This window comes from Hypanus sabinus, chromosome 4 (assembly GCF_030144855.1).
Source record: "Hypanus sabinus isolate sHypSab1 chromosome 4, sHypSab1.hap1, whole genome shotgun sequence".
NCBI classification, from domain to species: Eukaryota; Metazoa; Chordata; class Chondrichthyes; order Myliobatiformes; family Dasyatidae; genus Hypanus; species Hypanus sabinus.
In genome coordinates this window covers 111,189,756-111,256,190 of record NC_082709.1, presented here as the reverse complement: position 1 = coordinate 111,256,190, position 66,435 = coordinate 111,189,756, and the positions used below count along the sequence as shown (strand labels likewise).

The following is a 66,435-nucleotide window of genomic DNA, read 5'->3' as shown; positions in this document are numbered from 1 at the left end:
TGGTAAACCAAAAATTGCGGTAACAGGATGAGGTTGTAAATCAATGTTCAATACCGCAGAGATAATATCAAAAATAATTTTTCCAATATTTTTTCAAAAGCGGACACGGCCAGAACATATGAGTTAAAGACGCTATTTCAGATTGACATCTATCACAAATAGGATTTATATAGGAATAAAAATGAGCCAATTTATCCTTGGACATATGGGCCCTATGTATGACCTTAAACTGTATTAATGAATGTTTGGCACATATAGATAATGTATTAACTAATTGAAGAATTCTATCCCAATTCTCAATAGGAATACTAAGGTTAAGCTCTCTTTCCCAATCATTTTTTGTCTTATAAAGGGGCTCTGAACGTATCTTCATAATTATATTATAAAGTTTTGATATAAGCCCTTTCTGAAAGGGGTTTAATTCAAACAAATTCTCCAAAATACCTGAAGACACAAAATTTGGAAAAGTAGGAAGTACAGTATTTAAAAAATTCCTAATCTGTAAATATCTAAAAAAATCAATCTAGGCAAATTATATTTATTAGATAATTGCTCAAAAGACATAAAACAATTATCCAAAAATAAATCAGAAAATCGTAGTAATCCCTTAGTCTTCCAAGCCGAATAAGCTTGGTCTATAATCGGTGGAAAAAACAACTGGATAGAATAGGAATATTTAAAACAAACTGAGTCAACCCAAAAAATTTCTGAAATTGAAACCATATACGTAAAGTATGTTTAATTATCGGGTTGTCAATTCGTTTCAGCAATTTAGAAAGAGCGAAGGGGAGAGAAGTCCCCAAAATAGAACCCAGGGCAAAACCTGGTACTGATTTAATTTCCAGGCTCACCCAATGAGGGCTAAAAGATCCATCCCAATCTTTCAACCAACATATCAAATATCTGATATTAACTGCCCAATAATAAAATCTAAAATTAGGCAATGCTAATCCACCTTCCTTCTTTGCCTTCTGTAAGTATATTTTACCTAACCTGGGATTTTTATTCTGCCATATATATGAGGAAATTTTTGAATCAACATTAGTAAAAAAAGATTTCGGAATAAAAATTGGTACCGCTTGAAAAATATATAAGAACTTAGGTAAAATAACCATCTTAATAGTATTAATCCTACCTATCAGAGATAAAGATAATGGTGACCACTTAGTAAACAAGCATTTAATCTGATCAATTATGGGTACAAAATTAACCTTAAATAAGTCTTTATGGTTTTTTGTGATTTTAATCCCTAGGTAAATAAAAGAGTCATTAACTAATTTAAAAGGTAAATTTCCATAAATTGGGACCTGTCTATTTAAAGGAAACAATTCACTCTTATTAAGATTTAATTTATATCCAGAAAAATCACTAAATTGAGCCAACAATGATAAAACTACTGGAATGGATTTCTCAGGATTAGAAATAAATAATAATAAATCATCTGCATACAAAGATAACTTATGAATATCTGTCCCATGATTAATACCAAGAATATCCTGTGATTCTCTGACAGCAATTGCCAAGGGTTCTAAAGCAATATCAAATAATATTGGGCTAAGAGGACAGCCTTGTTTAGTGCCCCAAAATAGATGAAAAAAGGGAGATCTTTGATTGTTAGTAAACACCGAGGCTACTGGAGTGTGATAAATCAGTTTAATCCAGGAAATAAATGTCAGACTAAAATTAAACTTCTCCAACACATTAAATAAGTATGGCCATTCAACTCTGTCAAATGCTTTCTCAGCATCTAATGAAATAACACATTCTGAAATATTATGTGAAGGAGTATACACAATATTCAATAACCTCCTAACATTAAAAAAAGAATAATAATTTTTAATAAAACCAGTTTGATCTTCCGAGATAATTTGGGGTAATACCTTCTCCAACCTGGATGCAAGTAACTTGGAAAAAATCTTGGAATCTACATTCAATAAGGATATTGATCTATAGGATGCACAATCAGTAGGGTCTTTATCTTTCTTCAATATTAAAGAGATGGAAGCTCTATAAAAAGATTGTAGCAAATTGCCCAATCTAATTGCTTCTTCAAAAACCTTATATAACCAAGGAGAGAGAATAGCGGAAAAACATTTTTAAAATTCTGCTGTATACCCATCCGGACCAGGTGCTTTCCCTGAATTCATGGAGGAAATAACCCCTTTGATTTCTACATCAGTCATAGGAGTTTCCAATATTGAAAGATCATCTGGTGATAATTTTGGGAAATTCAATTTCTCAAGAAAATCACACATGGTACTACAATCCTGAGGAAATTCAGAATGATACAGGGAAGTATAAAAATCTTGAAATGATTTATTTATCTCATCATGGTTAACTGTCAAATCCCCATTTTGCTGATGGATCTTAGTAATTTGACGTTTAACCAAAGCATTCTTCAATTGACTAGCTAACAGTTTATCCGATTTATCACTATGTATATAAAAATCAGATCTGGACTTCATCAGTTGATTTTCAATCGAAGATGTAAGTAATAAACTATATTCTGTTGAAGTTCAACCCTTTGCTTGTAAAGCTCCTTACTAGGAGTAATCAAATATTTCTTGTCAATCTCTTTAATTTTATCAACCAATAAAAGAGCTTCCTTCTTTATGTGTTTTCTCAGACCAACAGAGTAAGAGATAATCTGCCCACGTATATATGCTTTAAGAGTGTCCCAAAGTGTTCCATAAGAAATATCTTCTGTGGAGTTGGTTGAAAAGAAGAAGTCGATCTGTTCGTTCATAAATTTAATAAAGTCCGGATCTTGCAATAAGGTAGAGTCAAATCGCCATTGTCTAGCATTAGGAACTGTATCCATAAATTTAATAGAAAGTTTTAATGGAGCATGGTCAGAAATAGCTATAATATCATAATCACAACCATTTACCGAAGGAATCAAACAAGAGTCAATAAAAAAATAATCAATTCTCGAATAAGAATGATAAACATGTGAGAAAAAAGAAAACTCTTTGTCCTTATGATGCCGAAATCTCCAAATATCAAAAACTCCATTATCAATCATGAAAGAGTTGATACAAGTGGCCAACTTATTGGGTAAAGTCTGAGTAGATATAGATTTTTCCATCAAAGGATTTAAACAACAATTAAAATCACCACCCATTATCAACTTATATTCATTTAGATTAGGAAAAGAAGTAAATAAGGACTTATAAAAAAATCAGGACAATCCACATTTGGAGCATAAACATTAACCATAGCAATCTTTTTATTACAAAGTAAGCCCGTAATTAACAAAAATCTACCATTCGGATCCGAACAGATATCATGTTGGACAAATGCAATAGAGGAGTCAATAAAAATTGAAACTCCCTTTACTTTGCATTCGAATTCGAATGGTAAGTCAGTGATTTTCTGCTAGTTCTTTTTCCTATTCAATGATTCATCATTCTGCTTATTACATACATGCATTCATACAGTACAAATAAAGAACTAAAAGAAATGAATATTCTTTTTTACTCCTGCTGAAGCAGATATGCTAACCAAATTAACTCACTTCACGAACTAAAAGAAATAGCCTACCATGGGCTGCCAGGTTTAAATTTTTTTTGTATTTCTGCCCTTTACTTGCCATCTCCAGGAGTTTTCTGATGACCAGGAGATTTTTGTACATGGCTGGGCACTCTTCTGAGAAGTTGTTACATATTTGGAGCTCTGCTTTGACTGAGTCCACTTGCAGATGGTTCCTCTCGTTTCTCCAAGCTGATGTCATCATTGCAATGGCTTGTTCTGTGTGAGCATTGCTGCACGGAATAGTGAAGATATAAACACTCACCTTCTTCAGGTTTGTAAAAGAGACCTCAGATTTACTGAACAGCCTGAGATAACGTTCTTCACTGTGGCTATCTACCATCTCGTCGTCTGAACCCTTAGTGCCTAGGTGGCACACGGGGCCTCCACCAGGGTCTTCCATTTCTGCCAGTCAGCTTGCCGCTACCCAGTTCATGCCTACTTCTTTCAGTTCTGCTTCCACAGATCTTCGCCACGTCATTTTGGGCCTGCCCCTACTTCGCTATCCCTGTGGGGTCCATCTTAGCGCTACTTTTGCTAGTTGATCATTTGGCATTCTCATTACATGGCCCAGCCATCTCCATCATCTTCACACAAACTGAGACTGATTCCATATTGCAAGATGTAACCAGGTCTTGGTTTCTGATTTTCTCAGGCCAGAAGAACTTTTTGATACGTTGTAGTCATTTTGTCTGGAAAGTGTCAAGTTTCTTGCAGATGTCTTTTGTCATCTTCCAACATTCACTTCCATAAAGTAGCACGCTTAGGATGTTGCTTTTAAAAATTATGATTTTGGTGTTAAGTTTGAGTTGCGTGGATTTCCAAACTGCATTGAGGCTGCCAAAAGCTTGATTTGCTTTAGATAGTCTTGCTAATATGTCCTTACCGCTATCTTCATCAGTGCTAACTTTACTCCCAAGGTACGTGAACTCACCTACCTTTTCCACTTGCTGATTATTGATGATTACTGGTTGGAGGTTCGAAGCGTTCAACTTCATGATCTTTCTTTTTCTCACTTGAATGTTCATCCCAAGTTGCAATGCATATGATGTAAGTCTGTCTGATTTCTCCTGAATGTCACAATGACGACTCACATCGGCAGACTGATATCATCGGCAAAAACTAAGTCAGTGTTGAGGTAAGTGTTTATTGAATACCCTGTTTCTTTACTGTGATTGTTTCTCTCATAAGCCAATCCATTGCTAAAATGAAGAGCAAAGGTGATAGGATACATCCCTGTTTAACTCCTGTGCATACCCTGAAGCTTTCAGTCAGTTGCTTTCCACAAATCACCTTACACTGAAAGTCGCTGTACATCATTTGGATAACGTTTACAATTTTTTGGGGAAATCCGTATATTCTTAAAATTTTCCAGAGTGTTTCTCGGTGGATACCGTCAAATGCTTTTTTGAAGTCCACAAATAGTACATAAAGATTGCTGTTCCACTCTGCAGGTTGTTCGAGAACTTGTCTTAGTACAAATATATGGTCTATGCAAGATCGACTAAAGCCAACTTGTTCTTTCCTGATGATATCTTCCATAACCTCTTAGAGCCGAGTTAATAAGATGCGACTGAAAACTTTGCTTGTAATTGAGAGGAGTGTAACACCTCTCCAGTTGTCGCATATACTCAAATCTCCTTTCTTCGGCAGTTTTACAGTAAGTCCAGTTTTCCACTCCTCGGGTATTTCTTCACTTTTCCAGATGGTGTTAAAGATTTGACACAGCACACGGTACATTTCTCTGCCACCTCCCTTAAGCATTTCTGCACTTATGTCACCTAAAGGTGCCTTTCCTGATTTCATTTTCTTAGTGGCTTGCTGGACTTCTTCATCTGTGGGTGGTTCCGTGGAGATATCAAGGTCTTCATTACTCTCACAGATGTCAGGGGTTTCTCAAGGTGTTAGTCTATTCAAAACTGCTTCAAAAGTTCTTTCCATCTGGTGGTTATTCCTTTCTTGTTTTTGATAATATTGCCATCCTTTGCTTTTATAGCAATATCATACTTGTTTCCAAAGTTCCCCTTCATGCACTTGGTTATTTTGTATAACGTTCTCATATCCATATTTTTACTGTCGCTTGTCCTTTCTGCAGTTTTGTTTAATATCCTTGTCATTCTCGGCATGTTCAGCAGCAAGTCTCTCCCTCAGGCGACGGGAAGTTGTACTCAGCATTCTTTTCTTGGTTTCTTTCTGTGGTGAACTACATATACCTGTCTGGATACGCCCCCCCCCCCAGCCCCCACTGACTGCTCCTGTGGCTCCTCCCACAGACCCCGGTATAAAGGCGATTGGAGGCACAGACCCTTCCTCTGTCTCCAGGATGTTGTGAGGTGGTCACTTGCTGCTTGTGCTTTCTTCCAGCCAATAAAAGCCTACCTTAACCCACGTCTCAGAGTTATTAATGTTGCATCTCTGTTTTCCCATCTGGGGATTTCGACATGACTTTATGGATATCTTTATGCTGGAAAATGGTGCCTCCTGCTGTAAGATGGTTCATTCCTTTTTTTGTAATTTTTTTATTGAAGTTCATCATCAAACATACATTTCCATAAGATGTATTTCAGACATTGTACATACATATCATATAATCATATATATCACAAATCTCCACAAAGTATTTATCTGAGGTATACACTTATAGAAAAGAGTGGAAAGAGAAAATAAGCAAAAGGAAAGAACTATGTACAAGTAGGAGGTGATCTTTTTTTTTACAACAGATTCATTGATTTGTGAGAATAAAATCAGGCTTATGAGGCATCATGTAGTTAAACCATTTTTCCCAGTATGAATCAAATTGTTCCAGCTTATGATTAACAGATGCTGTTATCTTCTCCATTTTGTAAATGTCCATTGTAATTTCCATCCATGTATTTAAAGTGGGGCTCTCCTGTGATAACCATTTCCTAGTAAGAGTCTTTTTACCAGCCACCAACAGTATATTCATTAAATATTTATCTCTTTTCAACCATTCTTAAGGTATATATCCAAAATATATGGTATTACTCTCTAAGGGTCTTTCACATTTAAAGATGTCTTGTAGTGCATTGTGTATCCCCCTCCAATAGCTTTTGATAATAGGGCAGTCCCAAAAAATATGATAATGATTTGCATTTTGATTTCCACAATTTCTCCAGCAAACAGGGAGGTTACTATCATAATGGGATTTCTGAGAGGGTGTAATAAAATATCTTATCAAGTTTTTCCATCCAAACTCCCTCCATTTCTGTGAACTGGTACACTTCCATTGATATCTCCATATTGTTGTCCATTCTTCCTCAGATATAATTATCCCTCCTTCCTTCTCCCATTTTGTTTTAATGTATGAAGTCGAATGTATTTTAAGATTTGACAACCCCTTATACGTGCTTGAAATGATTCTACTACCATTATCTGAATTATATGCTTTTCTAAAGAGCTCTATCAAGCATGTACTTGCCTTGGTTACATTTTTAAGTGTCTTATTAACATATTGTCGCATCTGTAAATACTGATAAAAATCTTGTTTTACTAATAAGTGTTTCTCTTTAAGCATTTCAAAACTGAACAGTGTTCCTTCTTTCATTATGTTGCAAAGAACTGTTATTCCTTTAGCTGTCCAGTCCTTAAATCTAGCATCAAATTTATTTGGTGTAAAATCCAAGTCATATGCACACCATTTAAGAATTGCAATATCTCCCTCTAGGTTATATTCTTTTATAGTAGTTTTCCATATTTTAAGAGTCAATTTCACCCCTGGGTTATCAATAGTATTTATGTACCTTTGCAGGTTGTTATCAGCCAGAATTGCTTGTATGGGGATGGGAAGTACCCGCTCCTCAATGTTTTTCCATTGAGCATCATATGATGGGTTGCACCAACATATCACAGCTCTCAACTGTGCTGTAAAATAATAATCTCTAAGAGAAGGTAGGCCCCATCCCCCCTTTTCCTTTGCTAATTGCAAAGTTTTGAGGCAAACTCTAGGCCTTTTACCCTACTAAATATACCTTGACAGCATTTTGTTTCATTCATTAAATTGATTTTGATTAATCTCCATTGGTAGGGTCTGAAAGAGATATAACAGTCTGGGCAGTATATTCATTTTAATAGACTCAATCCTTGAACTGAGACTGAAAAAAGGAATCAGGTTCCATCTTGCCACATCTTCCTTAATTTTTTTATATAAAGGCTGATAATTACATTCTGATCATTTTGCCAAATCTTTTGGCATAATGATGCCCAAATATTTGAAAGACTCTGTGTGCCATGCCCAGAGGTATCTACTTTCAATTTCTCTTGGTGGGCTATAGTAATATGAAAGTAATTGGGTTTTATCTATGTTGATCTTGTATCCTCATAATTGACTATATTGTTCAAAGGATTGCATCAATTTAGGTAAAGAGTATGTTGGTTACCCTAGATAGATCAAAATGTCATCCGCATAACAAGCCAATTTATGCTCTGTCCCTTTAATAGTAATTCCTCTGATATCTTCATTTTGTCTGATGTATTGAGCTAATGGTTCCAGATATAACGTGAAGAGTAGCGGTGACCATGCAACAGCCTGTCTTGTGCCCCTTTCTAGGATAAGACTATTTGATAAATATCCATTGATTTTAATCCTAGCAGTAGGATTGTCATATAGTGTCTGTATAGTTTTAATAATTGTGTCTTGGAAACCAAATCTATGTAAAACTCTGTAAATTACAATTAACCAAATCAAATGCTTTTTCAGCGTCCACGCTTATCATTATTGCTTCGATTTTATTTTTTTGTATATGATCCATAATGTGAAGTGTCCTTTGTATATTGTCTCGTGTCTGGCATTGTTGTATAAAACCTGTCTGATCGTTACGTATCAGTGTGGGTAGAAACTCTTCTAATCGTTTGGCCATGATGGAGGTAAATAACCTCTTATCTACATTAAGAATGGATATTGGTCTAAATGACCCACATTCCATTTTATCCTTGCCATCTTTCGGTATAACTGAGATTATCATTTCCTTCCAACTGGGTGGCATTTGTGCCTTTTTTAGAGCCCAGTTCAGTGTGGGGAGTAAAACAGGAATTATCTCATTTTTAAATTCTTTGTACCACTCTGCCATACACCCATCTGATCCTGGTGACTTGCTTAATTTAAGCCTACTAATTGCAGCTTTTAATTCAACTTCAGTTATGTCAGCAGTCATCGTTCTATTTTATTCTTCACTTAAAGTGGGTAACTCTAGAAGGTGTCAATTTGGGTTATGCTTCCCCCTGGAACTTTGGAATATAGAGTTTTGTAAAACACTTCAAAAGCTTTTTGAATTTCACTTAGCTTACTTTTTATCACTTTCGTTCTTGGGTCCCTAATTCTATGAATTGTATTTTCTGCTATCTTGTTTTTTCAGTTTCCACACCAGTATTTTCATAGATTTTGATCCACTTTCATAATGTCTCTGTTTCAGAAACATTAAGTTTTTCCTGATTTCTTGCATAGCCAAACTATTTCATTCCTAGTTTTTAATTTCCCCTAATGTATCATGTGCCAAATTCAATTTGTGTTTTTTCTCTAGTTCCTTCAGCCTATTTTATAATTCCTCTAATGTTTTATTCCTTTTTTTCTCTTATATGAAGATATCGCTATAATTTTCCCTCTTAAGGCCACCTTCAAAGTATCCCATAAAATGGGAGGTGAAACCTCTCCATTATCATTAAACTCTAAGTAGAGACCAATTTCTTTTTTAATTTGTTCCTTAAAGCATGGATCATTGGGGAGACTTGAAGTTAGTTTCCAAATAGTATTCTTTGGTTGTAGGTCAAAATCAACAGATAAGTATATAGGTGCATGGTCACTTACATCTATTGTCCCAATTCCACAGGTGTTTATTTTGTCTTTGTCTTTTCCAAATGTTATGAAATAGTCTGTTCTTGTATATACAGAATGGGGAGCAGAATAATGAGTGTAATCCCTTCTGTCAGGGAAAAGGTCCCTCCATATATCAATTAAACCAACATCCTCAAAAAGTGTATTAACTTTCTTATGTAAAGATTTTGTTTCATAGATTTTTCTATTGGAAGAGTCTAAGTTTGGTTGTAATTGTAAATTTAAGTCACCCCTCCCCTGCTTATCAGGAGACCTTCTGTTTCTGTTACCATAATATCAGTAATTTTCTGAAAGAAACCAGTATCACTTCCCAGGGGTGCGTATATATTCAATAGAGTAACTGAATTTCCGTCTATATTCCCCCTTACCAGAATATATCTGCCCTCTTTATCTCCCATTTCGAATACTTTTTCAAAATTTAGCTTACTTGAGATAAGAATTGCAACTCCTCTCCTATGTCCTGATTTATATGAGGAGAAAAACAGATTAGTGAAGCCCATTCTCTTTAGTTTTTTAATGCTCATTATCACTTAAATGAATTTCCTGTAATTATACTAAATGGGCTTGTTCTTTTTTCATTTTGGATAAAATTCTCTTGCATTTGATTGGATTTAATAGTCCATTGACATTAAACAAAATGAATTTTACCTTGTCCTTAGCTATCTGTATTTATCTGTCAATGTATCTTTGAAATTAAAATAAAGCTTAATCGATCTACCCCCTGAACAAATAAGAACCAAGAAACACAAATAATAACAAAAATGGCAACGAACGTGTGATTCCAAGGCTGAGGTCTCTGGTAGATGACCCTGCGTTGAGCTAGAGGAAATGTCTAGCCGTGGGGGATAACCCCTCCTACTTGTGAGTTGAGGGCCCCCATTGCAGTATTCATAAGAGTCAGTGAACAAATCCATTACACAGAAAAGATTTCCCTGTGTACTCCTCCTATATATGTACACACACACACACAAATATATATACATGCATACATATACACACACACACATACACATATATGCACACATATATATATTCTCATTTTGGTGGGGAAAAAGAAGTAAGTGAGAGACTAAAGAATAACAACTAAATAATATAAAATCCACATTATAATAAGTATTTCTCAAGATAGGTATATCACCGTGTACTTTTTTTTCTGTTTAGCTTCTCAACATTTTTAAAGTTAGCCAAACCTTATGGCTCTCTGAAGGGGGTGAGGACTGTCTTTGGGAAACTCCCAGTCTCTTCCTGATATATTTCTCTCGGCCTTCTCCCATCTCCTGCCTTCTCGATTCTCGCACTATTTCCCAAGCAGAGCAGGACAATTCCTCAGCCAGGCTTTCCTTCGTTTTGGTCATGCTGACGGGCAACTCTCTGGCCTTCATGTCTGTAGTCGCCTCTTCCACTGTCTGGTACAACCACGTCCCGTTGCCATAAAACACTTGAAGTTTAGCAGGGTACAGAGTTTAAAATCTAGTCTTTTTTTGCTTTAGTACTCTCCTTGCTTCAGAGTATTCTTTGTGTTTCTGCAGGAACGGGGGGGGGGTGGTGGGAGGTAATCTTAGTCAAAATATATTAATTTATCGTCGAAAAACACTCTCTTCTTACCCCAGGCCCTTCGTAGGATCTCTGCCTTGGTGCTGTAACAAAGGAATTTTATTATTATTGAGCGTGGGTTTCTATCCCGGACAGGTTTCGGGACGAGCACACGATGGGCTCTTTCGACTTCCAGCTCCATAGCTAAGGGAAGATCCAACGCATCCCACAGTAACTTTCCGACAAACTCCGTCATAGACGAGCCTCCGCTCCTTTGGGAACATTGTAGATTCTGATATTTTTCCGCTGTGATCTTCCCTCCAGGTCAAGCAGTTTACCTTCTTGGTGATGTAATATTTTTATTGTCTTAATAAGTATCCGTTCCATGTTTTGAACGCAATCTTCTACCTTCTCAATTCGAGTCTCTGCCACCGCTATTTTTTGATTGACGCTGGCGAGCTTTGACTTAATATCATGTAGCTGCTGCTCTATTTCTTTCTGGAACTCCCTTATCTCTTTCAGAATTTTGAACATATTCGCTGCTTCATCTGAATGAGGCCCAGCATCCACCTCACTGGCACGCGGTCGGGTCGGAGAGCCGCTCGCTGCGCTCCTCTCGGCTGCAGGCTCCGCAGTGTCGCTTTTTTTATTTCCATTCTTTTTCAACATTTTGGCCCCTCTTTTCAGTTCAAATATTTTTTGAAAAATATTATATTTGATGGGTTTAACGGGGCTTAATACACGTTTTTCCAGAGGAGCTAATGACTTAAGCTGCCATTCTCGATGATGATGTCACCAGAAACCCAAGACGTTTCATTTCACAAAAGTTACAAAGTCTTTCACCATTGTCATTCATGACTCCAACACCATGCCTTCCAACAGTACTTTGGCGATTGCTGTTTTCACTCCCAACTCTTGCATTAAGGTCCCCCATTATAATGAGCACATCGTGTTTCAGGATCTTCTCCACTGCAGCTTGAAGGCTGTTATAAAACTCATCTTTAGTTTCTTCTTCCGCATCCTCAGTAGGTGCACATAGCACAATTATGGACAGTTTAGCGAACTGAGAGTTTAAATGAACATATAGGAGTCTTTCATAGATGGGGTTCCATTCTAATAAGGCCCTCGAGGTGTCCTTGTCCATGATGAGTGCCACACCTTGTAAATGGTGGTTGTCCTTGTGGCCTGACCATATGATTGTATCACCAGATGCTAGGGGTCGCTTTCCAGAATCTGTCCAATGTGTTTCCTGTATTCCAAGCAGCTGCAGTCAGTAGTTATGCTTCTCTTTGATAGTCTGTGCAGGCTTTCCAATTTGATATAAAGTTCGAACATTCCAGCATCCAATATGGATAGTTTCTTTGGGTGAAAGAAGATTAGCTCTCAGTCCAGAGATGTCCTAGTGGCTTCAATCTCCGTCCATCATAATATCTGTTCCCAGTTCTGCATCACTCCTCTCACTGGCATCAATAAATTTCCTTGTTTTGGTTTCTGTAGCAGTAAAGATTTTACAGGGTAGGGTTGCTGGCCCTATGCCCAACCCCCAATCTGGAGGATCAGATGCTGTATTCACCTGGCCCTTTACCTGGAACCTGCCCAGCAGGGTTGAACCTATCAGGGACTGAAGTCCCAGCTGGTATAGCTCCCAGGATCATTAAGGCACATGAACCTCCCCACCACGATAAGGAACAGCACATGGGGAAGATCTACCATCTCAGGAGTATTGATCCACAATCCCATCCTCTTCATGTAATTCATCCATATCAATATCTTGAAAGTTACAGGCCTTGGCTGCATCACAGAATTCTTGTTAGGCTCAATTTTGACACTTCATTATGAAAGCTGTTTTCAGAGAAGTCATACCTGTTACTTAAGTACTTTATCACTCTTTCATAGAAAACAATGAAGTCTGCTTCACATTTCTTAGACACATCGGGGGTAAGCTGGCTAAACTTGGTGTTCATTGCAAAGCCAAAAAAAACCAGTCCTTTATTCTTCTCTCAAGTTTCCTTTTCAGTTAAGCCATTAGCCTAAATACTGAAATTATGCTGAATGACTTGGCTTCTAGTGCTTCAGTAGTGTCTGAGAACAATTTAAGAGTGTGACTGAGGAAGAAGAAATAGATCTTTGATGATTCACATGCATTTCCTTCATCTCCAAAGCACTTTCACAGTACCTTGTGGCACTCCTTCTCACCTAGACTCTGAAAATAACTTTTTAGGACTTCTCAGCATTTAAGTATTCTGTCAATAGATGGCAAAAGGGAGAGCCATCTAGTCACAACATGCAGTAACAGATTACAATTAACAACATCCACAAACTCACAGAATTCCTTTAACTGTGCTGTTCTTTTAGCTGAGATGCTGAAATGGTTGTACATGTTGAGCACAATATTTTCAACATCAATTTCCAGTTTTCCTGTGGCAAATCTTATTGCATTGTACAAAATATGGGCCAGACATTTTGCAGCAATAATGTTCTTTTGAGCCATTTTCAGTTTTTGATAAACGCTGTTGTGTTTTCCATAGTTTACACTTGCACTGTCAGCAGTGTATGCAGAAACTTCATTCAGATCCAGTTCTGATGTCTCTAGTTTAACCAGTAGGTGATTTATTATGTCCTATGATGATTCATTGTTATCGCTGTAAAAGTCAAGTTACACATGTTGCACTCCCTTCTCAAAATGTCAGTATCTCAGAGGTATTGGGAAACACCTTGTTGCACATTTGTTTGAAGCAGCAGTTGCTACTGAAAAGGGCAAGCCATGTTCTTTGGTATACTCCACATGCTTTTGTGCAGAATACGGTGCTAGAATATTTGCACACAGAGCTTTTGCTTTAGTTTTCCCATATGTTACATCTTTCACTATCAATAAGTCACTGTATGTTTCTTTGTCAACTTTTACTCAACAATCAATGCTTCTGTATGGCTGATGATGCTTCACAGCATGATACACTATCCTGCAGCCAAGATTTTGTCATCTTGAGTTGATCGAGCTGGGGAGAAAAATGATAACAATGATGATGTATCAGCAATGCAAGTGTTAACTTTATGTTTATCTGTGGTAGTGTGTCGTTCATCGACACTTTTTCCCTTAATCTCCACATCACTATGGCATAATGTACAAAAACCATGTAAGTTATCTTTTCTGCTTTTAGCAATAAATCCAAGTTCTTTGGCCCTGTCTTGGTTAAATATAGTCTTTCTTTTTGGTATTTCTTTAGGGGCTTGAAACAAGAACTTTTCAATATTTTTATTAATTTTCACATAGAAGAATACATGAGGATATATATTATGAATCAAAAAAAGATAGAATAGTACTGAATGCATTATATTTAAATCACACTTGCAATTGCAGTACCCTTTTCATAATCAAACATGTACATTAATTAAATTGTAATTTGAATTGTAATAATTTTATTATAAGAAAAGTATCAAAACCCACTACCAAAGTCGAAGCTGTTTGGAAAAGAAAAAAAGACATTAAAAAATCCTTATCACATAGTGATTTATGTTATTAGCCAACATCTGTACTCTAACAAAAAATCAAAGGTTTTGAAAGTAGTTCAAAAATGGTCCCCACAATGTTTGAAAGTCTTGGTTAGAATCAGAAATTGAACAACGGATCTTCTCTAAATTTAAGCATGACATAACTTCACATAACCATTGAGTGTGAGTAGGTGGAGCAACATCCTTCCATTTAAGCCACACTGCCCTCCTAGCTATAAGAGAAATAAAAGCCAATATATGCAAATCAGATGTCTCCAAAGTTATGCCTTTTTCTCCAACAATACCAAACAAGTCAATCAAAGGGTTAGGCTTAAAATTTACTTTTAAAAGTACAGAAAAAGTTTGTAATACTTCCTTCCAATATTTTTCAAGTTTTGGACATGTCCAAAATATATGGATTAGTGAAGCCTCACCATTGTTACATCTATCGCAATAGGGAGATATATCTGGATAAAAATTAGATAGCTTGTCTCTGGACATGAGGGCCCTGTGGACCACTTTAAATTGTAGGAGGGAGTGGCGAGCACATAGTGATGAAGTGTTAAACAATTTAAAAATTTAATTCCAAGTCTCCTCAGAAATTCTGTTCCCAGGCATTATTAATTTTGTCTAAAGGAGCCTCTCTTATTCCCAACAACATATCATAAATATTAGATATTGAGCCATTATGAAAAGGTTTCAAATTAGAAATTACATCTAATAAGTTCTTATCAGGACTCATATGAAATGTATGTAATTCAGATAGCAGAAAGTCTCTAATTTGTAGATGTCGAAAGAAGTGGGTTTTTGGTAAGCTAAATTTAGCTGACAGTTGCACAAACAAAAAGAGACTTCCTCCAACAAACAGATCCTGGAAGCATTTAATACCCAATCTATCCCATTCTTTAAAAACTACATTGGTCATAAAAGGTTTAAAAAACAGTTAGAAAAATGGGACCAGAAAGAGAAGATCTCAAAAAACCAAAGTATTTTCTAAATTGTAACCAGATCCTCAAAATATGTTTAACTACCAAATTATCAGTTAGTTTATTTAAAGACAGAGGAAGTGATGATCCAAGAAGAGAAATAATAGAAAGTTTTTTAAGAGTTAGCTTCTAAAGAGACACATACTGGACAGTCCTCACAGTCGATGTTTAAACCTTCCTGGTCTCCCTCAAATAAATAGATTTTAGCATTTTAATCTAACTTTGCTATCTGATAAGGATTTTTTTAAAGTTTCTGGTGAAACAGATTTTTTTTTTGAAGAGAATATGCTAGAAGAGACTTCCAATCTTATTATATGGGATGCTTTCAAGGCCTATATTAGAGGACAAATGATTTCTTATACTGCAAGTGTTAAGAAAAAAGCTAATAAAGAGAGAATTGATTCAGCTAATCAGTTGAAAAAATTAGACTAAAAATATGTTTTAGCTCCAGATACTGCTTTATATAAAAAACATGTTGAAATTAAAACTAAATATGATCTTCTTTTATTATATCCAATTGAAAGCCAACTCTTAAAAGACAAAAGTTAATTCTATATTCATGGATACAAAACAGGTAAATTATTGGCTAACCAATTAAAAACTATAGCTAAATGGAAAACTAAAGAAATTTGTAAAGCTAATGGTGATAGGACAACTGACCATTTAGAAAAAAAATTCTTTAGAGAATTTTATTCTAAACTTTATAGTTCTGACTCTCCTAAAGATAATACTGTAATGAATAATTTTTTAGACCAATTAAACATCCCTGTACTTTCTGTTGATAATCGAAAGCAGTTGGATCAACCTATTTCTTATGAGAAAATTGCCAAGACTGTACGTTCATTGCACTCCAGGAAGACTCTGGGTCCTGGTGGATTTTCTGGAGAATTTTACAAGGCTTTTTCCTCATTGTTTATATCTCATTTATGTTCTGTCTTTTTGGATTTCTTTAAGTTGGGTAGGCTACCACAATCTTTTTATGAAGCTTCCATTTCGCTTAATCTTAAAACAAAAAGAACCCAACTGAATGCTCTTCATATAGACCAATTTCTTTAATTAATGTTGATACTGTAGCGATGTGCTACACACAGCGCTGAAATAACAACACACAGTCGGTAAGTTGTTTCGTGACTAGTTTATTCAAACTTTGCGGCGCGGGCATTTAAATCCCTAGCGCATGCCCTCTCCGGGCGGAAATGACATTAGAAGTGCATTACCACAGACTCTCCCCGCGCGCTGGCTATTTGTGAGCTGGTTTGCCTGTGCAGAAAGTGGATCACCACATAACCCTCCCCCAGAACCGGCGATACACTCCCCCCCCAATGTCCTCAGTCTGGGTCGGACTCTGTATGGGAGGTCTGCCTCTGTGCCGCGGTGCCTGAACCGTGACCGGCTGCACCAAGTCTACATGGGCTGGTTTGAGTCAGTCCACTGTGAAAACCTCCTCTCTCCCCCCAATGTCCAGAACGTACGTGGACCCTTTGTTGTTGATCACCCTGAATGGCCCCTCGTACAGCCGCTGTAGCGGTGCCTGGTGTTCACCCCTTTGTACAAACACAAACTTACAGTTTTGCAGGTCTCTGGGTACATGGGTCGGGGTACGTCCGTGCTGTGAAGTTGGTACGGGGCCCGAGTTGCCGAGCCTTTCGCGTAGCCTGACCAGGACTGCTGTGGGTTCTTCCTCTTGCCCTCTTGGGGCTGGTATGAACTCTCCCGGGACGGCCAGGGGTGCGCCATACACCAACTCAGCCGACGAGGCGTGCAGATCCTCTTTGGGCACTGTGCGAATTCCAAGCAGGACCGAGGGAAGCTCGTCCACCCAGTTAGATCCTCTCAGGCAGGCCATGAGAGCCGATTTCAAGTGATGGTGGAAGCGTTCCACCAGTCCATTCGACTGTGGGTGGTAGGCAGTTGTGTGGTGCAGCTGCGTTCCCAACAGGCTGGCCACAGCTGACCACAGGCTGGAGGTGAACTGGGCGCCTCTGTCGGAGGTAATGTGGGAGGTATCTCAAAGCATGCTACCCAGGTTGCAATCAGTGCTCGGGTGCAGGAATCGGCAGATGTGTCGGTGAGCGGGACCGCCTCTGGCCACCTCGTGAACAGGTCCACCACCGTTAGGAGGTACTGCACTCCTCGGGACACTGGTAAGTGGCCCATGATATCCACGTGAATATAGTCGAACCTCCGGTGGGTGGGTACAAACTGCTGTGGCAGGGCTTTATTGTGCCGCTGTACCTTGGCTGTTTGGCACTGCGCGCACGTTCTGGCCCATTCACTGACCTGCTTGCGAAGCCCGTGCCACGTGAACTTGCTGGAGACCAGCCGGACGGTTGTCCTGATAGATGGGTGCGCCAAACCATGTATGGAGTCGAAAACTCGCCACCTCCAGGCTGCTGGGACGATGGGGCGAGGTTGGCCGGTAGCCACGTCGCACAGGAGGGTCCTATCACCTGGACCTACGAGAAAGTCTTGCAGCTGCAAACCCGAGACTGCGGTCCTGTAGCTGGGCATCTTGTCGTCAGCCTGCTGCACCTCCGCCAGTGCTGCATAGACAACCCCCAGGGACAGGGCCTGGACAGCTGGTCTGGAGAGTGCGTCCGCCACGACGTTGTCCTTTCCGAGACATGCTGGATGTCCGTCGTGTACTCCAAGATGTAGAACAGATGTCGCTGCTGGCGAGTCGACCAGGGATCGGACACCTTCGTGAAGGCGAAGGTCAACGGTTTGTGGTCCGTGAACGCGGCGAACAGCCTGCCTTCTAAGAAGTACCTGAAATGCCGGATTGCCAGGTAGAGCGCCAACAGTTCCCGGTCGAAAGCACTGTATTTGAGCTTGGGTGGTCGCAGGTGTTTGCTAAAAAACACCAGGGGTTGCCAGCGACCCTCAATGAGTTGTTCCAGCACCCCACCGACTGCCGTGTTAGATGCATCCACTGTGAGGGCAGTAGGGACGTCCGTTCTGGGGTGCACTAGCATCACGGCGTTTGCCAAGGCTTCATTGGTTTTAATGAAAGCGGCAGCGGACTCCTCGTCCCAGGTAATGTCCTTGCCCTTACCCGACATCAGGGTGAACAGGGGGCACATGATTCGGGCAGCTGAAGGGAGGAAACAGTGGTAGAAATTTACCACACCCATGAATTCCTGAAGGCCTTTGATTGTGTTGGGTCGGGGGAAATGGTGGACCACGTCTACCTTGGCGGGCAGAGGTGTTGCCCCGTCTTTTGTAATCCTGTGGCTCAGGAAGTCAATGGTGTCGAGCCTGAACTGGCATTTGGCCGGGTTGATTGTCAGACCGTACTCACTCAGAGGGGCGTAGAGTTGACGGAGGTGGGACAGGTGCTCCTGACGACTGCTGCTGGCTATGAGAATGTCGTCCAAATAGATGAAAATGAAGTCCAGGTCGCATCCCACCGCGTCCATTTACCGCTGAAATGACTGTGCGGCATTCTTTAGGCCGAATGGCATGCGGAGGAACTCGAAAAGGCTGAAAGGGGTGATGAGTGCGGTTTTGGGGAGGTCGTCTGGATGCAAAGGGATTTGATGGTATCCCCGGACGAGGTCCAACTTAGAGAAGATCCGTGCGTCATGCAGGTTTGCTGCAAAGTCCTGAATGTGCGGCACAGGGTAGCAGTCCGGTGTCGTAGCCTCGTTCAGCCGGCGGTAGTCGCTGCATGGTCTCCAGCTCCCTGTTGCTTTGGGCACCATGTACAGGGGGGAGGCCCATGGGCTGTCGGACCGCCGTATGATCCCCAATTCCTCCATCCGCTTGAATTCCTCCTTCGTCAGGCGGAGCTTTTCCAGGAGAGGGCCTTCGTGCGTGGGCGTGGAGGGGTGTTCCCTGGGTCGGAATGTGGTGCTGTACCCCGTGTCTGGGCATGGCTGCCGTGAACTGCAGTGTCAGAATCAATGGGAAGCTCGCCAGGAGTCTGGTGAATTTGTTGTCCGACAGCGTGATGGAGTCCAGGTGTGGGGCCGGAAACTTGGCTTCACCCAGGGAGAACATCTGGAAAGTCTTGGCATGTACCAGTCTTTTCCCTTGCAAGTCGACCAGCAGGCTGTGAACTTGCAAGAAGTCCGCCCCCAGGAGTGGTTGGGTCACCGTGGCCAGTGTGGTCCCACGTGAACCGGCTGGCACCAAACTGCAGCTGCACTGTGCGGGTGCCATAGGTTCGTATCGTGTTGCCGTTTGCAGCCCTCAGGATGGGTCCTGGCTTCCTGTTGTGGGTGTTGTACCCCATCGGGGGCAAGACGCTGATCTTTGCTCCGGAGTCGACCAAGAAGCGGCGTCCCGACTGTTGGTCCCTGACGTACAAGAGGCTGTCCTGGTGGCCAGCTGCCATAGTCATTAGCGGCAGCTAGCCCTGGCCTTGGCAGGGCGGGCAACAACGGCCGGCTTTTGTGCCCCACCGCTGGTGGTAGAAACACTACTGTTAACTGGCCTCACTCCTGTCTCTGTGTTGTGTGCGCTCCCCTGCTGGGCCTGGTCTGGTCTGCTGTTGGGCGCATGGCCTGGTAATCTGACTGATGGACGCCATGCTCTCCCTCTTGGCTTTCCACAGCATGTCTGCCCAGGCCGCCACCTTCCAGGGGTCGCTGAAATCTGCGTCGGCCAGCAGCGGATGTATGTCCTCGGGCAGTTGCTCTAGGAATGCTTGCTCGAACATGAGGCAGGGCTTGTGTCCGTCAGCCGGGGACAGCATCTCGTTCATCAATGCTGATGGCAGTCTGTCTCCCAAACTGTCCAGGTGAAGCAGGTGGGCACCCCGCTCATGCCGTTAGAGGCCAAAGGTCCCAATGAGCAGTGCCTTGAATGCTTCATATCTGCCTTCTTCCGGGGGCGACTGTATGAAATCTGCAACCTGGGAGGCCGTCTCCTGGTCAAGGTCTCCTGGTGATAGTAACGCGTGGAATCAGAGGATATCTGCCAAATCTGGAACTGGGCTTCTGCTTGGCTAAACCACACGCATGGTCGCAGCGTCCAGAAAGTCGGCAGTTGTAGCAAAACTGTGTGAACAGATGAAGAGTCGGTCATCTTTGGTCCAAATCCTGTTTGGGCCGTCGGGGTTACCAATGTAGCGATGTACTACACACAGCGCTGAAATAACGACATGCAGTTGGTAAGTCGTTTTGAGACTAGTTTATTCAAACTTCGCGGTGCTGGTATTTAAATCCCTAGTGCCCGCCCTCTCCGGGCGGAAATGATATCAGAGGTGCATTACCAAAGTCTCTCCCTGCGCGCTGGCAATTTGTGAGCCAGTTTGCCTGCGCAGAAAGTGGGTCGCCACAATACTAAAATTCTATCCAAAATTTTGGCTCATAGGCTTGAAAACATTTTACTATCTATCATATCTGATGATCAGACTGGATTTATTAAAAATCGCTATTCCCATTTTAATATTCATCGTTTACTGAATGTTAAGTATTCACCTTCTAAGGAGATATTGGAATGCATGATATCTCTAGACGCTAAGAAGGCTTTTGATGGGGTTGAATGGAATTATTAATTTAAAACCTTAGAAAAATTTAACTTTGGGCTTGATTTCATTCAGTGGATTAAATTACTTTATTTATCTCCCTCTGCTCGGGTTCTTACTAATTTTCAGAATTCTTTTAAACTCCAACATGGAACCAGACAAGGTTGTCCTTTGAGTTCTTACTCTATTGAATTATGTGAAAAGGGCACTATCAAACTAGTTGCCCCTTTCTCTATCGTTGATTGGTCAAATTAACTCTATTAAAATGAATATCCTTCCTAAATTTACATACCTTTTTCAGGCCTTACCTGTTTTAATTCCTAAGTCCTTTTCTGATTGTCTTGATTCATTTCTATCTTCGTATATATGGAAGAACATTCTCGTTTAAATAAAGTTCACTTTCAAAAAGTTAAAAAGAATGGAGGTTTAGCTTTACCAAATTTTAGGTATTATTACTGGGCAGTCAATATACAAATTCTTACGTTTTGGTCATATTACATTAACCATGAAGCGCTTGAAACAAGAACAAAAGAGTCAACCACTCTCCATTGCGGCGGTGACCTTGGGCAGACTGACCCTCTGGGACGTGCTGACGTGACTCGTGCATCATCAGGAATGTTGACAACAGCAACTACATATAATAAAAATACGTTAATGGTTGTTATTATGGTAAACTATGTGTATACCTGTCTGGACATGCCCCTCTGCTGACTGATCCTGTGGCTCCTCCCACAGACCCCTGTATAAAGGTGATTGGAGGCACTGCTCCTCCCTCAGCCTCCAAAATGTCGTGGTCACGTTTGCAGCTAATAAAAGCCTATTTTTTGCCTCCCGTCTCCGAGAGTTATTGATGGTGCATCAATTTTATTAGCTGCAGTTTTAAAACATGGAGAGCATTTTACGACCGGACAGATTGGAAATTGATCCTCAAGCTCCCGAAGCAGCCATTGCCTTTGAACTCTGGCTTGCATGCTTCCAATCGTACCTGGAAGAGATTCACGTGACTGATCCTGCTATCATGCACAAAGTTCTCTCCAGGGTCAGTCCACGGGTATACTCCCTAATCAGGGACCTGCCGACCTACCAAGGGGCACTGGATGCCCTCAAAAGACAATACCTGCGGCCGGTGAACACCGTCTACGCAAGACATCGTTTAGCGACACAGCGGCAGCGGACCGGAGAACCGAGCGCTCAGTTTGTCCGGGCCCTACAGATACTCGTGCGGGCCTGCGGCTGCAGGGGACTGACGGCGGAACAGCATGTGGAGCTCCTGGTACGAGATGCCTTCATTATGGGGATCAGGTCAGTGTACGTGCGCCAGCGGCTGCTGGAAAACGCCGATCTTACCTTACATTCGGCGATCAAGCTGGCCGATACGCTGGAGGCTGCTCTGCACAACGCTGACACTGTCCAGCTGTGCGTTCTCCTGCCGGTCCCATGGACGCTGCAGACCCCACCACCCACCGGCGAATCGACCTTGACTGCTGCCACTCGCGAGTCCATGAACTCCCCGTAATCGACCACGGCTCCTGCCAGTTGCAAGTCCGCGCAGTTTAACTTCTGCAGACTCAAAAAGCACCCCCAAAATCGCTGCCCGGCCCGAAAAGCTACCTGCTCCAGCTGCGGAAAGAAGGGCCACTTCGCCAAGGCCTATAAGTCTAAACCGCGAGCAGGGTCGAGCAGCACCGCGTGCAAGGCATGGAGGTCGCCATCTTGGTCACCACCATCTTGCCTGCCCGCCTTGTGCGAGGCATGGGGGCGGCCATCTTTGTCGGCGCCACCTCGCCCCGCCTCTGACCCATGGGTGCTTACCGGGCACCAAGACGGCGATTCAACTCTGGCCTCCGTGACCCTCGACCCAAGCGCTCCACACCAGCTTGCAAGGTCAATGATGGACATCCTGGTGGAGGGGCACAGGACGAGTTGCCTGTTTGACATGGACAGCAATGAGAGTTTTATTCACATGGACATGGTGAAAACTGTGGACTCGTGACACAGCCGGTAAGCCAGAGGGTCACCATGGCTTCTGGATCGCATTCCACAGACATCCGGGTGGGTTGTGTAGCGACATTGGTGGTGCAGGGCACAGAATATTGGAACTTTGCGTTACTGGTCATGCCTCAACTGTGTGTCCCTGTGCTATTGGGGCTCGACTTCCAGAACCCCCACCAATCACTGTCAGAAATCCTCAGTTTTGTGGGACTTCATCATATACCCTGCTACTGACCACACACACACACACACCGACCCACACATCCCACCCAGCACCATGCCAATGGCTGCGCTACAGACGCCACTTGCAGCCTTTCCACCCTCAAGATCCCTCCCCCACCGCTGTTCGCCAACATGACCCCCGACTGTAAACCGGTGGCAACTAAAAGCAGGAGGTACAGCGCGGGGGACAGGGCCTTCATTCAGTCAGAGGTGTAGCGGCTGCTCAGGGAGGGGATCATTGAGCCAAGCACAAGTCCTTGGAGGCCCCAGGTGGTCGTTGTTCGGACCGGGCAGAGAAATAAGATAGTTGTGGACTATAGCCAGACCATCAATCGGTTCACGCAGCTTGACGTGTACCCCCTACCCCGCATCGCGGATATGGTCAATCACATAGCTCAGTACAAGGTGTACTCGACCATAGACCTGAAATCCGCTTACCATCAGCTCCCCATCCGCCCTGAGGACCACCCCTACACCTCCTTCGAGGCTGGCGGCAGGCTCTATCACTTCCTGCGCGTCCCATTCGATGTCACAAATGGTGTCTCTGTCTTCCAGAGGGAAATGGACCGGATAGTGGACCAGTGCCAACTGAAGGCCACGTTCCCATATCTGGATAACATCACTATCTGCGGTCACGACTGGCAGGATCACGACACCAACCTCCAACGATTTCTCCAAGCGGCCAAAGCTCTTAACCTTACCTGTAACAGGGACAAGTGTGTGTTCGGAACCACCCGACTTGCTATCCTTGGGTATGTCGTGGAGAATGGGGTCATTGGCCCTGACCCCAACCATATGACCCCAAACTATTGGAACTCCCTCCCCCCACCACCCTCAGAGCCCTCAAATGATGCCTGGGCTTCTTTTCCTATTACGCCCAATGGGTCCCTCACTACGCAGACAAGGCCCGCCCCCTGGTCAAGTCCACCACATTTCCACTCAGCGAGACCCGCGTGGCATTCAGCCGCGTTAAAGGGGACATTGCCAAAGCAACGATGCATGCGGTGGACGAGACCATTCCCTTCCAAGTAGAGAGTTTTGCCTCCGACTTTGTGCTGGCTGCTACCCTCAATCAGGCAGGAAGGCCAGTAGCATTCTCTTCTCTTGTACCCTTCAAGGCCCTGAAATTCAGCACTCCACGGTGGAGAAAGAGGCCCAGGCCATAGTGGAAGCTATTAGGCACTGGATGCACTATCTTGCTGGCAAAAGGTTCACCTTGCTGACCGACCAGCGCTCAGTTGCGTTCATGTTTAGCAACCAACAGCTGGGCAAAATCAAAAATGATAAAATTTTGAGGTGGAGAATAGAACTCTCCACCTACAACTATGATATCCTGTACCAGCCTGGAAGGCTCAATGAGCCCCCTGATGCCCCATCATGGGGAGCGTGTGCCAGCGTGCAGCTCCACCGGCTATACGCCCTCCATCGTGAAAGCCCAGAACCTGCCTTACTCCCTTGAGGAAATCAGGACGATGACCAGGGACTGTCAAGTCTGCGCTGAGTGCAAACCGCACTTCTACCGTCCTGAAAAGGCACAACTTATCAAGGCCACCCGCCCCTTTGAGCGACTGAGTGTCGACTTTAAGGGCCCCCTTCCCTCCACCGACCGCAATGTCTACTTTCTCAACGTAATCGACGAGTACTCGCGGTTCCCCTTTGCCATCCCCTGCCCCGATACCACTGCCACGTCCGTCATAAAAGCCCTGCACCAGCTCTTCACTCTGTTCGGATATCCCTGCTATATCCACAGTGATAGAGGGTCCTCGTTTATGAGTGACAAGCTGCGCTAGTACCTGCTGGCTAGGGGTATTGCTACTAGTAGGACCACGAGCTATAATCTCCGGGGGAATGGACAGGTGGAGAGGGAGAATGCCACAGTGTGGAAGGCCACACTCTTAGCCCTCAGGACAAAGGGATTGCCGGTCTCTCGCTGGCAGGAGGTCCTCCCCGAGGCACCCACTCCATCCGCTCCCTGTTATGCACGTCCACCAATGCCACCCCTCATGAGCGACTCTTTCCTTTTCCCAGGAAGTGTGCCACTGGGACCACCCTACCGGCTTGGCTGACGTCCCCAGGGCCAGTGCTGCTCCGGAAACATGTGAGGAGCAATAAATACTCCCTGATGGTCGAGGGGGTTCACCTACTTCATGCGAACCCCCAGTATGCCTACGTGGTCTTACCTGATGGGCGGGCGGACACGGTCTCCGTCCGCGACCTGGCGCCTGCAGGAGCACCAGACCCCTACCCCGAACACTCCACGGTGACTACGAACCCCGTACCCACCGATGTGTGTGTATATATATACCCACGAGACCCCGCGCACACTCCCCTCTCAGCCGAGGCCCGGACACACACCAAGCCCTACGCAAACTCCTCACGACACTCCCATACCGGGCGCCACGCACATGCATGAGGGATTACTGATGCCTAACGGGCTGGCCCCTCAAGTCAGGCCGGAGCCAGCACAACCACCGGCATCTGTGCAATCACAGCCGGTGCTATGTAGTTCGCAGCGACAGACTCGACCACCTGATAGACTTAACCTGTAAATATACTTGTGAGAAACTTTGCCACATGGGGACTCTCTTTTAAAACAAAGTGGGGGTGAATGTGGTGAACTACATATACCTGTCTGGACACGCCCCTCTGCTGACTGATCCTGTGGCTCCTCCCACAGACCCCTGTATAAAGGCGATTGGAGGCACTGCTCCTCCCTCAGTCCCCAAGATGTCGTGGTCACGTTTGCAGCTAATAAAAGCCTATCTTTTGCCTCCCGTCTCCTAGAGTTATTGATGGTGCATCAGTTATAGCTTTCAGTTCCCACTGTTTTAAGTATATCTGAGGTAATTTATAGAAGTTTTTTAGTCAGACCCAAAAAAGGTGGAGAAATTAACGTCCGGCTCAAGGTGGCACCGGATGGAGGACAGAGTGTTCAAAAGCCGGACTGTCTGGCCTAAAGCTGGATGTCTGGCCTCCCTAATTCCCATTATTGTTTTATTTCACCTCTTGTTCCCTCTCCTCCAATTCTTTTTCCTCTTCAGTCTGTTCATCTCATTCACATCCCTTTCGATTTTCTTCTCTCCTCTCTCTTCACACTCCGCTCCACTCATTCCCTCCTCCCTCTTTCCATTTTCCTCTCTGCTGATCTCCTAATACCTTCTCAGACACCTGCTCCCATTCTTCCCCCTCTTTCCTCCCCTACCCACCTCCTATACCTCTTTTCTTACCCCACACTCTTGCCCTATCTCCTCCTTCTCCCCTATCCCCACTCACCCCCTCCCTTCTCTCTTTTCTCTCTCCCCTACCCCTTTCACTTTCTGCTTTTTCCTCTTCTCCTCCCTCCCCTATCCTCACACTTCCTCTCCACCCTCCCTCCCCCTCTTTTTCCTCCACTCTCCTCTCCCCCAACAGGCTGATGACTACTCTGTTAATTCCATTAATCTGGCCCTAAACCAGTGGTTCCCAACCTGTGGTCAATAGACCCCTTGCTTAATTGTATTGGTCTACTGTTATGAATTCCCGTAACTGGATCACTTACCAGCAAAGATAGAGAGGTCTGTCGAAGTCTGATGGTACTATTTTTAAAAGTATTTATTGATAAAGGGCACAAAAAGATTAATGCAAACATACAGATAATATACGTCGTCAATACTAAATCTAAGTGCGGGTATAATAATAACCGATAAGAAATAACTCTATCGTTGTCTAGGGGTTACTGTATTGTCCGATGGAAAGATAAGTCACTATCAGTTCGTTTAAGCTGCAGCGTTGTTGGGTTTAAAAGTGATGCGGTTTAAACTTGCCCCAGGTCTTTTAAGATGCCAATCCGTTGAGTCAGGGGAGCGGGCTTCCCTGTTGTCAGCTAAAAGCTGTTTTCCGTGATTCCAGCCACGGAATCGAACGCACGTGGCTGCCTTCAGATGACTTCCTGCTGTTACACCGTGGTCGCTTAACGTTTCTTCTGGTGCGTCTGAGGGGCTGTTCCCCAGACCCTCTTTTATCCTGACTCACAGGGTCTCAGATGTCAATTAGGTTGAGATGATGCAATCCCTCCACCAAACCCCCTTGGTTCATTGCCTGGGGGCTTCGATGCATCACACAGGATGCAATACACAAGTCCCTCTCCAAGAGACAATAGCCGGCATCAATGGGTCCGCCTCTCGGAGGCCAGGACACATTCCACTCTTTGTGAATTCTGTATGTCTTTCTCTCATTTCCTGGGTCTCCTGAACGGACTCAATAGTGATCTTGCGATTCTCACAAAGGAGGGGGCTACCCCGCACCCTTCATTACACTACGATGTAAAAGAAGGTTAGGAACCCCTCCCCTAAACAAAAGCAAAAAGAGAAACACTGATACAAGATCAATAATGCTGTAAGTCCCAACCACCCACACAAAGATAGTGCCTCACAGACCTTTCGGAAACACCTGGACTTCAATCGCCAAAGCACGGTGGGCTTCGGAACAAATGCAGGCAAACAGGACTAGTATACATGGGCACTTGGTGGTCAGCATGGATGATGTGGGCTGAAGGGCCTGTGCCTCTATGCTGTATGACCATCCAACGTACTCCAGCCAGCAGGAGCTGCAGGATTCTCATGGCGTTTGCAAAATAGGAAAGCATTAGTCACTGAGTCTGCAGTCAGGCTAAAGCTGTGTTCAATGATATCCCCCTCTCATTCTTCTAAACTCCAGTGCATACAAGCCCAGAGCCATCAAACGCTCCTCATACATAAACCCTTTTTATGCCAGGACTGTTCTTCTTGCATATTCTCCAATGCCAGCACATCCTTTCTTACACATGGGGCACAATACACTCACAATGTTTCAAATGCAATCTGACCAATACCTTACAAAGTCCTAGCACAAAAATGAGGCTCAAAAAGGTCAGCCAGTTTCACCAGAAGTAGGAGTCCGGAGGATGGCATTAGCCACATGAAAGAGAGGCGAGGGAAGTATTTTCATCTTTACGCAGAACGTTATTTCAGGTAGTCACAGAAAGCATCTCTGGAACATAATTTCATGTTATAAGGGTCTGAAAGGCAGGAAAGAATGCAATGACTCTGGAGCAAAGGTAAGTATGATTGAGGAATGGACACAAATCAGTCTTGAACATTAGCAGGCTAAATGTACAACAGTGATTGTAAGATCTTTGATATCATAAATGGTCATTGACTGAGAATGATTCTGATACTGGTGCAGATTTGCTTGTTGACAGGTCACAACACATATGAAAAATTGGTGTGACTTTAATGGAAAGCTGTAACACTGCCTGATACTCTGGTTTGGCCTTGGATAGTTTGGATGAAGTGGCACACAGAAGAAGCTCTGTAGTGTTCTCGCTCGGGTGTAACAGAACGCCGAGCTAAACACTGAGTTAAACCTTTGTCAATAACGACAGGATCACAGTAAGATTAACTGTTTACCGTTCACTCTTCCACATTGACGTATGGTGAAAACTTGATAAAACAACACAAGATTTGTACAGCATTTGTTTCCTTCTTGATATTACAATTACATTGTAAATACTTGCAAAAGTTGTCAGAAGTCAGAAACACACTGAGTCTCAGCAATTTGCAGAACGGTAAACTTTATTTTTCGAGTCTGCAGAGTCGGACCCAACCAGCTCCTGCTAGATTGAGTGCCGAATTACACTTTGCACAGTTTTTTATACCCTATTTGTTTACGATTTTGTGAGTTGCACCCATGTGAGGTGCAGACATTCTTCCTTAATCTCATTATAAAATTACAAATGTGACTACCCTTTGGCCCACTTATCAGCCTCAGCGCATTAACACCGTTATTGTTCAACCGTTAAGCATGTCTTCCCGTTACCCGTATCGCTTCTTTAATCAGCAAGCTATTGTTTCATCCTGATTTTGCAAATTGGTTTATACTTTGCCCTGCAAGTTGCTTTGCACGTTCTTTCTGTGTCAGCACATTCTAAATGGATTCCTTAAGAATCATTTCTCTCAATCCACCCTTTTTCTTTTTAGAATGTGCTATCAGTTGGGCTTTTGCCACGGGTTCACATAGGCTTCTTCCTCTAGCTCTATTTCCCTTTGTAGGAGTACCTGAACAGGATCAGCTGGGGCCCCTGGTTGCATGACTTGTCTTGCCACCCGAGCTACTAGCTCCCGCAAGCAGGGGATCAGACATGGTAGCAGAAGGAGGACCATCAATCCCCCTCCTATAACCCCTAAAGCGGTTCGCCACCAGCCTCCTTTCAACCATCCGTCCAGCCAGTCCCAATACCCCAGCAGCTTCCAGGTCTGTACTGGCACGTGGGCCAGTTTCCTTATTTTATCTGATATTTTTTGAACCACCTTTCTGTTGTCATCTATCTTTAAGCAGCAGTTGGTTAGATTAAACTTTCCACATACTCCTCCTTTTTGTTGTAGTCATAACATTTCTCGTTTACATGCGAGTGTGATACAAAGGACCCTGGAAAAACCGTCATGCCCACCCTTACCGTCGTCCTGCACTTATCACATCCCCCTTCAGCGCTTCTCAACAATAGCAGTATATACATTACAGTCCCAAAGTTCATTCTGTCCGTCTTTTGAGCTTTAGCACCATCGGGTCTTCTCCCTGGACGCAAGTCCATTCTGCACCTTCTTCGGGCTTTACGGGTCCCTTGATTCTCGCGGCGTGGGTCCACCCTTTTTCTTTTGTCCTTACTGCGGCTTCGGTGGTCAGTAGCACCTGGAATGGGCCTTCCCACTGCGGCTGTAACTTCTCTGGCTTCCAAGTCTTAATCAGGACCCAGTCACCGGGCTGAGTTCGGTGGAGTGCGAAGTCCAGAGGTGGGGTTTGTGCGAGTAACCCCTTCCTGCGCAATTCTGCAAAAGAACGAGACAGTGCCTGTAAATAGTCCCTTACAAAGACATCTCCCCCTTGCAGGGAAGGATAGCCCTCCACCTTGTTCCAATATGGAAGGCCAAACAACATTTCATAAGGGGATACTCCTATATCTTTTCGAGGAGCCGTGCGGATTCTTAGTAGGGCCAGGGGTAGACACTTGGTCCAGGGTAGCTTGGTTTCCATCATTAGTTTTGTCAATTGCGTCTTCAAAGTACTGTTCATCCTCTCAACTCTTCCTGAGCTCTGAGGGTGCCAGGGGGTGTGCAGCTTCCACTGGATTCCCAAGGCGTCACAGATTAGCTGGTGTGTTTTTGAGGCAAAGTGTGTTCCCCTATCTGAATCAATAGACCCCATTATTCCATATCTCGGGACTATATTTTCTAATAGGATCCGTGCCACTGTAGGGGCGTCCGCTTTAGTGGTTGGGAATGCTTCCACCCACCTAGTGAAGTGATCCACAATTACTAACAGGTACTTCCATCTCTGAACTTGTGGTAGTTCCGTAAAGTCTATTTGGATCCGATGGAACGGTCGGACGGCTAGTGTTTGTCCCCCTTTATGGGTGGCACGCATCATTTTCTTGTTTACCTTTTGGCAGGTGTAACAGCCCCACACCTCCTGTTGAGCTAGTGTGAATATCCCTTTACAAACATAGTCCCTTAGGATAGTGTCGCACATAGCTTGCACTCCCCAATGGCTTTGTTGGTGTAGTTGTTGCAGTATATGACGAGTTACTTCCTTATTCAGTACTTGCCGTCCGTCGGGGGTCTTCCACTCGCCTTCTGATGTTTGTCGGGCTCCCAGCTGGCTCATAGCGTCTATTTCTACTTGGGTGAATACTGGTAGTTTGTTAAGCCCTTCCCTTATTGGTATCAGGGTTAGAAGTCGGACCGTTTTTTCCATTGCTGCCCGCTTGGCTTCTTCATCTGCGAGCCGGTTTCCTATTGCTTCCGGGGCTGTTCCTCGTTGATGTCCTGGAACGTGAACCACTGCAATTTCTTGTGGTAGTGTTAGAGCTTCCAGAGTCATGCTTATCATTTGTTCGTGAGCTAATTCCCTTCCCCTGGCTGTTATCAACCCCCGTTCTTTCCAAATCTTTCCGAAGGTGTGTACCACTCCATAGGCATACTTAGAATCGGTGTATATAGTGCCTATTTTGTTTCTTAACAGTTGCAGTCCCCTCTGCAAGGCATATAGTTCACAAGACTGGGCTGACCAATTACCTGGGAGCCGGCCGGACTCCACCGTCTCCCTAGTCCTCCCGTCTATAATAGCATATCCACTGTGTCGTACCCCATTGATGCATCTGGAGGAGCCGTCGATATATAGTTCCTCGCCTTCAATTAGGGGAACTTCTTGTAGATCTTCCCTACTTTTTGTCTGAAGGTCTGTTAGCTCCACGCAGTTATGCTCGGTTTCCTCCCCTGTTGATTCCCCGTATAAGAACTGTGCCGGGTTACAACTATTGTTCTTTTCAAAGCTTAAATCATCCCCGACCATCAGAATGGTTTCGTATTTCAGTATGCGAGAGTCCGTCAACCACCGCTGAGCTTTTTGGGCTAAGAGGGTGCTAACGGAGTGCGGGGTATACACCGTCATTCTTCCCCCAAAGGTTAATTTCCGTGCTTCTTCTACTAGTACGGCTGCTGCCGCTACGGCTTGTATGCACGTCGGCCATCCCCGGGATACCGGGTCTAACATTTTTGATAAAAAGGCCACAGGTTGCCGCTTTCCTCCTTTTTCTTGGGTTAGTACTCCTAACGCAGTTCCTTCATTGTTTGTTGCATACAGCTGAAAGGGCTTTTCCAGTGCTGGCAGTGTTAATACCGGGGCCCGAATTAGTTGCCCTTTTATTTTCCTGAACTTCTGTTCTTCTTCTTCGGTCCAGCTGATTATTCCCCGGTCTTCCTTTGCCAATTTGTCGTACATAAACTTCACCAGGGAGGTATAATTCTCTATCCAAATCCGGCAATAGCCCACTAAGCCCAGAAATTGTCTTATTTCCTTCTTTGTCCTGGGAAGCGGTATTTTAGTTATTCCCGCTATTCTTTCTGGGGTTATTTGGCGGTGCCCTTTACTGACTCTGTGTCCGAGATATGTTATTTCCTTCTCGACAAATTGCAGTTTCTTCTTGGACACCCGCAATCCTTTTTCTCCTAGGTAATTCAGGAGTCTTATAGTATCGTCTCGCACTACCTCCTCTGCTGGTCCCGATAGTAGTAGGTCATCGACATACTGTAATAGTTGGTTCTTTTCGGTACAATGGAATCCAGCCAATACTTGCTCCAGTACCTGTTCGAATAGGTTTGGGGACTCCGTGAACCCTTGGGGCAAGACGGTCCACCGGAGTTGCTTCTTCCGCCCAGTGAATGGATTTTCCCATTCAAATGCGAACATATCTCGGCTACCTTCCTCCAACGGGCAACTCCAAAAGGCATCTTTTAGATCTATCACACTGAACCATTCATGTTCAGGAGGTATTTTGCTCATTAATGTATAGGGGTTAGGCACTACCGGGTATCGTGTTTGGACTACCGCATTTAAGCCTCTCAGATCTTGAACCATTCGATACGTGCCGTCGGGCTTTCGGACCGGTAGGATGGGGGTATTAAAGGGTGACATACATTCTTCCAGGAGTCCATCTGATACTAATGTCTCAATTACAGGTTGTAATCCCCTCCTCCCTTCCATGGCAATGGGATATTGCCGTCTTCTCACCGGGCGGCTGTTTGGCAACAGGGTGATTTTCAGTGGGGTGATGTCCAGGCCGCCCCGATTACCTTCTTGATACCAGACACTGGCCTTTATTTCCTGATCATCCTTTTCAGTCATTACGAACAGTTTCACCTGAATTTCACCTTGATATGGCACCGTCCCGATCCCTAGCAGTGCCTGCAAATCTCTTCCCAATAAGTTGAATCCGGCTGACGGAAGTAATAACACATCCTGGATACCTTCCCGGTCGTCGCATTTTATCTGTACATCTTCTATTATTGGGACCTGCATAGTTTTTCCTCCTATTCCGGAAACCCCAATGGTTTTGGTCCCAATCTTGGTTCCCGGAGGGGCTTGGATTATACTAGTTCTTTCAGCTCCTGAGTCGACCATGAAGGTTACTTCTGACCCTTGAGGACCTAATTTTAAATTTACCAGGGGTTCCTGCTTGTATCTCGTCCCCAAGGGTTGGGACCCCTGACACCCCTATTCTTCTTCCATGAGGGCATAAGCTCGGACTTCTTTTCGATATCTTGGGCACTCCCTCTTAAAGTGGCCTTCCTCATTGCAGTAAAAACATCGTGCCGCCCTCCTCATCCTCCTTCCCTCAGTACAGCCGCTTCTCTCTGGCCTTGCTTCCCTTTTCTCTTTGTTCTCTGAGTTTACTTGGCGGATGGTTTGAACCATTACTTTCGCTGCCTTTTTCTGATTTTCCTCATCTCTCTGGACATAGACCTTTTGGGCCTGTCTCAGTAATTCACTCAGTGGTTTTTCGTTCCAATCTTCCTGTTTCTCAAGCTTCTTCCGGATGTCTTGCCATGCTTTTGATACAAATTCAATTCGTATGAATTGTTCCCCTACTGCCGAATTAGGGTCCACCCCCGCATACTGTTGCACATTTTTCCGCACCCTATCGAGGAAGTCGGTTGGGCTCTCATCTTTCCCTTGGTAGTTTCCAAACGCCTTGGCAAAGTTGTGACCTTTTGGCACAGCCTCCCTTATTCCCTTAATGATGTACTCTCGCCACTGTCGCATATTGCGTCTTCCCTCTTCTGCTTGTTTATCCCACTGTGGGTCGTTTGCTGGAAATTTCCGGTCCCCCGGTAACTCATTCGGCTGTTCCCTTCCCCAAATTGATATTGCAGCTTGTCGTATCATTTGCCTCTCTTGTGCAGAAAATAGCGTTCCCATAATCGCATGCATTTCTTCCCAAGTGTAAACATTAGGTCCTAAGAATTGATCCAACTGTTCTGCCAGTCCCATTGGATCTTCTAATAAAGTTTTCATATCTTTCTTAAATCCTCGTACTTCGGTACTTGTCAGAGGGACGTTTACAAATCCTGTTCCTCCCCGTTCTCCTCCCATTGGAACCTCTCGAAGGGGACACAGCTGTACCTCTTCCTTTTTTTAATTCGTCTTTCTTTTTCTTATCTGCTCCTGTCACACTCCTTGTTTCGATCCTTGCTTTTGCTTTTTCCCTAACATCCCTCTCTTCCCTCTCCAGGTCTATTTCTTCTGTTTTTTCACTTTCTTCACGTTCTCCCTCTGCTCCCGCAAGGGGCGCAGAAAGCTGGACATAGGGAGGGGGTAAATGATCGAGTGGGTCCCACTTCCGCTCCCCTTTAATGCCCAATTTAAAACTCTTTGTTGTTACTCCTGGCCAGGGAGCCCAACAAAAAGCATAAGCAATTTCTTCCGGTTTTACATTTGGTTTTGAATTAACGTAAATGTTTAAGGCTTGTCGTACCCAATCCTCCTCAGACCCAAGCCGCGGCCACCAGACCGCAGGTTTTTCTATCGGCTGTTTCGACCAAATTAAACAGTACTGTATCATTTTTTTCTTTTGTTTCCCTTTTAGTCTTCCACATCCCCAATTCTCAAACATTCTACCGAGGGGGCTATCAGGAGGAACCCCCGGGTATGGTCCCGGTCTCTCCGTTTCCTCTTTCTTTTTAGAGCCACCCCCTCCCATCTTATTCCGCTCTTACTTAATCAGGAGGACCCCCGGGTAGCGATCCCGGTCTTCTCCGTCCTTACTTATTCCCGCACCTTCTACTATAATAGTAGGCACTTACCCGGTGCGTCCTGGGGACTTCCAGTACCAGGTACTGTACCCTTCTCCCCTTCTCTGCGCTGTCCGGATATCACTTGCTCAAGCCGCGTTGGAGCGACGAGCAAGGAGTCAGGGACCGCCAAACTCGGCGGGGTGCACCGTCTCCGATGTCCTTCCTCGTGTCCACCGCGGCCGGAGTGTGGATCCCGGGACGAGCCCCCACGTTGTCAGAAACACACTGAGTCTCAGCAATTTGCAGAACGGTAAACTTTATTTTTCGAGTCTGCAGAGTCGGACCCAACCAGCTCCTGCTAGATTGAGTGCCGAATTACACTTTGCACAGTTTTTTATACCCTATTTGTTTACGATTTTGTGAGTTGCACCCATGTGAGGTGCAGACATTCTTCCTTAATCTCATTACAAAATTACAAATGTGACTACCCTTTGGCCCACTTATCAGCCTCAGCGCATTAACACCGTTATTGTTCAACCGTTAAGCATGTCTTCCCGTTACCCGTATCGCTTCTTTAATCAGCAAGCTATTGTTTCATCCTGATTTTGCAAATTGGTTTATACGTTGCCCTGCAAGTTGCTTTGCACGTTCTTTCTGTGTCAGCACATTCTAAATGGATTCCTTAAGAATCATTTCTCTCAAAAGTAAAACTACAACAACTACATTACATTAAAATGCAGCATACAGTCAGAATCTACCTAAGCCATTGACTGCTTTAAATACACTTCAACGCAAACTATCCGCAACTCTTTAACTAGCGAAAACATAAACATTATCGACCGTCGTTACTTTTAACAGGATCGGCATTAACATTTTAATTCAACATATCGATTATCTCATAACTCACAGCGTTGCTTTCACAATGTTTCTGGTGCGTAGAGAGAAAACTTTACTGCTGCTGCGCTCGCATATGTACCTTCCCCCCCACCTTCCCGTTTCTCCAAATCGGTATTTTCCCACAGGACGCGGCGAAACCTGATGTGACGTCATCGCATGCCACGATATCTCACAGACAACTTTAAACAATCCTAACTTTAACTGGAATGCTAACAAACGAATTACTAAGTGAAAATATTATAAACTAAGTAACTGCCATAAAGGCAACACAAGCTCCATATGATTGGGGATAATTCCGGTATGGATGGGCAGTACTAATGGGGAAGGACTGGCAAGAGATTATGGTATTGGCATGGTAACAATAGTGTTCAGAACTTTTGGAATATTTCTGATTCAGAGTTGTGTTGCTTGTTTAATAGTTACATTTTCATCAGTCCATTAATTGCCAGCCAAGGCAGATGCTATATATCCTTGGGTGCAGGGGAAGCTGGACAAAGAGCAGAGCGTTAGTGACAGGCAACCTGAAACCAGATGAGATATACAATCACACAGGGATTAGAAGGTCACTGTAAACAGTAGCATTGATGAAGGGTATCTCCTCCTACTTCAAGATTCGTTCACAGGGTAACCAACATCTCAATCTTTGGTGACAAACAAGAGAAGATTTGCAGATTCTGGAAATCCTAGCAACACACACACACAGCAGGCCAGGCAGCATCTAGGAGAAGGGTACTGTCAATGTTTCAGGCTGGAACGCTACAGTCCTCCTGAGTTCCTCCAGCATTTTGTGTGTGCTGCTCAATCTTTAGTGAGTTGGATTTGTTCCATGCCTGTGCACAGCTAAACCTGGACTTGGAGAAACAGAAATACCAGGCAAATAATACATATTGTAAAGTTGGTCCTGAAAGTTTTGTGTTCTATATTGAACTAAAAGATCCCAAGGGATCCTTGTCCCTACGTAGCCAACATAGCATCCTCGTTGCCACAAAAATTGAATAGGAACCCTTGAAAATGGTGGGGAAAGTTCTTGGTAGACTGTAACACTAAGATGCCTGGCTGAAATGGAGCAAAGTGAAGAGTGAAGTTATTTATTAAGGCTTCAGGATTGACAAGGATGGACAATCACCTATCCCAGGAGATGGTGGTGGACATATTAGATATTCAAAAGCTCACTAATGTTGCTGAACTTGGCTCTTTGCTAGGGGAGCTTTGGTCACACATAGGAGAGCCTGGATCTGTGGTGAGGAACAACAATTGGGGAATACGCCAGATTGACCGAAGTTCAGCAGTAAGTTTCTGCTGGTTTATTATGTGCAAATGCTTCTTGCTGTTGTTTGATGTCTCAAGGCTGGCTTCAGTATGATCATCATCCATACCGAATCAGAGCAGAGGTTCCCAATCTTTTTAACTCCTTGGACCCCTACCATTAACCGGGGGATCTGTGGGCCACCAAGTTGGGAACCCCTGAATCAGAGAATTATTTACTCATTGTCCCTAGTGAGAGAAAATGTATTCAGAAATTAAATAAGATATTTTGGACTTTAGTTTTAGGGTCACTTGGTTTCAAAAGTTTCAATTTGAATTTGTGTTTTGCTGTCCTTAGATACCATTTACTACATAATTTCAGTCAAGTTCCTTCCAATGAGTTACATAAGTACAAAAGATGCTAGTCAGTTTGTAGCACAGACCAAGTGCCCAATCTACATGAACATTTACCATTTTCACTTAGACCTCTTTGACTTTAACCGTAAAAAAAATCATCCAACTAACCTCACTGGGTATTTGAGGTATAACATCTCACCTTCCACTTAAGCACACCGAAGTCCTTGGGGCTTAATAATGAATTGAACAATTTTCAGACAACCAGTCTTTCCAGTTTGTGTCTGAACTGATGAGCTGTGGTGTAACAGAATGGAATGTTGGGTGTGTTGAACAAATTAGGCAGCATCTATAGAAGGGGACAGGGTTATGTTTTGGTTGGGTAAGGTCTCCTGGTCAGAGGATTGGTCACCTGTTGTAAGAGCTTTGTTTCTGTCTCCCTGGCTGCTGCCTGGCCTGCTGAGTACTCTCGGCATATTTTCAAGTTCAAGTTTATTATCATTTCAACCGTACACATATATACCGCCAAGCAAAACAATATTCCTCCGGACCAGGGTGTACAACACAGCACATATAACTCACGCACAACACATGAAGTAATATTACCACAAATAAATTAACAAATAATAAGGTGCATTTACATTGCAAGTTATAAAGTAAATAGTATAACACTACTGGGGCTTTGTATATGGTGAGACCTGGGTGGTGGTAGGGAGTTTAGTAGTCTTATGACCTGGGGGAAGAAGCTGTTTCCAATCCTAACAGTCCTTGTCCAAGTGCTATGCCTGTTGGTGGAGGATCAAAAGGATTGTTGGATGGGTGTCAATTGTCAAAGGTAAGTATCTCAGATAGGTTGGAAAGAGAGACTCTGACGGTCCTCTCAGAAGTCTTCACAATTCTTTGAAAGGTGTTGTGGTCAGATGCCAAGGGCGTTGCCTGGATTGAAGGGCGTACCTTATGAGAATAGGTTGAGTGAACTTGGCCTTTTTTCCTTGGAGTGACGGAGGATGAGAGGAGACCTGATAGAGGTGTATAAGATGATGAGGGACATTGACCTTGTGGATAGTCAGAGGATCTTTCCCAGGGCTGAAATGGCTAACACGAGGGAGCATAGTTTTCAGGTGCTTGGAAGCAGGTCCAGCATTGCCAGCGACGGTGGTAGAGGTGAATACAATATGGTCTTTTAAGAGACTCTTAGATAGGTACATGAACTTAGGAACAGAGAGAGTTATGCGGAAGGGAAATTCTAGGCAGTTTCTAGAGCAGGTTACATGGTCAGCACAACATTGTGGGCATAAGGGCCTGTAATGTGCTGTAGGCTTTCTATGTACTGTGTTCTAATTTCTGTACCAAAGAGTGATGCAGCTGGTCAGGACAGTCTTGCTAACGCTCCTGTGAAAATTGGTTAGAATGGGAAGGGGAGGGATGGGAAACTCACTCACCTTAATCTCCTTAGGAAGTGAAGATGCTGCTGCGCTTTCCTCACTAAAGAGGTGGCGTTCAGGGACAGGTGAGGTAGTTCGTTACGTGCACTCCCAGAAACTTGGTGTTCCTAACTCTCTCCATGGCAGAGCCGTTTATGTGCAGTGAGGAGAACTTCTTCCTAAAGTTCTCAATAGTTCCTTTAGTCCTATCCACACTGAGACTGTGCTTGCACCACCCTACCAGCTGCTCTACCTCCTTTCTGATTCATATTCCAGGCATTTTGCTTCTCAGTCCACAGCTGGTTCTAATATATCCCAGTTCTTCTCTCTCCACAATTACTGCCTGGCCCATTCAGGTTTTACAAATCTTCTAATCTTTTTCAGAGTTCCAGTAACTCTATCTCACAAATAGTAAATTTCATGTTTGTTTGTTTATCTAGGGTCTGAAAGATTACCATATATGGCAATATGTGGGGGGGGGTGTCAAGAGGCAGATGGAAACAGGTGGGGAGGGAAATGAGTGAACAATGGGGGAAGAAACAGGTGGATTTGTGAGAATGCATAGGCAGAGGACTCCGGAGGCATGGGTTATGAGAAGAAGGAAAAATCTCGGTTCATACCATTGGACAAATTACATTGGGAGATAGAACAGGCATGCAAAAAGAACAATCTTACAATAGTTATGGGGATTTCAATGTACAGGTAGATTAGGAAAATCAGGTCGGTGATGGACTGCAAGAGATGGAATTTGTAGAGTGTCTTTAACATGGCTTTTTAGTGCAGTTTATGGTTGAGCCCATTAGGGGAAAGGCACGTCTGGATTGGGTGTTGTATAATGAACCAAATTTGATTAGGGAGCTTAAAGTAAAGGAACCATTAGAAGACAGTGATCATAATATAATAGAATTCACAATTAACCTTCAGTTATCTCTTTCAGAATGCTGGGATGTATTCCATTTGATCCAGGTGACTTATCTACACTACCTTCAGATCTTTCAGCTTCCCAAGAATCTTCTCCTTGGTAATAGTAATGACACTCACCTCTGCCCCCTGACATACTTGGACTTCTGACATACTTCTCATGTCTTCCATATGCAAAGTATTTATTAAGTTCATTCACCATTTCTGTCTTTCCCATTACTAGTATCTCCAGTGTCATTTTCCAGCAGTCCAATATCCACTTTTGCCTCTCTTTCACTCCTTATATATCTGAATAAAACTTTTGACGTCGTCTTTGATATTGTTGGCTCAGTTACCTTCATATTCTCTTTATTTTTTGTTTAATTGCCTTCTGTGGTTTTTAAAAGCTTCTGAGTCCTCTAACTTCCCACTAATTTTTGCTATATTATATGCTCTGTCTGTTGTTTGCATACATTTTTGACTTCCTTTGTCAGCCACAGTTACCTCATCCACCCTTTAGAACACTTCTTCATCTTTGGGATATATCTTCCCTGCGTCTTATGAATTGCCCCAGAAACTCCAACCATTGCTGTCCTGCCACCGTACCAATGTCTCCTTCCAGTCAACTTTGGCAAGTGGATTACAGAGGCTTATCTGTCATGCCTCTGTAATTCCCTTTACTCCACTGAAATACTGATACATTGGACTTTAACTTCTTCCTCTCAAACTGCAGGGTAAATTCTATCATATTTTGATCGCTGTGCCCTAAAGCTTCCTTTACCTTCATCTCCCAAATCAAACCTGATTCATTACACAACACCCAATCCAGAATTGCCTTCAAAGTACATTTATTATCAATGTATGTATACATTATACACCCTTGAGATTTGTGTTCTTACAGGCAACCACAGGACAAGAAACCCAAAAGAACCCATTAAAAAAGACCAGCAAACACCCAATGTGTAGAGAGAGAATAAAAACACAAATTGTCCAAACAATAAAAGCAAGCAACTGCGTTTGGAATGAAAGTGAGCCCATAGGCGTGAAGCCCAGAGCATCTGGAGCAGGCCCACAGCTTCAGCTTCAGTGCAGCAAAGAATGGAGAAACATTACGGAACTGGCTTGTCCCTTGCCTCTGGTCCCAACATCGTGCCTTTTCAACCCATCTGGCCTGACATTGAAATCATCCAAACATCAGGTCATTCCTCGCTCTAAGACGCTCCCTGTCACAGTGATATGCTCTGGGCATGGATCCCACTTCCACGTTTTGGCTCGCCCCCAACCCTACAAAGACAGCCACCCTGGTGCTTCGATCGATCAGAACTCACTCTCAGTTTAGGCGGACAAGCTCCAAAATTCCTCAGCTCTGACTCTCCCTGCTTTGCATGGCCCAACTCCAAGTCAACCATGTCTCAACCTCCCTCTGAGCACTTCTCCTCAAACATACCTTGACCTTGCTCTGACTTCACATTGCACTCACAGGCCTCAAATCTTGAGTCAGCCTCGCTTTTGCTCACTTCTTCATTGTTTCCCATAAGTTTTTTACAGAAAGTGTTATTAATAAAGTAGTTAGTCGTACTTCTTGCTTAGGGAACCAGCAGTAAGTTGTCGCTCGCCTTCGGTAGTGCCATCTTAAACCTACTGGGCTGAACCATAAGCTGCTCCAAAAACCATCATGTATCTATTTTACAGATTCCCTCTCTTAGGTTCCAACACTAACCTGATGTTCCCAATCTACCTACAAAGGTACATAAATACCATTAATAACCCAGAGGTGAAATGGATTCTTAAAATATGGAAAACTATTATAAAAGAATATAAACCAGAGGGAGATATTGCAATTCTTAAATGGTGTGCATATGCCTCAGATTTTACGCCGAATAAACTGGATGCTAGATTTAAGGCCTGGACAGCTAAAGGAACAACAGTTATTCGCAATATAATGAAAGAAGGGACCCTGTTCAGTTTTGAAATGCTTAAAGAGAAACACTTATTAGAAAAACAAGACTTTTATCGGTATTTACAGATGCAACAATATGTTAATAGGATGGTTAAAAAAGTTTCATAGAGCTATTTAGAAAAGCATATAATTCAGATAATGGTAGTAGAATCATTTCAAGCGTGTATAAGGGTTTGTCAGATCTTAAAACACATTCGACTTCAACACTTTGGTTGCAAGAACAGGAAAACAGATTATTATCCGAACGGTGGCCAATTAGGAAAAGGGGAGATGCAACGAAACCTGGGTGTCATTGTACACCAGTCATCGAAGGAGGGCATGCAGGTACAGCAGGTGGTGAAAAAGGCAAATGGTATGTTGGCATTCATAGCAAAAGGATTTGAGTACAGGAGCTGGGAGGTTCTACTGCAGTTGTACAAGGCCTTGGTGAGACTGCACCAAGGCGTGCAGCTTTGGTCCCCTAATCTGAGGAAAGACATTCTTGTCAAAGAGGGAGTACAGAGAAGGTTCACCAAATTGATTCCTGGGATGGCAGGACTTTCATATGAAGGAAGACTGGATCGACTAGGCTTATACACACTGGAATTTAGAAGATTGAGGGGGGATCTTATTGAAGTATAAAATTCTAAAGGGATTGGACAGGCTAGATGCAGGAAGGTTGTTTCCGATATTGGGGAAGTCCAGAACGAGGGGTCACAGTTTAAGGATAAAGGGGAAGCCTTTTAGGACCGAGATGAGGAAAAACTTCTTCACACAGAGAGTGGTGAATCTGTGGAATTCTCTGCCACAGGAAACAGTTGAGGCCAGTTCATTGGCTATATTTAAGAGGAAGTTAGATATGGCCCTTGTGGCTAAAGGGATCAGGGGGTATGGAGAGAAAGCAGGTTCAGGGTTATGAGTTGGATGATCAGCCATGATCATACTGAATGGCGGTGCAAGCTCAAAGGACTGAATGGCCTACTCCTGCACCTATTTTCTATGTTTCTATACATTAAAACAAAATGGGAGAAGGAAGGAGGGATAATTATATCTGAGGAAGAATGGACAACAATATGTAGTTATCAATGGAAGTGTACCAATTCACAGAAATGGAGGGAGTTCGGATGGAAAAACTTGATAAGATATTTTATTACACCCTCTCAGAAATCCCATTATGATAGTAACCTCCCTGTTTGCTGGAGAAATTGTGGAAGTCAAAATGCAAATCATTATCATATTTTTAGGGACTGCCCTGTTATCAAAGACTATTGGAGGGGGATACACAATGCCCTACAAGACATCTTTAAATGTGAAATACCCTTAGAGAGTAAGACCATATATTTTGGATATATACCTTAAGAATGGTTGAAAAGAGATAAATATTTAATGAATATACTGTTGGTGGCTGGTAAAAAGACTCTTACCAGGAATTGGCTATCACAGGAGCGCCCAACCTTAAATGCACGGATGGAAATTACAATGGATATTTACAAAATGGAGAAGATAACAGCATCTATTAATCATAAGTTGGAACAAATACTGGGAAAAATGGTTTAACTACACAGCACTTTATAGGCCTGATATTATTCTCACAAATCAATGAATATGTTGTAAAAAAAAGATCACTCCCTACCTGTACATAGTTTTCGCCTTTTGCTTGTTCTTTCTTTTCTATAAGTGTATACCTCAGATAAATATTATGTGGAGATTTGTGGCATATATGATTATATGATATACGTACAATATCTGAAATACATCTTATGGAAATGTTTGTTTGATGATGAACTTCAATAAAAATTAAATTACGAAAAAAAAAAGAAATTCCCCATGACTATTGCAACATTCCCCTTTAGACATGACTCTTCTATCTCCTGTTGTAATTTGTTGCCCACATCCTGGCTACTGTTTGGGGGCCTGTATTTAACTCCCATCAAGATCTTTGTACCTTTGAAGTTTTTTAACTCTACCCACAAGGATTCTATGTCTGTCAATTCTATGTCACCTTTTTTTAGGTTTTGATTTCAATTTTTACTACTAGAGCCACCGCACCCCTCTGCCTACCTGCCTGTCCTTTCGATATAAGATGTACCCTTGGATGTTGCTCCCAACTATGGACTTGCTTCAGCCATGACTCTGTGGTGCCCACAACATCGTACCTGCCAATCCGTAATCTCGCTACAAGATCATTTACCTTATTCAGTATACTGTGTGCATTCAAATATCACATCTTCAGTCCCGTATTTGTCATCCTTTTCAATTTTGCCCCCATGTTACACTGACTGCAATTTTGCCTGTCCATCCTCTCAGTTCAATACATACTGCATCAACTTGTATACCAACTCACCCCAACCTCAGCCCCAAGTCTCCAGTTCCCATCCCCCTGCCAACTTATTTAAACCCTCCCCAACAGCTCTAGCAAAACTGCCTGAAAGGATATTGGTTCTTTGATGCACCATCAATAACTCTCGGAGATGGGAGGCAAACAACAGGCTTTTATTAGCCGCAAAAGTGACCACAACATCTTGGAGACTGAGGGAGGAGCAGTGCCTCCAATCGCCTTTATACAGGGGTCTGTGGAAGGAGCCACAGGTTCAGTCAGCAGAGGGGCGTGTCCAGACAGGTATACACATAGTTTACCACATTCACCCCCTCTTTGTTTTTAAAGAGAGTCCCCATGGGGTGAAGTTTCTCACAAGTATATTTACAGGTTAAGTCTTTCAGGTGGACGGGTCTGCCACTGCGATCTATGTAGCACCGGTGGTGATTGCACCGGTGACGGTGGTTGTGCTGGCTCCGGCCTGACTTGAGGTGCCAGCCCGTTAGGCATCAGTAATCCCTCATGCGTTTGCCTGGCACCCGGTATGGGTGTGTCATGAGGAGTTTGGGTAGGGCTTGGTGTGCGCGCGGGCCTCGGCTGAGAGGGGAGTGTGCGTGGGGTCTCATGGGTATATACTCATCGGTGAGTACGGGGTTCATAGTCACCGTGGAGTGTTCGGGGTAGGGGTCTGGTTCTCTTGCAGGCGCCAGGTCACGGACGGAGACCGTGTCCTCCCGCCCATCAGGTAAGACCACATAGGCATACTGGGGGTTCGCATGTAGAAGGTGAACCAGCTCAACCAGCGGGGAGTATTTATTGCTCTGCGCATGTTTCCGAAGCAGCACTGGCCCTGGGGACGTCAGCCAAGCCGGTAGGGTGGTCCCAGTGGCAGATTTCCTGAAAAAAGAAAAGAGTCGCTCATGAGGGGTGGCATTGGTGGACGTGCATAACAGGGAGCGGATGGAGTGGGTGCCTTGGGGAGGACCTCCTGCCAGCGAGAGACCGGCAATCCCTTGGACCTAAGGGCTAAGAGTGTGGCCTTCCACACTGTGGCATTCTCCCTCTCCACCTGTCCATTTCCCCGGGGATTATAGCTCGTGGTCCGACTAGTAGCAATACCCCTAGCCAGCAGGTACTGGTGCAGCTCGTCACTCATAAATGAGGACCCTCTGTCACTGTGGATATAGCAGGGATATCCGAACAGAGTGAAGAGCTGGTGCAGGGCTTTTATGACGGACGTGGCAGTGGTATCGGGGCAGGGGATGGCAAAGGGGAACCGCGAGTACTCGTCGATTACGTTGAGAAAGTAGACATTGCGGTCGGTGGAGGGAAGGGGGCCTTTAAAGTTGACACTCAGTTGCTCAAAGGGGCGGGTGGCCTTGATAAGTTGTGCCTATTCAGGATGGTAGAAGTGCGGTTTGCACTCAGCACAGACTTGACAGTCCCTGGTTATCGTCCTGATTTTCTCGAGGGAGCAAGGAAAGGTTCTGGGCTTTCACGAAATGGTAAAGTCGGGTGACCCCCGGGTGGCAAAGATCTGCATGGAGGGCGTATAGCTGGTCGAGCTGCGCGCTGGCACACGCTCCCCAGGATAGGGCATCAGGGGGCTCATTGAGCCTTCCAGGCTGGTACAGGATGTCATAGCTGTAGGTGGAGAGTTCTATTCTCCACCTCAAAATTTTATCATTTTTGATTTTGCCCCGCTGTTGGTTGCTGAACATATACGCAACTGAGCGCTGGTCGGTCAGCAAGGTGAACCTTTTGCCGGCGAGATAGTGCCTCCAGTGTTTAATAGCTTCCACTATGGCCTGGGCTTCTTTCTCCACCGCGGAGTGCCGAATTTCAGGGCCTTGAAGGGTACGAGAAGAGAATGCTACTGGCCTTCCTGCCTGATTGAGGGTAGCAGCCAGCACAAAGTCGGAGGCATCACTCTCTACTTGGAAGGGAATGGTCTCGTCCACCGCATGCATCGTTGCTTTGGCAATGTCCCCTTTAATGCAGCTGAAGGCCGCGCGGGCCTTGGCTGAGAGGGGAAACATAGTGGACTTGACCAGGGGGCGGGCCTTGTCTGCGTAGTGAGGGACCCATTGGGCGTAATAGGAAAAGAAGCCCAGGCACCGTTGAGGGCTCTGAGGGTGTTGGGAAGAGGGAGTTCCAACAGGGGGCGCATACGGTCGGGGTCAGGGCCAATGACTCCATTCTCCACGACATACCCAAGGATAGCGAGTCATGTGGTTCCAAACACACACTTGTCCCTGTTATAGGTAAGGTTAAGAGCTTTGGCCGCTTGGAAAGATCATTGGAGGTTGGTGCCGTGACCCTGCAAGTCGTGGCCGCAGATGGTGATGTTATCCAGATATGGGAACGTGGCCTTCAGTTGGCACTGGTCCAGCATCCGGTCCATTTCCCTCTGGAAGACAGAGACACCATTTGTGACACCGAAGGGGACGTGCAGGAAGTGATAGAGCCTGCCGCCCGCCTCGAAGGCGGTGTAGGGGCGGTCCTCTGGGCGGATGGGGAGCTGGTGGTAAGCGGATTTCAGGTCTATGGTCGAGTACACCTTGTACTGAGCTATCTGATTGACCATATCCGCGATGTAGGGTACGGGTACGCGTCAAGCTGCATGAACCTATTGATGGTCTGGCTATAGTCCACGACCATCCAATTTTTCTGCCCGGTCCAAACAACAACCACCTGGGCCCTCCAAGGACTTGTGCTTGGCTCAATGATCCCCTTCCTGAGCAGCCGCTGCACCTCTGACTGAATGAAGGCCCTGTCCCCCGCGCTGTACCTCCTGCTTTTAGTTGCCACCGGTTTATAGTCGGGGGTTAGGTTGGCGAACAGTGGTGGGGGAGAGATCTTGAGGGTGGAGAGGCTGCAAGTGGTTTCAGTAGCGCGGCCGATGGCATGGTGTTGGGTGGGATGTGCGGGTCGGCGTGTGTGTGTGGTCAGTAGCAGGGTATATGATGAAGTCCCACAAAGCTGAGGATTTCTGACAGTGATTGTTGGGAGGGGCCCGTCATACTCCATTGTCACACTTTTCAGGTGGCTCTGGAAGTCGAGCCCCAATAGCACAGGGGCACACAGTTGAGGCATGACCAGTAACGCAAAGTTCCAATATTCTGTGCCCTGCACCACCAATGTTGCTACACAACCCCCCCGGATGTCTGTGGAATGCGATCCAGAAGCCATGGTGACCCTCTGGCTTACTGGCTATGTCACGAGTCCGCAGTGTTGCACAGTGTCTGGGTGAATAAAACTCTCAGTGCTGCCCGTGTCAAACAGGCAGCTCGTCCTGTGCTCATCCATCATTGACCTTGCAAGCTGGTGTGGGGTGTTTTGGTTGAGGGTTACTGAGGACAGAGTTGAATCGCCGTCTTGGTGTCCGGTAAGCACTCGTGGGTCGGAGGCAGGGCGAGGTGGCGCCGACAAAGATGGCCGCCCCCATGCCTCGCACAAGGCGGGCAGGCAAGATGGTGGTGACCAAGATGGCGACCCCCATGCCTCGCACGCGGCGCTGCTTGACCCTGCTCGCAGTTTAGATTTACAAGCCTTGGCGAAGTGGCCCTTCTTTCCGCAGCTGGAGCAGGTAGCTTTTCAGGCCAGGCAGCGATTGCAGGGGTGCTTTTCAGGTCCGCAGAAGTAACATTGCGCGGACTCGCGACTGGCAGGAGCCGTGGTCAATTCGCTGGAGGGTTGCGGGGAGTTCACGGACTCGCAAGTGGCAGCAGCTGTGTTTAATTCACCGGTGGGTGGTGGGGTCTGCAGCGTCCATGGGACCGCAGGGAGATTGTGCAGCTGGACAGCGTCAGCATTGTGCAGAGCAGCCTCCAGTGTGTTGGCCAGCTAGATCGCCGACTGTAAGGTAAGATCGGTGTTTTCCAGCAGCTGGTGGCACACGTACACTGACCTGATCTCCGTAATGAGGGCATCTCTTACTAGCAGCTCCGCATGCCGTTCCGCCGTCAGTCCCCTGCAGTTGCAGGCCCGCACAAGTGTCTGTAGGGCCCGGACAAACTCAGCGCTCGACTCTCCAGCCCACTGCCGCCATGTCGCTAAGTGATGTCTTGTGTAGACGGTGTTCACCGGCCGCAGGTACTGTCGTTTGAGGGCGTCCAGTGCCCCTTGGTAGGTCGGCAGGTCCCTGATTAGGGAGTATACCCGCGGACTGACCCTGGAGAGAACTTTGTGCATGATAGCAGGCTCAGTCACGTGAATCTCTTCCAGGTACGATTGGAAACATGCAAGCCAGAGTTCAAAGGCAATAGCTGCTCCAGGAGCTTGAGGATCAATGTCCAATTTTCCTGGTCGTAAAATGCTGTCCATGTTTTAAAATTGCAGCTAATAAAATTGATGCACCATCAATAACTCTTGGAGACGGGAGGCAAACGACAAGCTTTTATTAGCTGCAAAAGTGACCACAGCACCTTGGAGACTGAGGGAGAAGCAGTACCTCCAATCGCCTTTATACAGAGGTCTGTGGGAGGAGCCACAGGAGCAGTCAGCAGAGGGGTGTGTCCAGACAGGTATACATAGTTTACCACATTCTTCACGATCAGGTGTAACCTATGTAGCCTATCCTTTTTGTACATCTCATACCTCCCTTGGAAAAGATCCAAATGATTTGGAAATCTGAAACCATGCCTCCTACACTTCTTCCTCAGCCACTCATACATCAGTACGATTATCTTATTCCTGACTTGACTAGCACGTGGTGCTGGGAGTGATCCAGAGATTACTACTCTTCAGCCTCTTCAGTCTCCCTATACTCACTACCTGGGACCTCTTACCCCTTTCTACCCATGTTATGTGACATCTGGCTTCTCACCCTCCCTCTTGAGAATCTCCTGGAGCCACTCTGACACTTCCTGGCCCCTAGCACCTGGGAAGCATAACATCAGCCTGGCTTCTCTTTCATGGCCACAGAATCTGGTGTCCGTCCCTGTAACTATGGAGCCTTCTATCACTTATGCCTAATTTCACCCTTCCCTGCTGAGTCTCACTGGCCTGGCAGCTGTTGCTAAGCCCTGATAGGTAATTCCCTCTGCATCTTGGGTGTAACCACCTCAGTAAAAGCCTTATCCATGAAGTTTGCAGCCTCCCAGATGGTACCAAGTGCATCCAATTCCTTGACCTTGTCAGTCAGGAGCTGAAGTTGGGTGCACTTCCTGCAGACGTAGTCACCAGGGAGACCCCACATTCTGCTCATATGGAAGGCTTCAGGGTACTTGCAGGCACATGATAAAATAGACCAAAGAGAGTATGGTGTCCTTAAGGGGAAATCTTGCCTGACAAATCTGTTGGAATTCTTTGAGGAAATAACAGGCAGGATAGACAAAGGAGAGTCAATGGATGTTGTACGCTTGGATTTTCAGAAGGCCTTTAACAAGGTGCCGCACATGAGGCTCCTTAACAATAACATCCCATAGTATTACTGGAAAGATACCAGCATGGATAGAAGATTGGCTGACTGACAGAAGGCAAAGCGAGAATAAAAGGGTCTTTTCTGGTTGGCTGCCTGTGACTAATGGTGTTTTGCTGGGGTTTGTGTTGGGACCGTTTCTTTTCACGTTATAGGTCAATGATTTGGATGACAAATTGACTGCTTCGTGGATGATATGAAGATAGGTGGAGGGGCAGGTAGTGTTGAGGAAGCAGGGAGTCTGCGGAAGGACCTAGCTTGGGAGAATGGGCTAGTAAGAAATGGCAGATAGTGTAGGGAAGTGTACAGTCACGCACTTCGGTAGAAAAAAATAAAAGCATAGACTATTTTCTAAGCAGGGAGAAAATTCAAAAATCAGACATGCAAAGGGGCTTGGGAGTCCTCATGCAGGATTCCCTAGAGGTAAACTTGCAGGGTAAGGAAGACAAATGCAATGTTAGCAATCAGTTCAAGAGGATTAGAATATAAAAGCAAAGATATCATGCTGAGATCTTATAAAGCATTGGACAGACTGCGCTTGAAGTACAGTGAGCAGTTTTGGGCTCTGGCCCTGCCCTCACTGGAGTTTAGAAGAATGAGGGGGAATCTCACTGAAACCTATCAAATGTTGAAAGACCTAGATAGAATGGATCTGGAGAGGATGTTTCCTATAGTGAGGGAATCTAGGACCAGAGGGCGAGCCTCAGAACAGAAGGATGCCCATTTAGAACAGAGATGAGAAGGAATTTCTTTAGCTAGAGGGTGGTGAATCTGTGAAATTCATTGCCACAGATGGCTGTGGAGACCAAGTTATTGGGTGTATTTAAAGTGGAGGTTGATAGATTCTTCATTAGTGAGTGTGTCAAAGGTTATGGAGAGAAGGCAGGAGAATGGGGTTGAGAGGGATAATAAATCAGCCCTGATGAAGTGGCAGAGTGGATTCAATGAGCTGAATGGCCAATTCTGCTCCCATGTCTTATGGTCTTATGTACCGTAAACTACCCAAGCAAAATTGTTCTCTCCATCCTTCCATCAGGCACATGCTGTTGGCCTGTTTCCTATGTTGTTCTAATTCTGACCTGTTGCTCTTCACAGCTGCAGTCTGAGCTGCTGAGTATGTATAGCACTTCTGTCTTTCAATTTCAGATTTACAGGTTTTGCAGTACTTTGATTTTCAGAAAAAGGCCTTAAATGTACCGGGTATAACTGGGTGGGCAAAGCATACAACAGAGTGACCTGCCCATTTCACTCCTTCATGGGCTGCAATCACAGTCAACACAAAGATTGACTGACCCAGGAGCCAACAAAAGTATAATTTGGCTGTCTTTTCATCTTCCTCCTTTCCATAGCAGGTCAAAGAACAGAAAATCAGGCTGAAATGCAGAAAAGGAGTTCCAACGTCTCCCATTCAAATTAATGTACCTTGATTTCAGATTCACGTACTTTCTTTGTCAGAAAGCTTCGGGCAGCTATTGCATAAATAGACTAACTGCCTTGACCTCTGGCCATTTCTTATAGAAAAATAATCGTAACTGCTGATTTTTTTTAAAGGAGTAGGTCATTGTCAAGAGCTGACAGAGTAATGTTTTAAAGGCAATAACTTGCATGACATGTGCAAACAAGTCTTTTAAACTAGTGCATTGTTCGAATAAACTCTTCTCGGGCTTCCAGCTGGGCACAGGTATCGATTATAACCGACCTTTCGATGGCAAACTCTGCCACCTTCATCAGAACTGACCTTTTTTTGCAACCTCTCTTAGTACTTTCAGTGGAAGAGCTTAATTACAGTTGCGTTGTTCTGCATACTTCAAGTCATTTGAATGTGTGCCTTTAATTTGCATTGAGGATATAGTTACAACAGTGGCACTAAAGAGCACAAACAAAAAAGCTGAAGGGCAAGAGAAAGTCATTCAGCTAGTTAAAGTGATCCTTGTAACATTCCAATTTACCATGCCATTCAGAGGTGTGTATAAATAAACAGGTTATTCCTGCTGCGGAATTACGAGTAAAGACCAATAACACAACATTAAGGAAAGAAGGTAGCCTAGGTAACATTGCTTCCCCAACCTACAGTATACCATTAGTTTTATCACCACCCATAATAGGTAGTAGTACTGGAGTATAAAAGTTGCATGGTTTGCTGTGTAATCAGAACTATGTTGTCAGCTTTGAGCTTGCTATTTGCTATGCATGTATCCAATTTAGTAGGAGAATTAAATCTTAAGAATGTAGAAGATAATGGGGTGTTAATGAGAGGTAGCTAAGAGATGTAGATTAGAACATGATTAAGTCAATGGGTAGAAACAATAGTGGCAGGATGTATGTGTGATACTCAACTGTAGACCGATTGGATATGCTAATGTAACTAAACCAGGAGATTGCTATAAAAAATGCTATGTACAAGGATCGGTGGACTAGCTCAATGACTGTCTCAGCTTTGATTTGCAAATTAAAGTTTAAGCTCTTAAAAAATCTTCTGCGTCTCCTGGTCGTTTGTGGGGCATGAGAAACCACAACAGTAGTCACTCATTTACAAGAACATAAGAATTTGACCTCTTTATCTCTTTATCCCTGGATTCCCTTAAATCTATAAGTCACCTCTTTGAAAGAATATAATGCCCATGTGTCATCAGCTGCGCTGGTATAGAATTCCAAAGGTTTTCCATCCCCTCAGTGAAGACATTTCTCCTCATCTCAATCCGAAAATGGCCGATACATTATTCTCACAATGTGCCCCTTGTTCCTAGAATCTTCAGTTGTGGGAAACACCACATTTGCATCTAATCTAACAAGCTCTGTAAGAATTTCATAAGTTTCATTGTGATCTCTTATTCCTCGAAACTGATCCACTCAATCTCTCCTCATGTCAGAATCAGAGTCAGAATCTGGTTTCCTATCACCGGTATGTGACATGAAATTTGTTAACTTAGCAGCAGCAGGACAATGCAATACATAATAAGAAGAAAAGAAAAACAAGTAAATCAATTAGAGTAAGTATATACATGTACATTAAATAGATTAAAAATGTTGCAAAAACAGAAGTAATTTATATATTTAAAAAGTGAGATAGTGTTCATGAGTTCAGTCTCCATTTAGAAATCGGATGGCAGAAGGGAAGAAGCTGTTCCTGAATTGTTGAGTGTGCACCTTTGGGCTTCTGTACCTCTTTCCTGATGGTAACAATGAGAAAAGGGCGTGCCCTGGGTGATGGACATCACCTTTCTGAGGCACCACTCCTTGAAGGCTAGCATCCGAGAAGGAGCTGACTCACTTTACAACTTTCTGTAGCTTCTTTTGATTCTGTGCAGTGGACACCACCCCCAAACCAGACAGTGATGCAGACTATCAGAATGCACTCCGTCGTACATCTGTAGAGGTTTGAGTGTTTAGTTGACAAACCAAATCTCTTAAAACTCCTAGTGAAATATAGCCACGGTCTTGCTTTCTTTATAGCTAATATGTTGGGATCAAGTTAAATCCTCAGATCTTCATACCCAGGAACTTGAAATTGCTCACTCTCTACACTTCCAATCCCTCTGTGAGGATTGGTTCATGTTCCCTTGCCTTAGCCTTCCTGAAGTTCACAATCAGCACTTTTATCTTACTGGCATTGAGGTTGTTGCTGCAACGCCACTCAACTAGTTGATATACCTCACTCCTGTACCTCCATCTGATATTCTGCCAACAATGGTTGTAACATCCACAAATTTATCAATGGCATCGAAAGAAGTCAAGGATCCAACAAACCTGTCCTCCCTGGAACCAGCCTACTAATTTCAAATTGCATTCCTTCTATAAAAATATATCCTTCCTTAGTTAGCAATACAAGAGCTAAATGATAATAGTTCAGGCATGGTCTTACATAAGCCCATAAAATTGCAATAAGATTTCCTTACTTCGTCATCAAACTTTCTCATAAAAAGGTTAATATACCTTTTGCCCTCTAACTGTTCTTGTACTATCAAATTTCCCTTTGCACTTAAAAATATCTAAATCTGTTTGAACATCAATCCTACCATTTTCTCACCATTAAACAAATTGCTTTTCTGTTGTGGACACCAAACAGGTAACCTAATTTTTCCACCATCTCTATGTTAATACCCACTCACTCAACTTGCATATATCCCCTCCAAATCCCCTTACGTCCTCCCCTGCACTCAGCACATCAACAAAAAAATTAGGTCAGTTTCTCCCTTGAGATAAATCATTGATATAATCGTGAATAGCTGAAGCTTAAGTACTAGTTGCTGCAGTATCCTGCTTGTCACAGCCTGCCAATCTGGGAAGAATTTGTTTATCCCCTTTGTTTTCTGCTCAAAATTAATTCTCCATCCATTCTATAAACAAATTCCAACTTTACGTGCTTTAACATCCTGCGTGGCACCTTATCCAAACTTTCTAGAAATCCAAATACATTTCATCCACAAGCAATCCTGTTGCAGGGATTCAGCCTAAAACATCCACTATACCTTTGCTTCCACAGATGCTACCTGAATTGCTGAGTTCTTCTTGTTGTTTGTTTCACGCATCAATTCCTCTTTATCTACTCTCTTTGTCACAGGTTTAATGAGCTCCATCAGATTAGACAAGCATGATTTTCCCTTTAAATCCATATTTATTCTGCTCAGTCCTGCTATTCTTGTCAAGGTATGATGTTGTTTTAACCTTCATTTTAGACTCAAGCATCTTTCTTACCATTGACACTAGGTTAACAGGTCCGTGGTTCCCTATTTTCTGTCTCCCTCATTTCTTTAATCATGGGGTATCATTTACCAGCCTCCAATCCATGGGAACAGTTCCAGAATATTCAGAAGGCTGAAAAATAATAACCAGAGCACCCATTGTCTCAAAAGCCACCAGCTTTCAAATCACTGGCTCCTCAGGATTTATAACAACAATAATAATAACAACAACAATAATAAATACTTTATTGATACCAACTGGGAAATCCTTTGGTTACAGCAGCAACATTTAAAAACACACTCAGCAGTGTGCAGACTTAACTCATGATAAAGTACAGAATAATATACACAATAATAATTTACTGGTATGAAATAATAAAACAGACTATTGTATTATCATGTCTGTTTTCCTGTCACACAGAGATGAACTGTTGTATTTGCTTATTACATTTGGTAGGAAAGATTATCTGTAACGATCCTTGTGACAGTGGAGTTGAATGAGCCTGTTCGAAAGGGTGCTTCACTGCTTGTTCAGTCGGTCATGGAGAGGATGTGTCAGATTGTCCATAATGGATAACAGTTTGTTTAGTGACCTCCTCTCCACCACTAACTCAAAAAGGTCCGGTTTGTAGCCAAGGACAGATCCAGCCTTTTTGATAGGTTTATTTAGTCTTCTTGTGTCACCAGCACCGATGCTGTTCCCCCAACATAAAGCAGCAAAGAAGACTGCACTCACTACAACAGACTGGTAAAAGATCTCCAACATCTTTCAAGCTCACCAACTTCTTTAGTTCAATGTTTTGACTAATTCTTAGTTACTTCAATTCTTTATTCTCCCTGGAAACTTTAACATTTGCAGTTGGATTCCTCCATTCTCTGCCATTCCTTTATTAAGTTGTGGACTTATTGTAGACCAGGAAGGTGCAGATGAACCATGTCCCTCTATGAATACATATCTCCCCCTTAGAGAGAGTTGTGCACCAAGTTCTTTCTCATCATGGATGACCTCACCTGGTCCCTTAATATCACCTCCCTGAACAAGAAGGCACAGCAGCATCTCCACATCCTCAGGAGATTGAGGAAAGTGAGGTTCCTCTTCACACCACCCCCATCTTAACCACATTTTATAGGAGCACCATTGAGAGCATCCTGACAAGTTGCACCTCCATCTGGTATGGCAGTAGCCAAGCATCAGACCAGAAGTCCCTACAAAGGACTATGAGAACACCTGAGAGGATCATGTTATCCATCAGGGACACTTATCAGGAGCGCTGCATACACTGGGTATTATTAAGAATCCCACACATCCATCCAGGATCCTCTTTGACTTTCAGGCAATAGCCTCCAATGCATAACAACAGGAATGGACAGGATGGGGAACAGTTTCTTCCCTCAAGCCATTAGGCTTTTGAACTCCCTGATGCATCATATTCAAAGTGTCACTGATTAATCTGTTCTGAACCTGATAATATTTAAATGTGCACTTTAGTTTATTTATTTACAGTATATGTAATCCATCTGTAGATTTCATCCTTATTTTCATAAATTATTATGTTTTATGTGTGCTATGAGTACTACTTTGCTTTATACCCTGGTTCAGATAAACGTTGTCTCGTTTGATGGTAGACATGTATAGAGTTGAATGACTTGACTTGACTATTCTATCTTTGAGGACTCTGCATTGTCTCTTCCACTCTTTTGCTTTTACATACTACTACTAAGTTCTTCTGAATTTTTTTTACTTTTTGCCAATCGACACTCATGGTCTTTCTTTAAACATTCTGGGCCTTCCTCTTGCAAGTTCAGAATCGCTCCAATCTTCAGGCCAACAGATATGTTTGTCAGCTATAAGCCTCTTCCTTTTCATTTTTTGTGTCTTAAAGGAGTACAGTTTTGCAACTTGTGTATTATTGCTTTAAATGTTAACCATTACTTCTCCATTAACACCCTTTCAATGTACTCTCCCAATGAACCACAGCTAACTCTCATCCCATGCATTCCTGTGTTCCCCTTCTTTAGCCTTAAGATTGCAATTTTGGATTGAAATACATTATAATGAGGCTACTCTGTAAAAGGACAATTTTGACTACATTATTAATTGTCCTTTTCCCATCTCATAAAATAAGATTCAAAATCCTCTTTTCTCTATTGCTTTCTCAACATATTGATCTATAAATATAGCTCAACTGTGTTACTTGAATTCACTTTCCACCTTATTATGGAAAATATCTAAATATAAGTCAAAGTCTCCCTTGAGTACTGCATTATTCATTTCATACAAGCCTCTAATTTTCTTATTTATGAGAGTATAAGAACATAAGACATAGGAGCAGAATTAGGTCATTTGGCCCATCGAGTCTGCTCCATCATCTCCTCATGGCTGATCCATTTTCCTCCCTGTATCCCTTCTCACCCTGGCTAATCAAGAATCTATCAATGACTGCCTTAAATATAACCATATAACCATATAAGAATTACAGCACGGAAATGGGCTATCTCGGCCCCTTCTATACCCAATGACTTGGCCTCAACAGCCGCCTGTGGCAACAATTTCACAGATTCATCACTCTCTGGCTAAAGAATTTCCTCTTCATCTCCATTCTAAAAGGACACCTCTCTATTCTGAGGCAGTGTCCTCTAGTCTTAGACTCCCTCACCATAGGAAACATCCTCTCTATCGAGGCCTTTCACCATTCGATAGGTTTCAATGAGATTCCCCCCTCATTTCTCTGAATTCCAGTGAGTACAGGCCCAGAGCCATCAAGTGTTCCTTATATAATAAACCTTTCAATCTCAGAATCATTTTTGTAAACCTCCTTTTGAAGCTTCTCCAATGTCAGCACATCCTTTCTTAGATAAGGGCCCCAAAACTGCTTACAATACACTGACTGAGGCCTCACTAGTGTCATAAAACCTCAACTTTACATCCTTGCTTTTATATTCTAGTCCTCTGAAATGAATCACATTTGCCTTCCTCACCACTGACTCAACCTGCAAATTAACCTTTAGAGAAACCTGCATGAGGACTCCCGAGTCCTTTTGTACCTCAGTTTTCTAATGTTCTCTCTATTTAAAAAATAATCTTTGTTTTTATTTCTTTCACCAAAGTGCATGACCATAAACTGTTCCCCTAATCTGTGTAAGTCCTTCTGCAGCTTAGCTGCTTCCTCAAAATTACCTGCCCCTCCACCTATCTTTGTATTGTCTACAAATCTGACAACAAAGCCATCAATTCCTTCATCCAAACCATTGACATATAATGTAAAAAGAAGTAGTCCCAAAACAGACCCCTGTGGAAAACCGCTAGTCACTGTCAACCAACCAAAAAAGGCTCCGTTTATTATCACTCTATGGCTCCTGTCAATAAGTCAATACTCTATCCATGCTTGTAACTCTTCTATAATACCATGGGCTCTTAACTTGTTAAACAGCCTTGTGTATGGCACCTAATGTCATCCCCAATATTATAGTGGCTATTTGCTGTCTTTTAAATTGGTCCTACTAATGCCTTTTTTGTCCTTTGTTATTCCTTAGCTCAACTCAAATTAATTTCAAATGTACTTGATTTCATGGCAAGATCATTCCTTAGCTTTACAATATCCTCCACCTTACTAAGAGTGATACAGCACCCACTTTTCCATTTTGCTTGTCCTTCCTAACTGGCAATTACTATGGAATACTCAGGGAAACATGAGTCTGCACAGACCTGAATCTGGAGTGACAACCAATCCCTTGGAGGAACTCAGTGGGTCAAGCAGCATCCGTGGGAGGAAAGCAATAGTTGACATTTCAGGTCAAAACCTTGCACCAGGGCGGAGAGTGAAGAAGTGAGTGAGTGGTGAGTGGCAAGAAGAGATTAGAAGGGGATTTCTGGACTGAGAAGGGGTACGCGATGCTGGGGCAGGGGAAGAGAAAACAGGCAGGGGGAGGGGATGTGTGGATAGGAGACAGCTGCTGGAGGGTGATAAGCAGAAACAAAGTGCTACCAGTGTTAGATTCTAAGTAAATGAAGTGAGAATGGAAATCCATTAGGAGAACAGTGAAACCAGATGGGGTGAGGGATGGGAGTGTGAAACCTGTGAGGATCCAAGGATAAAAGGAGAGGATTTAATTCGCAGAAGAGTAGTTCTCATTTTTAGTCATCCAGCAGTCACATTTAGGTTAACATGCTTAATATCACACAAGTTTACTTCTATTTGGCCATTAATGTATTTACCATTCTGAAAATCAGTGTCTCTAATTTTGCCAAATTAGCATCTTTCTCTACTGTAACTTTTGCTACTAGGCTGGTATTTGCTATTTAGTTCACTCATTATTTTACTAACTTTCCCCTAACAACTTCATTTCTGTCTTTGAAGGTTTCCATCTTCTTGCTGAGCTAGCTTAAATACACCTCAATTGCAACAGCAACCCCTACTCCCTCTGCAAGGACGTCGGTCCCAGTTCTGTTGAAGTTCAACTCTTCCAAGTCATAAAGGTCTCACTTTGTCCCAGTAACTGTTCCAATGTTTCAGAAATATGACGTTATTTCTCCTGTGCCATCTGTCCAGCCAGATATTCTGCTCCATTCTCTTGTTTCTGTACAGATTAGGTTGTGGCAGTGGGGATAATCCTGAGATTATAACCTTCAATGTCCTGTTTTTTACTGCCCTTAATTCTGCCTGCAGGACCTTAACAGTTTTTCTACCTATGTCATTGGTACTGATATGTACCAGGACTTCTGGCTGTTCACCCTCCTCTTTCAGGATGCCCAGTAACATCCTAGATTCTATTATTCTATGCTGCAGATGCCTGTCTGCAGCCAGTGAAACAATCATCGTTTTGCCTGAGCAATTGATTCTCCTCTCAGTATTGCTCTTCTATTGGTCTTCCGTCTCCCCTGTTGAGTAGAGGCACTCATGGTGCAATGCTCCTGATCTGACCGTAGTCTGCTGAGGAACCAGAATCCAGAATGAAAAATATGTTAGCAATGGAGATTGGATTAAATTACCTATCTGTTGCGCCCCTTGGTCTGCCTGGAGATCGTCCATGGTTTGCTCTTGATTAAGCAGCAGCGTGTTCCACCTTCTAAATATGCTGTCTCAGCTTCATGGAGGTCCAGCTCTGTAAAGTGGAGTTCATGCTGTTCCATCTGAAGCGTATCTTCCTCACACGGGTTGTCTGCAACACTGTTGGTATTGGGAACTTCACATGTAGTTCAGGAGAAGCATTCCATCTGGTTGAGCTGCCTTGTCATGCTTTACTCTCACTGCCAACCTGTGAACCAGAGACTCATCACACACCTGCCTGAGATTTTTATTTATTTTAGTTTATTGACATACAGCGTGGAATAGCTCCTCCTGCTCCGCCATGCCTAATCACGGGACAATTCACAGTGAGCAATTAACCTACCAACCAGTACATTGCTGGACTGTGGAGCACCCAGAGGAAACCCACATATGTACAGACTCCTTACAGGAGCAGTGGAAATTGAACCCAGGTCGTTGGTATTGTAAAGTGTTGTGCCAACTACAATGCTACTGTGTCGCCCCAATGCCACACTGTTAAATCATACCCAGCATTAAAACAGTCCCCCAAACCCCACCCAATGAAGATGTCTCACTCACACACTCCAAAGACTGATGTGTATAAACCATGTTGTGATATCTTGAGTCTCCCTTTCACCCAGACAATAATGTAGTTGGCTGACTTTATCTGATCTCATTTGAAAGGATTCCTTTGGTAACAAATTTTTTGATTACCTCCTGACTTGAAACTGTACACACTCCAGCTGAAAGTTTCAAACCTAACATTGTAAGTCACTAGATTTGAATTCTAAATATAAACTTTAAAGTAAAAGAACACCAACTTAACCCCTCAATCACCAAAGCTTGCTGCTTTGAAAGGACAAATACATACAGACCACATTGTGCTTTTTCAGTCTTGCTTTTAAAGCATTTACACAGCAATTGTCTGGTCTGTTGACTTCACTTAATCTCAGTGGAAAAGGTGGACTCTTAACCTTACAATATACCTCTTTATGATCATTTTGTCTGCACGCACTGCACTTTCTCTGCCACTGTAACACTTAATTCTGCATTTGGTGATTTTCTCCCCTTCCCCAATATCAATGCACTGTTGAAATGAAATTATCTGTATGGTCATCATGCAAAACAAGTTTTTCAATGTATCTTCCAGTTATTTCTCCCCACTCCCCCCCCCCCTTCTCTCTTTTCCCATTCCCCATTCTGGTTCCCCTCTTACCTCTTCTTTTTACATCCCTTGCCTATCACCTCTGTTTGGTGCACCTCTTCCCCTTTTTTCCATGGTCCATTCTTCTCTCCCAACGGATATATTCTTCTTCATCCCTTTACTTATTCCACCTACCACCTCCCAGCTTCTCACTTTATTCTCCCCCCCCTCACCTGGGTTCACCTACCACCTTCCAGTTAGTATTTCCTTTCTCCCCACCCCCCCCCCATTACTTTGCAGTCTTGAAGGGTCTCAGCCTGAAGTATTGATTGATTCCTCACCATAGATGCTGTCTGACCTGCTGAGTGTTGCCAGAAATCTGTGTGTGTTACTCTGGGTTTCAAGCATCTGCAGAATCTTTTGTGTTTGTTATCTGAATGCAGACTTCTTTAGTCACAACTCTCAAACTATTCTCAGAGCTCTTTCACACTTTATACACATAACCCATTGGTTTTAATGTTAAAAATGTAACCTCATTATTGTTTACTCAAAGCCAATATCACACTGATGTGGCAAAAGCAAACACTCATCTGGAAGAAGATGGCGTCAGCGAACAAGGGCAGCATTCTCCAGACGGTTCACAGAACTACTTCTTTTAGGTCTTCTTCTCATCTCGTGTGGTTCTGGTACTGCTGGAGGCTGTGAACTACATTTCAGTGGCGTGTTTTCAGGCCAATTGAGCGATGTGGCTCTTTGCTGACTCCGAGAGGGTTCCATGAGGCTTCGAGCAAAATGTTCAGCCTCGAGGCCCAGCAGCCTGGAGATGGGGTGTGAGCCAACGATTAAATAAATTTTTCATCAAACTCGCCAAGGAAGTTTGAAATCATCAAGGTGACGGGGTGATCAGCGCCGTCTACCAGCCTCTCACTCACTACTGCTGGAGGAAGGTGGCTGTGTGTGACAGTACCCCCCCCCCTCCTCACTTGCTGCTCCTGGTGGTACGTCCCTGCGTTCAAATCGTCTCTCTCCCTTGATGCTGTTGGAGGATGGTGCCAGATTTCTGGGTTTTGGGTAAGGTTTAAATTTACATCGTTTGTGGATTGGACTCTGTAGTTCACGTTATCATCTGCTTCTGGTCACTCCCTTGTTGGTGTTGTTCTGGACCATCTTGAGTGGGGTGGTCTGCAGATAATGATTGAATATGCCTGGACTCTTTCAATTTTGTGTTTGATTCTGTGTTCTTTGTTAATTTCTTGTTGTTGCTGTTTATGCTATTTGTTTTATTTTTGTATGTGGGGGTGGGGGGTTGATGTATTATTTTGAACGGTTTCCATGGTTTTCTTTGTTTCATGGCTGTCTATGGGGAGGATGAACCTCAGGGTTATATACTGCGTACATTCTTCGACAATAAATAAACTTTGCAACTTTAAATCTTTGAACATTTTGGAAAAGTTACATGAAAGACTGATCCAATAGTATTGCGCATGTAATATTTCAATAATATTTGAGTAATCTTGTATATATATATATGTATAGTTTGTTTAAGAATTCCTGTTTGCTTAAATAATTCCTTACGGGTTCTATGTGAAAATACGTGAATTGTATCGTCATCATGCTACCATGTAATATGTGTGTGCCTCGCTTAAAGTAAACAGGAACTAAGACTCACATCTCTTGGCTTTCTTGTTTTCCTTCAAATTAGTTTAATGTTTTGGAGTTACAGAACATAACTGTGGCAACAAGGTATTTTTAAAACAAACTTGAGACAACTACCAGAAGTGAAGAAAGTGAGCAGTTTCAAGTTCCTGGGTGTCAAGATCTCTGAGGATCTAACCTGGTCTCAATACATCAATGTAGCTATAAAGAAGGCAAGACAGTGACTACATTTCATTAGGAATTTGAAGAGTTTTGGGATGTCAACAAATATACTCAAAAACTTCTATAGATGTACTGTGGAGAGCATTCTGACAGGTATGGTCTGGTACGGGGCGGGGAGGGGGGGGGTAGGCTACTGCACAGGACCGAAAGAAGCTACAGTGGGTTGTAAGTTTAGGCGGCTCCATCTTGGGTACTAGTCTACAAAGTACCCAGGACACCTTCAAGGAGTGGTGTCTCAGAAAGGCAGCATCCATTATTAAGGACCTGCAGCACCCAGGGCATGCCCTTTTCTCACAGTTACCATCAAGTAGGAGGTACAGAAGCCTGAAGGCACACACTCAGTGATTCAGGAACAGCTTCTTCCCCTCTGCCATCTGTTTCCTAGATGGACATTGAGCCCATGAGTACAACCTCACTTTTTAAATATACAATTATATCTGTTTCTTGCACGATTTTGATCTATTCGATATACGTATACTGTGAATTTATTTATTTATTTATTTATTATTTTCTTTTTCTTTTTCTTCTAGATTATGTATTGCATTGAACTGCCGCTGCTAAGTTAACAAATTTCACAACACATGCCGGTGATAATAAATCTGATTCTGACCTGTGGAAGTGCAGTGAGATGTTCAAGTTAAAAAAGGCAGCACAGCACCTGCTCTTCAGAAGGGAAAACACGACTGAGTTTTAATAAGGGCAGAAAATGGAAGAATTCACGGGTTTATAAACAGTGAGTACCAGGTGATAATAATCACTAAAAAAGAGCAGAAATAGCTGGCTACATCAGGAAGATTAATGCTTTTGAGAACTCAACAGATAAATTGATTCTGTATATTGAAGGAATTGAGCAGTACTTTTTAGCAAACGGAATAGCCAATGAGAAACAAGTATGTGAAGAGCAAGAGGATAAGACGTGAGAGAAAAGGACCAATCAAGTGTGACAGAGGAAAAGTGTGTATGGAACTGGAGGAGATAGCAGAGGTACTTAATGAATACTTTGCTTCAATATTCACTATGGAAAAGGATCTTGGTGATTGTAGGGATGACTTACCGTGGTTTGGAAAGCTTGAGCATATAGACATTAAGAAAGAGAATGTGCTGGAGCTTTTGGAAAGCATCAAGTTAGATAAGTCACTGGGACCAGACGAGATGTACCCCAGGCTACTGTGGGAGGTGAGGGAGGAGATTGCTGAGCCTCTGGCAATGATTTTTGCATCACCAATGGGGACGGAAGAGGTTCCGGAGGATTGGAGGGTTGTGGATGTTGTTTCCTTATTCAAGAAAGGGAGTAGAGATAGCCCAGGAAATTATAGACCAGTGAGTCTTACTTCAGTGGTTGGTAAGTTGATGGAGAAGATTTTGAGAGGCAGGATTTGTGAACATTTGGAGAGGCAATATGATTAGGAATAGTCAACATGGCTTTGTCAAAGTCAGGTTGTCAAACCAGCCTGATTGAAATTTTTGAGGGTGTGACTAAACACATTGATGAAGGTAGAGCAGTAGATGTAGTGTATATGGATTTCAGCAAGACTTTTGATAAGGTACCCCATGCAAGGCCTATTGAGAAAGTAAGGAGGCATGGGATCCAATGGGACCTTGCTTTGTGGATCCAGAACTGACTTGCCTGCAGAAGACAATGAGTGGTTGTAGATGGGTCATATTCTGCATGGAGGCCGGTGACCTGTAGTATGCCTCAGGGATCTGTTCTGGGACCTCTTCTCTTCGTGATTTTTATGAACGACCTGGATGAGGAAGTGGAAGGATGGGTTAGTAAATTTGCTTATGACATAAAGGTTGGGGGTATTGTGGATAGTGTGGAGGGCTGTCAGAGGTTACAGCGGGACATTGATAGGATGCAAAACTGGGCTGAGAATTGGCAAGATGGAGTTCAACCCAGATAAGTGTGAGATGGTTCATTTGGTAGGTCAAACATGATGGCAGAATATAGTATTAATGGTAAAACTCTTGGCAAAGTGGAGGATCAGAGAGATATTGGGGTCTGAGTCCATAGGACACTCAAAGCTGTTACGCAGGTTGACTCTGTGGTTAAGAAGGCATACTGTGCACTGGCCTTCATCAACTGTGGGATTGAGTTTAAGAGCTGAGAGGTAATGTTGCAGTTATATGGGACCCTGGTCAGACCCAACTTGGAGTACTGTGCTCAGTTCTGGTCACCTCACTACAGGAAGGACATGGAAACTATAGAAAGGGTGCAGAGGAGATTTATAAGGACGTTGCCTGGATTAAGGAGCATGCCTTATGAGAATAGGTTGAGTGAACTTGGACTTTTCTCCTTTGAGGAGCGGAGGATGAGGGGTGACCTGATAGAGGTGTATAAGATGATGAAAGGCATTGATCGTGTGGATAGTCAAAGAGTTTTTCTCAGGGCTGAAATGGCTAACATGAGAGGGCACAGTTTTAGGTGCTTGGAAGTAGGTACAGAGGAGATGTTAGGGTTAAGTCTTTTACGCAGAAAGTGGTGAGTGCATGGAATGGGCTGCCGGCGACAGTTGTGAAGGCAGATACGAAAGGGGCTTTTAAGAGACTCCTGGATAGGTACATGGAGCTCAGAAAAATAGAGGGCTATAGGTAATCCTAGATAATTTCTAAAGTAAGTACATGTTTGGCAGAGCATTGTGGGCCGAAGGGCCTGTATTGTGCTGTAGGTTTTCTCTGTTTGTATATTTCTACGTACCAATTTTGCTGAGTACATTGGGTTTAAAGCCAAACAGTTTGCTTCGATCTTTAACTGCTCTAACCAAACCAGCTTAAGTGAACTTTACTGGTATTGTGAAAGTAATGTAGGAACATTTAGAACCAAAGTATTGTTGATGGCAGAATACTATAGATTTCATAAGTGGAATCAATAGGAAGGGGTGTCCATTTCAGCATACATGGTTGAATTGAAGAAGTTGTCAGTTTAAAAATGCGCTTAATGATGCACTGAGATTGTTCAGTTTGTGGAATCTTACAAGAAAACATTCAAACACAGCTCCTAGCTGATGCATAACTTACATTTAAAAGAGCCATTGAAATAGCTGAATCAGTGGAAACAGCAGAGATGCAATAAAGTTGCAGTTAGAAATTAAAGTAAGCATGAAAAGAATTGCAGTGCCTGACTCTAGGCACAGGCCTGCCTGGCTGAATAAATTGCGTTACCATTGTGGCAGGATCTCACACACACCAGTCCAATGCTGATTTAAGGGTGAAACTTGCAGAAAATGCAACAAAGTAGGACACATACAAAGAACTTGTCAGGTAGACAAAAATAAATGTGCTGCAAATGAAAGAGATAAATAAGTCAAGGGAGTTTCAAAAAGGGCACTTATATGCATGATGGCGATGAAAAATCTGATAATGATGTGAATGACAGAGGACTGAGTAGCCTTATAACATAAAATGTGAAAACCAACAAGCAATAGGGCTTACACCAGAAATGCACATTAAGTTAATTAAAATGGAATGCTGTTTCAGTCATTCCACAAAATGAGTTTGAACAGCATTTAAATGACACTGAGCTGAAGCCTGCAGATATCCAATGAAGAGCTTATACTGAAGAAAAGATAGCTCCTGTAGAAATGACATTTGTAACAGTGATTACAATAGCTAACAAGCCACATTTGATTTGTATGCGGTAAAAACAGGAGGACCACCATTGAGGAGGCATGATTAGCTGAAAAAATTACAACGTCATTGGAGGTGCATCCACTATTTGCAATGCCAAATCCGCTGCAATAGAGTCATATGAAAGCAAATTAAGAAAGGTACTGGATGATGCCTCAGCAGTATTTAAGAATGGCAATGGAAAACTCAGACATATTGGGGGTAAAATAGTATTCAATGAAAATGCCATACTCAAGTTTTGCGAAGCCTGTCTGCCTCCCTGTACCATCCGTAATAACATAGCCGGTGAGCTATATCACATAGTGGCTAAAGGAATTCCTTTCAAGGTTGAGTAGAGCCCATTGGTGATACCAGTGGTCCCAGTAGCCAAGAAGAATGTGTCTGTCAGGATCTTTGCTAAGTATCAACCCAGTACTAAAAGTAGATCAGTACCCTCTGCCCAGGATAGAGGATATCTTTGCAAACCTTTCTGAAGGGAAACACTTCAGCAAAGTGGACTTAGCTGACATATTTCCACAGATGGAGATGGAAGAAGAGTCCAAAGTGTTTCTCATCATAAACCCTCACAAAGGGCTTTATCACAATTATAGGCTTATTTTTTGAGTACATCTGCACTGCATACTGGCAGAAAGCTATGGTGCTAAAGGCTGCCCACGACATCAGTGTTACCCAGATGCAATCATCATTGCCGAAAAGGATGACAAGGAACATCTCCAAAACCTCAAGACAGTGTTAAAAAGATTAGAAAATTATGGACTCAGGGCATGGCACAAGTGTGAATTCTTCAAACCAAGCATCACTTACTGTGGTTGCACCATTGACGCAAAAGCATCACACAAGTGTGCTGAGAAGATTCAAGCAGTGTTGAATGCTCCAAGGCCAAAGGATGTGTCACAATTGTGGTCCTTTAAGGATTTGTA

At 43.5% G+C, this 66,435-nt stretch overlaps 2 protein-coding genes across 2 annotated transcripts; both read right to left on the bottom strand.

Moving 5' to 3' along the window:
- Positions 1–26,724: 26,724 nt before the first annotated feature.
- Positions 26,725–31,526, bottom strand: LOC132393090 (uncharacterized). The gene is made up of 2 exons (XM_059967875.1): positions 27,924–31,526; positions 26,725–27,401 (listed from the first exon to the last, which is right to left on the bottom strand). The coding sequence occupies exon 1, from the start codon at positions 31,436–31,438 to the stop codon at positions 29,621–29,623; it is 1,818 nt and encodes a 605-aa protein (XP_059823858.1). The 5' UTR covers positions 31,439–31,526; the 3' UTR covers positions 26,725–27,401; positions 27,924–29,620.
- Positions 31,527–42,894: 11,368 nt separating this feature from the next.
- LOC132393092 (uncharacterized) lies at positions 42,895–48,143 on the bottom strand. Its single transcript, XM_059967878.1, has 2 exons — positions 47,646–48,143; positions 42,895–44,632 (listed from the first exon to the last, which is right to left on the bottom strand). Exons 1-2 carry the CDS (start codon positions 48,059–48,061, stop codon positions 44,245–44,247), a joined length of 804 nt encoding a protein of 267 aa, XP_059823861.1. The 5' UTR covers positions 48,062–48,143; the 3' UTR covers positions 42,895–44,244.
- Between the last annotated feature and the right edge of the window lie 18,292 nt (positions 48,144–66,435).

Excerpts from the sequence above, each read along its gene's own strand:
- LOC132393090 (XM_059967875.1), bottom strand. The coding sequence starts at position 31,438 with ATGGTCGGGGATGATTTAAGCTTTGAAAAGAACAATAGTTGTAACCCG.
- LOC132393092 (XM_059967878.1), bottom strand. The coding sequence starts at position 48,061 with ATGGACAGCATTTTACGACCAGGAAAATTGGACATTGATCCTCAAGCT. Across the intron at positions 44,633-47,645 it reads GCCCTCATTACGGAGATCAG|GAAATCTGCCACTGGGACCA; the intron begins GTCAGTGTACGT and ends TTCTTTTTTCAG.